Source organism: Caloenas nicobarica, chromosome 11, assembly GCF_036013445.1.
Source record: "Caloenas nicobarica isolate bCalNic1 chromosome 11, bCalNic1.hap1, whole genome shotgun sequence".
Lineage (NCBI taxonomy): Eukaryota > Metazoa > Chordata > Aves > Columbiformes > Columbidae > Caloenas > Caloenas nicobarica.
In genome coordinates, this window is record NC_088255.1 from 13,874,371 (window position 1) to 13,946,459 (window position 72,089).

Consider the following 72,089-nt stretch of genomic DNA (forward strand, 5'->3'; position numbering starts at 1 on the left):
TTGAGAATGGAGAAATTAAGGTCTTTTAAATATTTAATGGACAGAGGTTTTCTAAATTATTTAATAGCTTATTATAAAAGATGGTATAAAATGGTTTAGTAATTTATTCTTTACAGAAAGTAGCCATAAGAAGTACTTTACAACATGTAAATATTGGTAGGAAAAGTACTTAATTTAAAATGCTATCTTATTCTGTCTGTCAAAGGAATTATATAGTGCTCATATAATTGTCGGATAACTTCAGACCTTTATTGTTTCTGTTCTCGAAGTGCTTCTCTGGCATAGGCAAATGCTATTTATACCAATTTTACTCAGGTCTACAGGCACAGAGACATACTGTGCTGGGACTGAGGTGCAATTCCCTTCAGATACTAGAACACACAGTCTTAGTCCAGGCTCATGGATGCCCTAAATACTGGCATGGGAGAATTTTGCGGCCTGAAGTGGGGTCTGGGGTGACTGATGTGCAAAGCAGGAGTTGTTCATGGCCAGCCCAGGTGTAAATGCTGAGAGCAGGGCCTTTCTCTCCCTCTCCCTCCTTCCTTCCTTCTTTTCTTTACTGTAGCTTTGCTAGAGATGGAGGTGGGGGTTCAGTAGCCTCCTGCCTGGAGCTCATTGTATAAAAAAGACCCTTTCTTAATAAAATTGCTTTCGTTGGGTAACTTCCATTCAAATCCCTTTTGTGTAAATTAACCCTGCTGCGTTGGAGTCAAGGACTTCATCCACAAAATTCCAGTTGTTGCCAGATGTACTGGCACCCCTTGGGAGGTGATGCTGGATTTTATTTTGTTTGAAGCGGTGCTCGGTTTGCTCGCAGGGAGGGCTGGTGCCCATTCCTGGGAGCAGCTGCCTTGGCAGGACGCGCTGCCCCTGCAGAGCTCCCGGCCAGGGGCTCAGGAGTGATTTGCTTCTTTGCAAATGAGCAGCTCTGCTTTGCAAAGTAACATCGTGCCCTGAGACCAGGCATGGAACAGCATTAAAACCACTGATCACAAAATACACTACAAAAAATGGGTTTGCCATGAGAAGCCTAGAATTCCTTTTATTATAGTGTTATTAACTAGGTGAGCCTCTTGCTTTTGTTCTGATCTGCCTCCTTTATTGGCATAAAACAGCTGAATCTCAGATTTAAGATTGCACCATCAGAGCTAGCCTTATGCTTGTCTCAAACAACTCTATTTTCTTAAGAAATATTGCTGCCTGAAAGGCACCAGAAAGCCACAAGATATGCTGGTGGCTGTATCATCTGCCCCCTTTTGTTATATCCATTTAATTAGAATGACTTCAAATAATGAATGCTTCCTTGTCTTTTACCTGTGTTTAACATATGTTTACAGAACAGGTTATGCTAAAGTTAGTATTTATCTGTAGATGCACCTACACAGTTTTTTTTTCCTCCCTAATAAAAATTATGGAACAGATAAACACTAAAGCTTGAGTTAGTATATTGCAATATTGATTTCTACAAGAACACTGTAAGAATATATTTATTGTCCTGTTATGAAATGGGTAAAAATGTATCACACAACCATTTCAGTCATTCAATACTACATTGAAAAGTCTGTTTGTTTGCTTTTTCTTAATAGGCCTTTGAAGGCATACTTTTTTTTTAAAAAAAATTATTTTATGTGTATTTGTGGAAGAAAGGATTAATATAGGATTGAGTGCTTTGTCTTAAGACACCTCTTGCCCACATTTTGTTTTGATTAGAACTGCTGCGTTGTGATTTTGGCTCACTCTGAACCTCTTCACGTTGGAAAGCGAAGACTGAGTAAAATGTGATTAATTAGAGATTGCTGGCCTGGTACGTCTTTAATACCAGCAATGATTCTGTTTTCTGGCGGCATTCTGAACAGAAAGGAGCTGAGTGTATTGAGCCAGAGGCTTTCCTGTCCTAACCTTCTGAAAGGTGTCTGCCTATGTGCTTTTATGACCCCAGAGATGCTTTGCCCCCTAATGTGATGGTGTAATTTTGTGCTTCTTAAAAGCAAATTTTTAATTGATCAAGGGAAGAGTGAAATGAAGAGAGTGGTGGGAGAAGATGAGAAAAGTTTGTGATCACTCCGTAGGTGAAGACCACATTACTATTGCTCTCACAAATTGCACTGTGTTGTGTTTTCAATAGCAGAAGGTCAAGTTGAGCCCAGGGATAGAAGTAAGAGAACAAATAAAAACAAAGAGACTCAAATGCCTATGAAATGGGGTGTTTGAGGTCATTATTCTGCAGAGCGTGCGTCAGTACAGCTGCGAAAGTGTCCCCATATAGTGATTTCAAAGAGTAGCTTCTGGGTATAGGTGAGCTGGGTGTGAGATGTGATGTTGGAAGGAAGTAGAGACAAAAGTGTCAGAGGATGCTATAATACTTAGATCACACAGTGACGATCCTAAGGATGTGACCCTTCAGAGCCTCCGCTCCTGAGGCGGCCAGACTCCAAGGGCCTTGGCCAAATCTTTATGAAGACAATGAAAGATTTTCCTCCTCTCTTTAATAATCTCTGGTTCAAACTGCTGGAGGTTTCAAGTAAGCATCTGGAAATCTGTGTGCACTGTGGTGGTGTCTTAGACCTTACAGCTTTCACAGCAGCTGGGTGACGAGAGGGCACGTGGTTATAAGGACACAGCAAACTGCACATATTAGGTTTGTAATTTCTAGTATAGTGAACTCTGCCTGTAGTTAATATAGTGATATTTCAGGGCTGCTTTATCACGGTTTCTCTGTGTTCTTGGAAACGGGTGAAAAGCAATACAACTGCTGCCTTTTGCCTTTGACTGCGCTGTAGATGGCACTGTGAAACAATGATTTTGGTAACAAAGGTCTGTTTTACAGCATCATTCCAGACGTTAATTGCAGTGTAATATGGCTTTCTTTTTAGGTCCCCAAAGTGAAGGAAAAATTCTGAAATGCAGAAAGGCTTATTTGCTGCCGCAAATGGGAATCTGGAATAACTATGAAAAACACACTGAAATAATTGTGTTTGACTGGAACAAAATTCTTGCAAAGTCCCCAAGGTAAGAGCACTTTTTATCTTTCGAATGACACTGAAGATTTGCTGTTCTGGTTAGCAACAATAGCCACTTGAATCCAAGAGAGAATGAAGGCTTGACATTTCCGAAAGCAGCAGCCCACGGACGCTGAGGGGCTCAGTACGCCTTGCTGCATCTGGCTGCTAAAATTCATTTTTCCCCTGCCTTTTTAAAGATCCCCTTGTATTTCTTCATATTAGCAGGCTGAAGATGTGTGCCCTGTCTTCCTGCAAGGCAGACTGAAGTCTACAAATGTATCATTGTATTGGCACTGGGTGGTTTTAGCAGCCTTTCAGTTTCAATGTAAGGAAGTTGATGCTTTGTAGTGATAAACCTATTCCTGGATTTGAATATACTTACAAAGGGGTAGGGTTACCCTGTTAACCTGATGAAACCCGGTTTCACAATCCCTGTCTTACATCAGGGCCATGACTTCGAAACAGTCAAACTCATAATCTGGGAAAGGTTTTGAAATGAGGTCAGCACACAACCGTTTCCACTGAGACCAGCGCTGCTTCTGCACTGGGAACGGTGGGAACACCTGTGTTCACTTACATGCTGAAATAGCGGCTGTTGAGCATGTGGTGCTTGATTTGGCACTAAATACGTGTCCCTTCCATCAACTCACACCAGAAAAGGCATGCTCAAAATGTCTGATCTGTGGCAATTTCAAGGGTTAAATCCTGCTTTCAGTCACACCGCAGGAAACCTGAAGGAAGGTCTCTGTCTTCATTATGATACTATAGAGTGACGCCAGAGCTGGGGTCTCCACTGATACTTGGATCAGATTCCTGTGTTTGTGTTTAGTGCAACAGATTGACGGTATTGCAGGATGAGCGGATAATTACTTCCCATTCAGTGGTAACCTGTGCATGAGGTGTAAGCCGTGTGTTTCTCATAGAGAGAGCAGGAAAACTAAGGTAAAATTCAGCTCTCTCCTCAAGAAAATGAGGTTCAGTTACTTGGGGAAGATTTGGGTAACTAAAATCTGAAATGGTAGCTTGATTTCAGAGCTCACTGGGCAGTTTCCTTAGATTAATATTGGATCAAGAGCAATAATAACTTTTGTGCTGGTTTCACAGTGATTCAATCCCATTAGCTGCAGTCACATTATGTGGTTCAGGTGGGTGCAAGAGGTGAATTAGGTCCATGCTTATTAGCTGAAGTGTAGGTGCTCTGAATTAGCCTGGGAGTGCTCCATAAAGAGGATGCTTGTACAGTAGGCAAGGACCAGTGACATCTTTATCTTCTGGGCTTGATTCATGCTTGCAGAAGAGTCCTGTATACAGCTGCAAAAGAGCCTCAGTGTGTTTGTTCCTGTACTGGTTCACTCGTATTCAGGGCGGTAACATGTTGGGCTCAAAACAGAGCGTCCTAATGGAAGGAAAGGTACCTTTTTGCCAAATCAGTCCTTAAAATGCTGTTTCTTTACATGTATTTTTTTTTTTATATCTGTAGACACGGTAAGTTATTTTTAGCAATATTTGAGTAGATTTTTAGAGAAGTTTGTAGGCTGGAGTAAAGTCTACAAGGACAGCTGAGGGTGCTGGATTTTTTTACCAGTGTATTTTTTTTTTCAAGTGTGTAGTGCTTGCTAAAATATATTTACATACAACAGTCTTTTGCTCTCTTAAATTTTGATATTAATAAGTGCATTTGTGATTTGTTTGGGCTTTATCAACATTCCCTTTCTTACACAATGAGATAACAAAATGGTTTTGTGACACGTGAAAGGGAAAATTATGCAAGCACTTTTCAATGAGAAAACGTGGGATCTGGTTTGGTTTCACTTTTAGATCGTTACCCAATTTAAAACAGGATAGAAATGCTTCACCTGGTTTTGACAGTAGAGCTAAGGCATGAGTTAGGTTGGTTTCTTTTTTTAAACTATCAGTAGTTTCAGCACTTGAATACTGGATTAGCTGAATATTTTCAGGTATTTTAAAGATATACAGATAAACAAATTTTTTAGAAAATACTTGGAAGAATTGGAACTGGAATCTGCAGGGGAAAGAAGTTCCCAAAGGACTTTTTGCGGCATGCTTATGATAGACTTGCCCAAATCCCAGCATGCTGATTAACTGCAGACTAACATCCCTGCTATGAAAGCAGTATTTAGTTCAATTTATGCAAATCTATAAATTGCCTTTAATTGATTTGATGTATTCCTGCTTACAACATTTGCTGAAAGTATGGAACATTGTATCTAAGGGTTCAACTGCATAATGGCCATTTATGTATTGCACAAGTAATAAATCATCGTAACTGAGTTTAAGAAAATGATTAGATTACCTTTCTGTATGATGAATGGCATAACATAAGCTATTGAGGGATTTAATTGTAGATATTTGCAGCAAAATGACTGAGGATTTGTGGTCTTAGTTCTAACACTATCATGAATAAGACTAACAACATCCGCCTTCTTTAGAACAACTGTTTTCCGAAATGCAGTTTCTAACACCCTGGCAGAGCAGTGAGTTCTCGCATATTTGACTGAGGTGCTGGTTTCATGAATGTTTAACCCTCAGCAAATTTACCAATTTCTAGGAAATCTGACGGGGGTTGTGTGCTTGAGATATCCAGGCAATTCATCTGCATGACTACAGGGAAGTTCGTAGCTTTAAAAAATATGTCCTTAGAAATATTAAGTAAAAATGATATTTTTCTGTGATATTTCTATAATTTTGAGACAGATGCAGTTTAAAAATACTAGCACAACTTATAAATATGTATATTTAAATCTGAGTGTGGATGGATCTGAAAAAAAAAAAAAAGAAAACATAACCACTTATCTCAGACTTATAGAAATGTATTGCACTCATGTGTTGTTATAAATATGTATTTGTGGGTAATAAGATGTGTGATAGCCATTGCATTGCTTCTAATTATAAAACACGTTTAACAAAAAATTGATCTCAACCAAACCACGAGTATGCTTTTGTCAGTGTTGCCTTGTAATAAGCCATATTACTTATTCTTCAGCACCTTTTCAGCTTTTCATTCCCCACATTATTTTTATGTTATTCCCTACTCGCATTGTTCTTTCACTCAACTGCTTCCTTTTCTGCCTCCAGGATGAGATTCTGTGCCAAATCAATGCTTCTGTCTGACTGGCTCTTTCTGGTCTATGTGTTAATGGTCTGCTGTAAATTGTTGTCCGCTTCTAGCCACCATCCCCGGGGGCACACAGGTAGGAGCTTTTAAACTCATTATGTGCTACTGAGACCAATTAATACTGCTCACAGAATGGTAGAGTCCACTTTTTAGCAATGGATAATTGATGAGGCTGTTGACAGCACGTTATAATCAGTTCAATGGGTTAAAAACACAACAACAAGAAGCAAAATGAGTTATTGTAAACTTTCATGGTTTTTCGCTAGTAATTTCTGTACTGAAGCTCACCAGACGGTTTTTGGAGTGATTCCATGACTGCTAGGGCTTTGGGATTTGTCTATATCCTTTTGTTTTATCCTTACTATGGCAGTTGCACGCACCCCAATGAGGTCCAGAGCTTTCAGTGGGGCAGCTGATGGCTCTTAAGCACTTTTTGTGCCCCCGTGTCCATGTCCTCACAATGCACCTTGGACAGTCAGGTCCCCCACCCCTGGGCACAGTGACTCCTCACGTTTACCTCCCCTGCCTGAGGAGCAGAGAGACAGGACCCTTGGTCAATAGCCAGGGTCCCCAGCCGAGGAGGTGCCCAGACCCAGAGAAGCTTCTGGACCAGCTCCTAATGGCCACAGCCAGATGCGACCAGGCTGTAAAATGGGGCTCCTGCCAAAGCCCCCCGCCTTGGAGTGGTCTTCTGGGAGCAGCGGGTCTGTAAACAGAGCCCTCCCCTTGCTATTTAAGGAAACTTCCTGGGATTGAGAGCCCTCACCTTCTGCTTGGTGAGTGATTATTTCTCCTGGATATATCCTTGAGTGAGCCCTTGCTCCCCCCGGGCAAGTGATTATTTTTGCTGGGTACCCTGGAGTCAGAGAGGCCCCTTCTTTAGAATGAGTGTGTACACGCTGTGCATCGTCCTTCTTGTGTGGTTGTATGGTAATAATATCCTCAACTGGTACATCCAACCTGCAGTTTATTAAATGTTGCCAGAGTGCTGATTGATTTTTGGATCACACCACTGCTTGCATTGGTTTCTGTCATTTGTTTTTGGTCTGTTGGTTGTTTTCGATTCTGAATTACAGTCGGTTTAAGCTTATTATCTGCTTGGAGTTGTTTTGGTGTGCCTCCGTGACACTTATCCAAAGATATTCTGAAGAGTATCTTTATCTTCTGCTTAATCCAGTTGTTATTAAGAGACTTCACAATGGTATTATTAGCTTTGGTGGGCAATAGATCAAAGCCCTCAGATTTAGAGTAGCCAGTTCTTTCACTAAGTCACACAAACACTGAACTGTGGTTTAGTTCAGCTTGTGGTATGCTCCTTTTCCTAACCTGCATAGTGAGGCAAGCAGAAAGATACTTCATTTACGAGAATGCGCTGTTGTAGCAGAGTATATCTGCCAGGAACAATGTAGTATCTTATTATAAATGACAGAAATAGCTCAGAACAAGCTGGGCTGTCTTCATGAAGAAATACCAGACTGGAACTTCAAAGCAACATGTCTCTGCTAGGATTGTGCAGACACATCAGCTTGAATGCAGAAAAAAAATACAGATGTAGCAGCGTTCATGCAAAGATATCAGTGCAAGTCCTGAAACAGGATTAAGTGTGTTAGCCCTGTATCACCTTGTATCCCAGGAGAAAAGGAGAAGTTAACAAAATACCACCTGTAACCTCTGCTTTTTAGCAAAGGTCAAAAGCCTGGCTGCAGCTGCATAGTGAGATGACTCTGTTCTCAATACCATAGTTAGCTTCATGCTGGCTTGAAGATTTCTGCAAGCGTTGCTATATGTGAGGTAGTCTCATTCTTAAATTAAGTGTAATGCCTTAAATCCGTATGTAATATTCTCAGCTCTGAGCCAGACTGTTGTGGGTCCAGGTCTAATGTTAGCATCCACTTCAGCTCAGCGCTAGGAAGTCAGGATGCATTTGTTAGAGGCTCCATCCTCCAGATGAGACAACCTATTGATCTCTTTCGTGGCTGCTTCTGGTGATTGTCTAGGTAGGAGCTGAAAGCTGCTCATGTGCTTGCCAAAATCTCTTCAGTTCTGGCAAGCAGGACTGACCGTGACCTGCATGTAGCTGCTGTGTCTATGTACATGCTCACAGCACATCAGCAGTGTCTGTGTCTAAGAGCAAACAAAGCACCTCCTTGCCTTACCCTATCACCAGCTCCGCATTCCCTGGTGCTGTGCAGCACTCACATGTGTTTACCATTAAATGCAGTCACAGGTTATGGAGAATAACTGACGTGTCACAGTAGAAGCCCATAAAGTGATTCCAGTGAATAAATAGAGTGTTAGAGGATGATCTGTATCACTGTTTCGCAGGTAGCTATTATGGAAAGGAGTTGAATAACTTCACGGAGGAGGGGTGTCTATGTACAATGACAAGTTAATTAGGACCTCTTGACCTTTCCTGTAAACAACTGCTGCTTAGAAGAGCTTTTCAGAGCTGGCTACACAGCAAAACCTGGAGAACAGCCTTCTGCAGCTTTTGTCGTTCAGGGAAGAGTCTTGTAAAAAGAAATGTTATTTTTGTCTTTTAAAGATACACTTTGCACGTGTACCTAAGGGAAATACTTGTAATAAGGCAGTAGTGATCCTGTGTTGTGGGCTTGTATGATGAACATTCATTATGTGTTATGTAAATGATGACAATAACTTTTCAGAGTGCTTGACTGCATACTTTAAATTGACACCAAGAATTCTTTCCCCTGTATCAAAGAGGTACTGTAAACCACAATCAAGCTGCTTGACTGTTAAGCAAATTTGCATACAGTGCTTTCTCTGGTAGGCTAAAGGTTCTGCTCTTCATGAATAGTTTGGTCAGATTATGGAGCTCTTTTTCAAACAGACACCCCTGAAGCTGGAGGCTTCATACGCCTTTTTAGACTATGGTGCTATATTCTTCCCCGGACATGAGTTTCTCTTACGTGTACACTGAAGTGATCCCTGTCCTACTTCATGATTCCACGTAGCGGATGAAACGGTCACCCCATGTTTGATTCTCCAGCTTCCCGTGTCTGACATACGGCACCACAGAGCATTTTGAGGGCTTCGGGGGGCTCTCCTTAAGGGGCCTGCGTTTCCCAGTCTCATTTTATCTTTGCTGTTTGATACATCATCTAGACTGACCTTCTAATGTATGATCAGATCTGTGATGGATATGTGAGCAAGACGATGTCTTGTTCATCAGGAAAGCAAATAATTTAGGGCTTTTAGTGTAGCCTGTTTTGTGGAAAGAAAATAATTCACCTCATTTGTTTAATACAAATTAGCATGTTCTTGGATGGCACTTGAGATAAAATTTTTGCTGTCAATAGACAACTTAAGCATTTTTCAAAGTAAAAAGTCCTGAAGCACACTAGAGGGATGAATTCAAGCTTTGGGTTTGGCAAAAGTTTTGTCCTGTGTCCCTTAAGTCAGGCAACTTTAACCTGACAAGTAGGTACCGAGGTGGGAAATACATGCTCGAGGTGCCTAGCCTGGGATGCTTCAGGAGAAGCTGTTTTTTAAGAACATGCTGTGTCTGCTCCTGAAAATCAGTGTGTTTCAACCCATGTACTTGACATCGCTAGTCACTTTTGAAAAAATACTTAGTCATTAAAGCTAAGAAAGTTTATTAACCAAGAACAGACAATAGAATATAAGATGAAAAGTGGTGTTTGACTTTTTTTTTCTCTCTCCAAAATACTGCTGTTTTTAAGGAGCCTAATCCAGGAAAAGACAATTATTGACTTTGGTCATGTTAGATGGTGCCCGAAAGAATGACATTTAACAGCTATGTCTGCAATATTCAGACAGGAACAGAGACTAGATCTTTAAGGACCCAATAACCATCCTGTTTCTGAAAAGTGGGAGAGAATGCCATTGAGCAACCCCTTTGACAGAAAGGGCCTCTTCACTGTAATAACGTGTAAGACAGACCTAGTTCTTTCTTTTTGTTCTGCAAAACATTCACCACCCTCAAATAACTGTTAGCGAAGAAAGAGTCTGTTCAATCTAGCAAGGCAATCCTGCCATTGCTGTGAAGCAGTGTGGATCTTGAGCCCAGCTTTGGAGGCCACAGCCTGTTTTTCATTTGAACGCTGTAATTGCTTTGACTGGCAGTTAACCAGGCAAAAGGTAGAAGAGAAATGTTCCCTCTCATTACCATTAGATCACTGAAGATGCTGCTTATACAGATTATTTCAGCAGGCTCTCTGTACATCTGTGTGGAGAAGACACTTCAGAATATTCATGTGACTTTGTTGCTCTGAATTACCTTTCTGAAGAGTTTCTTTTGCACTGATGATGATAGCTGGGGGAAGCGTAAGCACCAGCCTTACTACAGCTATTTAAAATTGGGCAGTATTTCAGGCTCCCAGAGTACCTAACTGATACTGATATAATGATCAATTCCATGCTGTGCTGAATGAAGCAACATACATTTAGCACCAGAAAAGATTTGTTTTCACCTCACTGCTATAAGTCAGGATCCACGAATGAAACGAAGCATTGAAGAGAAACTCCCTCAGGTCACCTCATGTGGGGGCTGGACCTTATGGACAGAATCCTGTCCTCATTGGAGTCAGAGGAAAAACTTCTCCATTACACAGGCTCCAGGACTTCATCTACTGACGTGAAGGTTGTGTGTCTGAAAAATGCAGCTTTATATTAGAAATATGAGTCCCCTTATTTTTGGGTTGGAGCATCATTCTTCCCATTGGTGCTACGGGGTTGCCAGGGGCTCTGTTCCCTGTTCCACCAGAGGGCCCTGCAAGGCAACCAAAGGGGCTCCAGCACAAAGCCGCTTGCTTTTTGTCGATTTAAATCATCACTGTGCATTTTACTAATTAGAATTTTGAGTCCTTTTGTATTTCGATGGGTCAGACATGGTTAGTGCACAATAAGCTTTAGCCCTTTGTTCTATTTAACTCCTTTTATGTCTTAATGTTTTATTCATTGTGTTATTTATGTGTTTTATTATCCAGCTTCTAAATATAGGGTAGCTACAATATACAGCCCTGGCTGTAATCTTTTCAAGTAATAAGGTAGGGAAAGCGATTGTGTTGAGCAATAGGTTTCCTTTAAGACAAAAAGGAGCAGAGTTCACTGCATGAAGTTTGCTGGTGTATTTATTTTTGAGAAGAAAAAAGAGGAAGAAGCACTACTTATTCTCCCCCCGCCCCCCTCCTTTTTTTTTTTCCTTAAATAATAATGGGAACTTTTAATATATATGACTGATTTTGACAACTTCAATTTGGATGTAGACTTATGTTATCCGTAAGGAGCAATTCAGTGTCAAGTTAGCCTTTTTTAGGGTAAAGCATAGCTTCTGGTATCATTTTCCATGAGTGTGCACTTTAACTGCATGGATTGTGAAAAGATTTGTGTATTCCAGGGTGTGTGTGTTGGGGGGGCAGGATTACAGACAAATGGATGAATGTGCAGGTTTTGCTTATCATGTTTCATTGTGCTTCAAGGCTGGGGGGAGATCTTCTATAACAAAAAGAAGATGGAGTCATATTTGTGGAGTCTCAGACAAATGGCTAAGTCCAGTATATCAACCTGCACAACAGGAGCCTGAAGCCAAGCTTTTTCCCACAATATCGAAGTGACTTTATTTTAAAGCCATTGGGGAAAGCCTCTGAAAATAGTCTTTATTTTCTTCATTTTACATTAGCAGAATAATTTTTTATATAGCTGCGATCTGCAATAAATTATAATCTTTATAGTCCATTGACTCAAATTCTAACCAAGAAAGCTTTCTTGGCTCTTTGTCTTTTTTTTTTTTTTTTTTTTTTTCTTCATCTGCTTCTCCCAAATTTAGAACTTCTATTACTAAAAAATTCTTACATCTCAAATGGGTAGGCTTGTGCTAATGCGAGGAGAAACAAATGGTTGGATAAGTGAAAATCCACAAATAGGATGGAAAACATCTTGTCCTCAGTGTTAATTTGGGTGAAGTGATGCAACAAGAAGTAGAACATGTTCTACTCAGGAGCTTGCTCTGGGTTTACATGGAGGTCAACACACTGAGTCCTTGGGAGGATGGATGTTTGAGTGATGAAGGCGATAGATTGAAATGTAAAGGATTTGCATTGAATTCCTCGCTCTGAAATTATTAAAAGACTTGCCTAAGATGAAGTCCTGACCTGCCGAAGTGGGTGTTTGTGATTCTTCTGTGATTTAGTTTCCAGTCTGCTCCGGATATGTCATATGGTTTTTGGTCCCAGCAGAAAAGTGAGACTTCATAGTTATGATTTTATTAACGGTTAAGCCAGTCATTCTTACAGAATTCATCATTCAGTGTTTTGCAAATCGCTGCCATTTTGAGAGATGGAAATTGCTTTAGGGCCTGTTCTGCTATTGATCGACATGTCTGTACTTACTGCCTGGGCTGCATTGCCACAGCCCTATAGTTACGTTAATTGTAATAGCAGCACAGAGCCTCTCCCAAACTTAAAGTCCAATTTTTATGTAATTGTAAGGCTTTGTGCTGCTGGAGAGTTTCATCCCAAATGAGTGACTGCACAGGCTTGAATAACAGTCCATGTAAATGGATACCAGTTTCTGTTGATTCGGTGATTTTGACTTTGTGTCTATGTTTGTGTGTGCTGCCAGGTGAGGGGTGATTCAGAAGCAGCCTAGGACAAGCTGAGCCTCTCTGCTGGCTTTGTTTGCCCACGGTTATGGCTGTCGGGGGGTAAAAAATATTCACCCTGTATTTAAGAGCAGGAAACTAGTTGTCACACTTGGCTGTAGCATCACAGATGCCCCAAATATTCTTAGTCCACTGCATGAAGAAATACTCAGCTCTGCTTTCGTACCAAGTGTGGTATTTCCCACTGCCAGAGCTGCCCCTTGATGTTAGTCTGAAAGTTTGCAGTGTTGCTGTGTCTGGTCTCAAGGACATGTTTGAGCAAGCATTTCTTCTTGGAAACCAGAAGTTGTTTAATTAATAATGGAAGAACCTGGAGATGGATTTTTTTTTTTTTTAACTGACATTTAAGTGTTTTGTTGGCTGAGCACCTCCAGATTGCTGCCGATAGGCCTTTGCTGCAGCTGTCTGGTTTTCCGTGTTTGGCAGCATTCTTATATTCCTTCAGCAGAGTGGACAATAGATTCTAAATCAGGAGATTAAAGATGTCTTGTAGGGTTCAGCGGGGTAATCTCTCCTCATCAGACTGGAGATGCTATCCATCAGCACAGGAGTGGAGACTATACCTGACATTCATTATTTTCCAGGGTGGCAATCTTTGACAATACTCTGCAAATGACAGAAGTTATGAGTGGAAAATTGTAGGATCAACGTTTCTATTGCTTAGCGATTGGCCTTTTGTTTATTTATTTATTTTTCTTTCTACTTTTGTTTCCTTGCTGGACAGCATCCATATGCTTTGCAGACCAGTGATGGTCGCTATTCTTTTGATTTATGTTGTTTAAAGAAATAATGACCAGATAAGCATAAGGCAGGATTTCTCTTCGCATAATTTCCTGCTTGTATCTTCCTGATATCCATTCATCTATTAGTTTTACATCTGTGTTTTCTTCCTTAAAATAGCATCCTAAGATGCAGTGGCTATTTTGGAATAAACATTTCTGTTACTGTCTGTTTTGCACAGAGACAAATTGTTGCAAATTAGCTTGGCGTGTTACACTTCTGGGGTGGAATGGTGGAATCTGTGTGTAACAGATCACAATTGTGTTAACAGCTGTTTGTGGAGTGCTGCATGTAGCTGGTTTCAGTTTAACGTTGGCTGATGATGCCTGATAGCAAAAATGAAATTGTAAGCAATTATAAAGCAAAAAATTAAGTGTATCGAGGTAGTCTTTCTGATCCATCTTATTTTCAGGTTGGGTGAAAAAGCTTGAAGTATCTCTTGTGCTCTGCATATCCTTTTTTCTATAGCTTCCTCCTTCCTTGGGAGATTTCCTTCTACAAGGCCGGAAATAAAAGTTGATGGAAAGCAGGCTGACCTTCCTCCTTCATGCTGCCCCTGGATTGTCACTGGACAGGCCACAAAGATGAGAGGGTTCAAGGGCTCTGTGATGGCATTAACCTCCTTGGTTAGAGCACAAGTGTCCTTCAGCAACAAACAATGCAAAAGGGGCAAGAAGAACAGCATGCAAGTCTCTCATTCATAGATGTGACCATAAGGTACCAGACTGGATCCAGTGCTCTTCCTAATCTGATGCACGATACAATTGTGCAATAAAAGACAAAATTTCTTGAAAAAGAGTACGGGAATATCTGCTTTCCCCATAAATATGTATCTACAGCTTTTCCATGTTATCCTACATGCCATACAATTTGAAAGTATCAAGGCTTTCTGACACGTTTCCTCCTCCTTGTCACAATGATGTCATTTGCAAAGTCTGGTGATACGATAAAAAGTATGTTGAGGAACTGGAAGTTATGGAACCAGATTCCTGCATTTCATGAATAAGCAATAATTGTGCACACACTCTGCACCGCTTCTCCCATTTATTTTTTTTAAGTGAGGCACAATAAATAACTGATCACCCAACAGACCGGTGCCTATCTTTGTGATTCACCATTTTGAGCAGATGCCCGCTTCAGAGGAGATCAAACACGAAGATCTTAGACAGTATATCATCACTGTTTGTTTCTATCCTAAGTATTCTTAGATTGTTTTTAGAAAATACAATTTACTGAAAGTATGAAAATCAGGTCAGAGTATAATTTGAAGAGTGCAAATTATGTTAGTTGGCATATGAGTGTCTGTCCCATATCGTAGATATGCTAATGATTGCTGTCTATTGAGTCCTTCCAGCAGGTGCTGTTATTCCTCCAACTGAAAAAAAAAAAAAATAACAACAAAACCCAAACCAAAACCAAGCCAGACAAACAAAACCAAACCAACAAAAAACTCACCAAAAAACCCCACCCCAAACTAAATCAATTAAAATTTCTCATCTAAAACAGTCTGAATGTGGAAAGAGGTCCCCACTGTTCTCTAGGTGCACCCTAATAGCGTTGTTGTGTCACTGAGCAATTAAAATGTAACTGATATTTTTATTTTCAGTGTTTCTAAATGCATCTTGCTTAAAAAAGAAAAAAGAAGCCAAGTTGCACTGGAAGTTGCCTTTTAGGATTGACACTTGCTTAACTGTGTGTCCAAACAAGTTTTCTTTGTTAGTGCCCACACATAATAGAGTTTAATAATTTACTTTAATTGAGTTATTTTTTCAGATTTTGTTCTACTTCTAAGGTTTCAAAATGAGGAAGGAACAACATAGCAGATTTTACTATCAGACTAATGCTCTTTTGTTGTTGTTTTTTGAACTACATAGGAAAAAGCACTAATTTGACGTTTCATTTGGAAACACTGTGGCAGGAGTCCTATTTCCACCCTCCCCCCCAGTATTTTTACTGGAAATTCAAAACCACCACAACTTTGTGTTGATATTCTTCAGAAATTGAGTAAAATTGCTGCCCTCAGCAAAATGCAGTTTACTGCAAGAGATGCCACAGTCCCCAAAAAAGGAGCCAAGATAATTAGTGTACAACTGACAAATAAGTCTGCTATGCTAATGTAAAGAAACATCCTTTTATCAGACTGGATCACATGGTAGTTTGTGCCAAGCTAGAGAGAAAAGAGTTTACTCTGCAAACATGTCCTCTTCTAGGGGGAAAAAAACCCCAATTCAACAGTGACTATGGAAAGCATTTTTATGACCCTCTCCACTATCAAGGGATTTGGATTAACCTAATTCTGGATCAGAACCAAAGCCTGAGTAGGTTTGTTTGATGGTGGTGTGTGTTTGTTTGTTTCTTTTTTTGGCAAAATCATTTCCATTTTTCTTTCAGCTGTAGCAAGAACTGTGTCAGAACAGCACTAAAAAGAACTATGGCTGCGGAATGACCAGTTTACTGGGGGATAAAGGTGATCCAGCGTTCTCTCTGTATTGCCATTCAAAGAGAAGGGTCTTTGCCCCAAGTGCTTCAGTCTAAATAAACAACGAGGCTGGAGTAACTCCGCTCTGGAAGCCAGGCTCACTGAAATCAGAGCGATACAAGGTGTTCGTCATTAGAACATGAAGTGCTTTACAAATTAAGTGTGATTATTCTCATTTAACAGATGGGGGGCTGAAACGCACATTTGTGCATGGTGTATGCTTCCAGGTCTTGGGAACAAATCGACTCAGTTGCAGAACAGTGCCAGAAGTTATATATAGGTTGCCTTGTTTGGGACTTGGTGAATGGGCTACTATTTATGCAAACAACACAGAGCAGTACATCATTGCACTGTGCTGGCTGGCTGCAGTGAAGGTATACACCTATCAAAGCTGACGAGTGACCGGTAAGCTCCTTCCCAAACCTATTTCCAGTATTTCCTAGTCCAGAGTCCATTAGCTGAGGTGGTTGAAGGCCACGCAAAGAATTTGCATTTTAAAATTATTATTAACATTTTGCATTGAATGCTAAATACTTTATTCTTACAGTTATTAAGTCTTGCTCACTATATATATTTTTTTAATGGAGTACAACATGGGATTTCAGTCTCAGATCTGTTAGATAACAAACAGTATTAGCAAGGTCATCCCTTGACCAATGAAAAACTGCATGTTGTGAAATGATGAATTCAGTCAGGGGACAAGCAATGGGAAGATGTCTGTTTTGTGGCTGCCTCAGCAGATGGTTGTAATGACACAATAGATACTGCTAATTGCCACTGCTCTCATATTAGCAGGTTCACTAAGAACTGGTTTGCCACTTGCCTGTGGAGATAGGGGAGAGAAGAAGTGGGGTCCTTCTGTCTCAGATGAGGTGATAATACAGTCATTGCATACTAACAGGATGATAGAAACCTTACAAATGTGATCAAGTCCTAAGGCAGAACCAAGCTGTGTAACATTCTGGTTCCCATAAAACAATCAAACATTTTTGGCGAGACACCATTCTTTCCCTGTAAAGTTGGAGCAACAGCTTAGTTGAAGAATGAGATTATAGGCTTCAATGAAAGCAAAGGTACTTTTGATCTATACTGGCAATAACACACAGGGCAAGAAACATGAAAGGAAAATACTGAACATTGGAGTTATCTGGGTGCTGTGATGTGTTTAGAATCCTGTGTTTTAACAGGCAAGTTAGAACAGCATATGAGTATGTATTTCAGATCTTAATTCCATTTGGTGTTAATGGATTTCTTAAATACCTCTGTCTTACCATTTACTCTGTACCTTTTTTTCTGTGTCCATTTGAAAATCAATAAGTAGTATTTTTTTTAAAAAAGTCATTGATGTTATGTAACATACTGTAAATAATGCACTAAGCAAAGAATTGATGAATATAAAAAGAAGACAGTGTGAAATGCACAAGGATAAACACTGTTTAAGAGTGTGTATACAGAACAACATCCAATTGCCAAATACTTTCTGGGACAGTGAGAGCTACTTGTTATTTTTTGCATAAATCTGATGACTTAAGCTATCTGCTCTGTGAAAGAAAAATGATGTCATGCTGATTGATACAGTGACCGGGACATGACAGTTTTCAAGGAAGAAGAAAGGCAGAAATCACTTTCAGTGAAGACACGATCTCGTGATGTCATTGAGCACTTGATAAGCCAATTGAAATTCAAAAATTGTGTTTAAATTACCAGATGATGAAATGAGAGGGAGATAAATAGGTCTGCAGTAATGATTACGTACTCTCTTGACTAGAATCAGAGATTAAATAATATATTGTACATTTTCAGTTAATTCTGTTGTCCTGTATCCAAACAAGTGTTAAAGTTTAAAACATTGTTAAGCAGTAACCTGTTAGCAATGTGCCGAGGCTGAGATTGTTCTTTATGTTACATGCTCTGCCAGTCTTGTCTATGCAATGTTTGCATGGGTGTGTGAATTACCAGGGCTTTAATGCTGCAGTTAGTTTTTTTAAAAGCTAAATGGGTTTCTTATGTTTTGGTATAGAGGCAAATCAAGGACTTCTGTTTACTGAAAAACCATAACTATCTTAAATTAATCCTCCTGAAATTAAACACTGAGAGGGCCCTGGGCTTGGTGTCTTGTTCAGACAAAGCTGAACTGAACATATGGCAGAAAATAAGGGCAGGTATGCTTGCAAACTCTCTGTGGAAAGCTGACTTGGTGCCTGGTGCAATGTATAGAAATTAATGACAGGGCAGCTCTAAGTTTTGCCAGTGATTCCAGTAAAATATTATTTACAGCAGCCAGGACTTGCTGAAGACCAGAGAATTTCTGTTCCTATCCCTGCTTTTCAGGAAGGTGAACTGTACAAGGAGGAGAACATGTTGTTGGTCTTTCCAACTGCTGTGCAAATTGCAAGATAATCAAAGAGTTGGGCTGATGCTGATTAAGTCCTCGGTAGTCAAAACAGATGAGATGTGAATTATGATTCTTCCATTCTGCTGATGATATAGTTGAATGTCAGCACCAGTAAATGGTTTATTGGGCCACAGTTCACCTACTTGCTCCCATACACCAAAAAGAAAGTGTCATCTCCTTCTTTGTTGACTGCTACACCACTACTGCTGTTTGGGAGAGATCTGTGTAGTGGGATTTGATGCTGTGGATTAAAAGATAATTTTATGTTTCTTGCAGTAATTTTACAGGACATACTATGAAGGTATGAAATATATGCACATAGTGAAACAAGAGTCTGTCTCAGCAGCATCTCACAGTCTCACAAAGCAGACCACTGGTTGTGCAGCTGGACTGCTGAGGAAAGGTTGGTCTTTTCCTCTCTCCTAGTCCCAAGTCAGTCCACTTCCCTCTGCATCCCTCCTGTTCTCCTTGATTTACTGGAGGAGTTCTTGCCTATTGATGTCTTGCTGTAGAGTCCTATTAGCATCACAAATTTATCTTCTTCATAAATTGCCCTGTAGACTGTACCCTGACAATTTAAGTTGGCTTTAAATTGTTGTCGCTGCCTCTGCTTCATCATCCACAAGTAATGATGTTGATAATGAAAATGTTATGCTATCATTTACCAATTCTGAGGTCCTCTGTTATCTATGAGGGGATGCTAAGTAGATAGCAGAGTATCAGAGTCTCATTTTGCTCTACACATCTATATTCTGAGCTCCCAAGTACTGAAACAAGGCAGATACGGGCTTTTAAAGCCAGATTTAACATGATATTTGGGTACCTGTTGCTGCAGATTAGCAGCCAGTAGGATTTTTCAGATGTGCGTATGCAAGGTAGTTGCCGAGCTTCCATTTTAACTGCAATGAAATTTGTGAATCTGAAGACCTGAAATTTGTGATGGTACAAGCTGAGATCCTGCATGTTACAAAGCTCTGAGTAACTATCTTTCTGTCAGCTCCAGCATCTTAAAACAGCTAAACAGCTGCAGGATCAAAGTGGATCAAATCCACAGAGTGATTTTACAGGCGGCATCAGGAATGAGCTGGAGCAGCAGAAGTGCCTCTGTTGTCCTTGCACAGAAGGTGCAGACTGTTACAACAGCTTGTTATTCAGCCTCTGTTTTATTTCACTTTCTCCAAAAATTTTTGTCTTGGAAGACATTGACAGCAAGGTGCAGAATAAGCATCAGTGTGACAGTGACTCAGCCCTTGTTAGCCATCGATCTGTACTCCGGTGCTTTCTACTCAACCTCCCCACTGGATGGCAGCAGCAGAACACATCCTCATATTCCTTTTTTAATCTGAGTAAGTAGTGGGACTGTCGAAGTTAGAACGTACCCTCCCAGCTCCCGTGTTACTTTCTCCCTGCTTAACCTGTTTTTTGGCTCTGTGTACCCAGGAGAGACACAGCTTGGTCTTCAGTTTCCTCTTCTTTGTGTCCAAGAATGTGTATTGCTGTACGCGATCTTCAAAGAGCTGGGGGCTGTGTACCTGCTGTGGGTCAGACTGCAGCAAAGACCAGGCAGAACTTTACCTGGAAAGGGAACTGATACTGAGCATGAGCATTTTCCTTCCAATTTTTATTAGACTATATCAACAGCAATTAAAACGGGCAGGTATTTACTGCCAGATACCGTGGACAAATAATTTAATTTCCCACTGCTTAAAAAATGATCCTCATCTTAGCAGGCTTTGTAATTAGATTTGACCTTGAGCAATCCCACATTCCTCATGTTACTTGAAGTAGTATCTGAAGTTTTGAGTCTATTTAAAATGTAAATGATGTTACTTAAAATTTGTAACAACTTCTTGTGTGCCTTTGTAACATAACCTAACACACATTTCCTAACTAAATGTCATGATTTTATGCTGAGTGCTTGGCCCTACAATACTTTATATGTGTGCCAGCATTTAGATGGGATCAAGCTCGCCTCTGAGGCGAACAGTCCCTTAGGATGAAAGTATGGGCAGTTCACCTCAGTGATGTATTTTTCAGCTATTTGTGTGCTGAGTCTGTATAGTAGGAGAAAAGAGATTTGTACAGTTAAGGTGTTTTCTGCACTATGAGGAAGTCCCACAAAAATTAAAATTCTAATGATGATGATGTTTTTGGGTATCTGGGTAGAGACTGAATTCCGGTCTGCAGAACCAGAGCTTTTTTTTTTTTGACTTTTGGTCTCTTGCAAATACTGAGACTTTATATATATATATATAATTTTAAATTGTTCTTGACTACTTAGTATATACTGTAGCTGAAATGACAGTAAGATATATTTCTGAAAATATCACACCCACTTTCTTTGGAGGTGGTTCTAAGTTTAAGAGGAAATACTTGTATTTACTAGAGGGCAAATATGGTATCAAGTGGGTAAAATTAAGATAGTGCTGTTTGCAAGCAGGAATAAGAGATCAAAACACGGACTATTTCCCCAGAGCAACAGGGTCTATAAATGCTGTAGCAGTGACACCTGGTGCCTGGATTGTTAACAGTAATTCCACAGTCATTCCTTTTGAATATGTAGAAGAGACTTAATCTCCCAGCCATGGGTCCTAGTTATGGTGCTAGGCAAGAATGTGGAGATAATAAAGGAAGGAAAATTATTATGTGGTGTTAAATGCAAACTTGGAGCTGGTACAGGCTTCACCCCTGTTATGGCCCTTAATCTTGGAATGAAACGAGATTCTGGCAATTTATTCACCTCCTTCTGAACTTGCTTGCAGATACAGTGAGACAGACCTATTTGAAACTTACCAACACGAGCCATGTGCACTGGCTGAATGTATCATCTGACACTGCACTGTGGAAATTGGGGCTGTTTGTCTTATGGGACTGTCCCAGATGTTGAATTTATCTGGTTGGCTTAAAAGCCTAAAGGAAAAAACGGTTTGAAGGAGAATTTTTTAGAAATAAAGAGATCTCTTTATTCGGGTTAATTGTGTCATTTAGCAAAGGTAACTGGTTAGTGTTATCAGTCGAACTCTGTGATTGACCCTTTGGGAGCGGCGTTACGGATGACCCAGGTGACAAATGATGGAAAATCCGCGGCAATGGCAGAGCATCTCTAGCTGGCAGACATGAAATAATCTATACAAAATTGGAGAGTTTAAGGGGAATTTGAGAGTTTTAAGGGTACAGCATAAATGTGTACAGGGATTCCCTCCTGTATGTTCATTAGGAAATGATACAGTGTAATCAAAGAATGGTTTATGTAGTTGTAATAGTTGTGTAAAAAGGCTGCTTTTAAGTAGATCCCTATGTTGGTGTCTTGTTCAAAGTATTGGGATTACCTACAGGTGGCCAGAACAACAATTTGTTTTTTGTCCCGAGCAAGTTGTTTCCTCCTTCTCTTTAGTCTGTTCCATTTCAGTTTGCTCTTGTGTGTTGTGATACTTGTCAATCCAATAGTCCAGCATGTTCTGAATTAATTATAAAATGGAACTGGGACTGTTAGAGAGAACAAGAGATGCCTGAGTCTTACTGTGTTTAGTGAGACTGTTTAATTCATGGTTCTTTCAAAGACGAGAATCATGGGTACATCTTGCATTGCAAATACTTTGTAACCGTGAAGGGCTGAAAGTTCCTAAAGGAGCAAGATATACATAATTTTACTGTCCCTCTAACTGTCAGTGACTGCCCAGTAATTTTTTGAAACTGCTGGGCCAAATCCAACGGTATGAAGATCTTAAATGTAGTAGGTTTTCTAGGAATTTGAAGAAAACCAACAGTGAGGTACAATATTGTCTCTACTAAGAAAAAGCTACAGTGTGATTGTGAGGGTTATCTGTCCCGTATGTCCTGGCAGCTTGCTGATTAATGCAGCCCTGCATTGGAACCAGCACTTGCCTTGTAGTTAAGGGGCACGGAAGATGCCTGAGCACTGTGAAGGGGATGAGAATGGAAGCCATGGCAGCGGTGTGGGATGGGGACAGAAAATGGACATGTTGTCATGAATTCAGCTCAGTGGAACATCACAATCAGTGAGGGGTTATTTCTTACAGTCACCTCTTAAATGGGATTTGTGCTGTTTAATGTCAGAAAACTGTTTTCATTTGAGGACATGGTGACGATTTGAGTGCTGGTTTTCATGGCATTGCCACTGTGAAACGGACCAGATATAAGATTGTCTGTGAGGCCATTCCATGTGGCCTGGGGTGACAGAGAAGCAGGCATTGCATTAGCTTGAAAAATCTGGTAAATACGTGCATATGTGGCAGCTGCTTATGACTGCGAGCTGTAGCTGCTGTGTCAGTGTGGACTGTGACCCCAACACTGGAGTCCATCCCTCCCAGCACAACCATTGCCATTCACGCATGTGAGTGTGCAACTCACTCTCGATTTCTGTTGCATTAGATTTTGATTATTAGATATCATCCATTTGAGCACTAGCAACAAATTCTGAGCAGGAAAGGTCATTGTTTGCCCCTGGGTCACTTTTTAGACACTTCCAAAAATCCCATTTGCAAGCCTGATTCTTATTGTATGAGCGATGTCCTGAAATGATAGCGAAATACCAGTAGCGGCTTGCCTGTTGCATCTCTTCAATCTTGTTTCACCTCCATTGCCAAAGTTGTAAAATGTATTTAGCGGGATCTCATAAATAATTGCAATCTGAGAACGGAATAATGATGGAAACTAATTGTTTAGTTAGCCAGATTGTATAACTGCAATACTATGTGTTACCAGGAAGAGCTTACTCCAAGTCACTTGCAGGGTCACTGTTTTGAACCTCCTTGAAACCTGGAGGAAGCCTAATTTGTGAAATTTTATGGATTTCTTTATGTAATAGTTCTAAGAAGCCTTGCCCCCAGTGACCTAATTATGTCACCTGCATGCTGCACAACTTTGTACTCAAGCAAGACTGCCACAAGGCATGTGAGCTTTGTAGTGGAATATTTTTGTAAAATGGATTTCATCTTTTCTTCCTTCCCCCCCAACCCAGTACGAGCTGCTGACTTCAACATTTTACCTGAGGTTGGAAGCTCCATTGACTTTTGGTTTGTGTTTGTGTTTCCGTTTTTGTTTTTTTCCTTTCCAAAGGGCCAAAGATGCAATGATAAAACTCATTTGTCTTTTTAATCTTTACATTGTAATTAGAGCTAAGGGAGGCTGGAAAGAGATGCCAGGCAAGTAAGCTCTTTTGCTTTAAAATCTCTCCAGGCACATAACTGAGTCTTGGGAGAGCTCTAAAGAAAAGAAGTAATGAAAATCCTGCAGAAAAGGAAAGATAAGCCAAAAAAACTAAGACTTAACTGTGCTATTTTTATTCAGGACTGGGGGTAAAAAAGACTCTGGTACCTCCCGGGTTCATTCTCAGATAAAACCTTTGAATCACTAATTATTTTTAAACAGATGAGCTTCACTCTTTGTTTCTGCCCCACTGATTTCCCCAGTACTGAGATGTTTAGGTAATTGAAGATGACGTTGATCTTATTTGGAGGTTTTGGAATCCTTTTACTTCAACTTCGTTTGAAAATTAGGTTGTTTTTACTCTGAGATCAGTAATTTTCACGAAGTTTTGTTTTTCTGGAAGGCAATGCGCCAAAACACAATCCCCAACTTATTTAAATGTTAGAAATCCATTAGCTGTAGAATTTAGGCACCTAGATCTCAGGAAATGTTTGAAAAAGCCACCCCTTTCAGTCAGGCAGAGCACCCAGAAACAAAGGACAGTCATTCTTGTTTATAACCATAAAGGAGGTGATGGTGGTGGTGAGAGAGACTGAATGGCAAAGGGCTGAGGCCCCAGTGATGGCCTCTTGAGAAGCTGAAATAATGGTGTTTATATCATACCTTTGGGCAGGATTCTGCAGTTTTACGTCAGTAGATTTCCAGTGGTAGAGCAATGCAGAGCTGTGTTTGTGCATGGATCTGCTGATAGGATTGCTCTAGCGCAGCAGGTTCTTTGTTTCTAGGAAACACGTATGCAAAATCTCCATTCTTTGTCTCCTTGTGAATGCATCTAACGCCACCAGCGCAGTGAACACCAACGTCCTGTTGCCAGCTGATCCTCTGAGAGCCCCGTGACTTCTGCTCTCAGTGGTTTTTTCCTTAGTCTTTAACAACATTTGTTGTATAAATACTAGTTTGTAGAATCAAAACGATGACTCTGAACATTGCTCTGAAAGAGTCAGGTCTTGCAGAACTAAATCACATTTTTTTGTTGGCACATCATGCTGCACATAAGACTTCTGCTTTTGCATTCCATGTATGACAAGGAATGTAAGCCTCATCTTGTGCTTGCATTCCTGAGGACCAATGAAAACAAATGGTTTTAAACAAGATTTCTTTTGATAAACCAAATACTCAGTTAAAAATGAATCTCAAGCCCTTTTGTACTTATGCTTCTAGTCTTTTTGAGGAAGAGATACCCAGATGAAAAGACTGGGCCTTAGCTAGTACTACTTAAAACTGGATTATTCCCCACTCCTCTGGTGGGATCACGAATGGTTACCTTTCTCTCATTTCTCTCTTTTTGATTGGATGTGGGAGATTGCAAAAGTGGTTTACTCCTCATTTTGTTTAGTAACTATCCTTATTTTTTAAAGTGGTTTGACTTTTTTCATTGCTTTCCGTGGCTTAGTGAAGGCTGTTTTCTCCACTGTCTTAGCTGGAGGAAAAGGCTGAAGATCAGTGCGACATGTCATCCATGGTCTGAAGAGCGAGAAGGACAAATAGCACTTAAGATTTGTGAGCTGAATGGCAAATGATGGGGATTTTTATATTTCTAAAACTAAATTTTGGAAACCACCAAAATTAGCCCATCATCAAAGGCGGTGTCAACTATGCATCTGACTTACATGGATCTGTTTTTGCGGTGATGCCAACAAAGTCAGTGGGTCCGACTTTTTTATTACCTGTGCCTTTATGCAGTCACTGCCCTGGTATAAACACTGTCATTTGGATGCTAGCAAGCAGCTGTAAACCTCTGTTCCTTATTGCTCCCCTGTAACTTTGTGCTATGATGCAGCTCAGCATGCAGATTTTTGAGTAAGGAGAGGCAATAGTTTTCAACATAAACAAGTCTGCTGGGTCACATTAACCTCCTTCAGTCTCTGTGTTAAATAATTAAAATAAACTAGGTAGTGTTTAACTATACTTATTTAGAGACTTACTGGAGGAGCTTATTAGTTCAATATCCTAAGTCAGTGTCTTAAACCTTTCTGAGCTCCAGGATCCCTTATTAAATATTTAGTGCATATTGCTGAAAAAGTCAAGATTTGCTTTGTTTTTTAGAGGTAATTGCTATTCTCAAAATTCTTTTAGCCTTTAAAATACTGGCCATTTATGAATAGTACTATTCTCAAGTTGTCATTCCTCTCCACCAAGGGGTATTTTTCATTTGCACTGATGTAATAGTACCCCAGGAATTAATATTTGCACAAGGCTCTGCCATGCATACTTGCTGTATTCTATAGAACCACCTCAAATACCTTTTAAGCAATTTGTTTGACAGCAGCTCCTTTGGATAGAAAGAAGATGCGTGTCAGCTGCTGACTGTGGCTTGGAGATGTCAATATTTCTCCCCTTCTGTTTCCAAAACTGTCAAAATGAAATTAGTTAATTGGCAAGTATTTTTGTGTAGTTGCTGTGGGATAGTAATTATTGGTGACAAGGACTGCTGGATGTGCACTAACACAGTACAGCAAAACCTAAAATTTGAAAATATAAGGCATTATCCTGCACTCCTATTATGACTAGTCATTTTGCCATAGTCTGACTTGTTATAAATTCGAACCTTCAAGTTCAAAGTCTTCTCGCCAGGAGAGGGAAGATTTTGCTTTGTACGCAATGGAGTTTTATAAGACTTGCCATATAGCTGAGCAAAGGCAGCTTAGTGGAGTACAACAGCATCAGTGGTATCTCTTGTCTCTAGGGTAATGAGTCATGAGCAAAGCAAAGACCTCCAGGAAGGGATTTTTCTTCTGTGGAGTCTCTATCAGATGATACCGTATAGTAAACAAATAACAAATTGTTTCACTGAGTCCACTCTCATTTTGCCTAATTGCCTGTCTTGGTTCAGTACTGATGAAGATAAGGCATAAGCCACATTGTATTTACTTTTACACCCAAGGACTGATTGCTTGCTAAAAGAAGCTAGACTATGTATTTTTTCTCTGCCTGAAGGTGGAAACTGGTCACTCCTTGCTACAGGCTCTATAAAGATTTTAATTCAGGACTTTCCATGTTTTTCCACATTCTGAGGTGGCAGGTGCAAGAAGGAGTCCCTGTTCAACTTCACTAAAAGCATCGGCTTTGTAGTGTGAAGGGCAAGCCATTTACAGAATCCTGCAAAGAAAGATGTATTCCGTTTCCAACGGGAAGCCTCTGTAAATTGTCTGCGTGCCTTAAAGATAAACTGTCTAATAATCCACCTCTATCCAAATGCTTAAAATTACTTAAAAAAAACGACAAAGGATAATGTGTTGGAGTGGAGACATGTCGAATTTCTCATACAGGCTCTATTCATCCCAGGAAGTGCAATCATTTCTCAGCTGAAATGTACCTGTTCTTTAAGCAGCGAATCAATGTCAGTCCTAACACTGTTCTGACTAATAGGAGGAAGGACACGTGAGAAATAATTTTTTAAAAGGTAGTCCCAATTTTGACAAGATACTTCATGCACAAATAAGTTTGGGGTTTTTTTTCATTGTAGTATTTTCATGCCTCCTGGGGTCCAGATTAACAGACTTTTCCTCCTCTCTGCTGGATTTTTTTACTGAAATTTGATTGACATGTAAAAAGTTCATTTAAAAAAAAAAATCCCTCTGGTTAACCTGAAAGGAACATTAAAATAATTAGAAATCTGTTCTCTCTTACCTGTTTTCAACTTTTTTATTTTTTGTTTTTAATAACAATGTATTAACCAAGTTCCTGACAATATGTCAATGATTTTAAAAAAATAAAAAAAGGATAAATGAGTTTTCAAGAGGCTGCACCTTTAAATTTCAGAGTGCAAAACACATTCCTGCAGGAGATAAAGGATGCTGTTTTTTTCTAGTCCGTTGAAAGTAGCTGTCAAGTTTGTTGCCAAATAACATGTCTGACTTCATGGCTAATAGTTAGCAAAATTTAATGAGTACAAACTGAAAAATGCAATAGTTCACAGTAGGAGAGTAGCTGAGTTCTTCTTTTGAAACACCTCGTTGTTCATTTTATTGTGAAAGATACCTATAGGTGGCCACTCAGCGCTCAATGCCTCGCCTGTGTTACAGAATGAATGTGAGGCCAGGGCACCTTGGAAACGCATCCACCCAGCTCACAGTCTGAATAATTTTCAAGAGGAGGGAAAAAGGGCATCTTTTGTAGCTGACAAGAGGGCGTTGGTGGTCTGAGATTTTTACTATTGATATTTAAGGTACTTGATATTTAAGACACTTATACCTAAAGCCAAGGAAGAGAGTGAAATTTATACTAAATACAGCAATTCAGTCCTTCAGGTGCCTAACTGTTGCAGTCAGTTAGGAAGCTGCGCTTGAAAATTTCTCCAAGCTTTTCTGCTGGGAATCAGCTGCCAGCTGGGATCACCAAAACACTGTGCTGTGGCCTGAGTGGGCTCTGTGGAGAGGCAGCAGAGAAGTCCTTGTGACAGCTATCACACTTTTTCCACCCCTGGCCAGCACAGAACATGTGGCTCAGGGACTCTCTTCGTGGACGTGAACTTGCTTGGAGTTGCCATGGTACTTGAGGAAACCACCTTTGCCTACATCATTGTGATTGTTTGGTTGTTCAGGTCTTGTCCTTAGAATATGTTAAAGAGTCCCCGAGGAAAAGGTGATGCCGAAGTGTGTTATTTAGCCACCCCATGTAAGTGCTGAGAATGGATGTATGTTTTGGTGCTTCCCTGCTTTTTAAGTGAACTTGCGTGGCAAATTTCCTACAGTAAAAATAGGATATTTTAAGTGAAATGTCAAGTGTTCTTGAAGGCCATATCCAAAGGTCTAAGTTTCTCTGGTGCTGTGCCTTGTAAACCAATGTTTTGTGTAGCTTGGAGTTAGGGATACCCTGTACATCACCAGATTAACTTTTAAACATGTTGACTATCAAGCTTGCTGTGTAGTTTCAAGTTGTTGTGATTAGAGACAGATCATTAGTTTTCAGCTTCTCAGAGCACAGACTACTTGGAACTTGGTAGTAGAAAACCTGCTTTCCTGTTTATAAGTGAACTCTTTTGGGGTTATGTTGTTGAAGACAGATATCTTCTCAGCTAAGGCCATTTCTAAGGTGTACATATTTATGATAACCTTAGGCCATCTGCCACCAATTTCAGAATGAATAAAAATATTCATCCTAGATGCAGCCTTCCTTATCACAGCCAGTGATTTACGGCAGAATGGATGTTTTACTGTATTTTATTGTTTTAAATGCAATAACAATTTTGTACTCATACTAGAATCTTTTACATCTTCCTCCTCTTTTGCCTCTCCATTAACCTTTGCCCAAAAATAAAAGGAAATTTTGCCTTAACTACTGAACAGCTGTTTTTACATTCTCAGAAGCAACTTCTTGCAGACTTCAGTCAAAATTTCCTCTTATTTTATATGTAATACATAAGTAAAATGCAGATGACTTGGTTAGAAGTATTTAAACAGGAAGCTTGCAGGTACTAAATCATATATAAAGCAACAAAAAGACTTTTGAAAAGCCATTTCTTTTTCATCATTTTTATGCTGAATACTGTCATGCCTGTTGACTAAAAGTTTGTATTATTTTTAAAAACAGAACTCAGATTTTTATTAATGCAAAAATGTAGTTTTTCTTATATTGTAAAATTCAGACTATTTCACTAAAAAGTTACAGCGTGGCACTTAAGCGTGTGAATTATTTTCCTTAAATGTTCTCTTTGCCAAGGAAGACTTAAACTGGACTAGCTAGAACTGTCAGTTTGCTGACAATTGAGTTCTCTTCATGGAAGTGATAGTGCAGAAACAAATGTGTTAATTATATTGCTTAATCTCAAATGGTTGGGTCTGCATGCTCCAAAGGTGTATCGTCACTATAAAGATAGCCTTGTAATTTCTTGTGCTCAAAAGAGGCACTTGTAAATAATTACAAGATGCAATCACATGAGAACAGGAAGCCTCAATGGATTAGTAATGAGATACAGAGCCTTTCACCTCAAGGTCATTGTTTCTAATCCAGATCTGCTTGGTAGCCTGTGGAAGTGCCATCAGACAGGTGGTTAATGTGAAATTAGTTGGAGATCTCAGGGTTGTTAGAAAGTTCATGGCCACCTAAGAAAAATTGCTGTGAACTGTGGTTTTCTTTCTGACTGTGTACTTCTCTCTGTCTCACAGGAGACAGAGTTTTTGCTGTTTTCTTGTATTGAGTCAACTGGGTAAGAGAATTGTGATTCTGGCCAGTTTTGCTGCTGCTGAGAAGTACCTGCTGGGCAGTGAAGCAGCAGAGTGGTTCATGTTCAAGGGGGAGGCTGTTTGAACAGTGTGAGGGAGACATTCCAACCACACACAGTCTCCCAGGAAGCTCTGAAAATAACAGGAGTTGAACAGATATGAATGGAGAAGTCTTTCTCCATGGCCAATCCAGCCAGCGTGCATGTGTGTTGTATAAACTATGAAGGACTTCACTGCTCATTATTGACAGCAGCACTGAGGCAGTTGTCTCTGACTCCTACTGTTGTGATTCACCACAGGATTAAACTGACCTTTTCTTGGCTTCTCAGGACCTTCAAGCAAAGGGTCTTGCAGAGGAATCTGCTCTGTAGAACAGCTATCACGGGCAATGCCTGTTGGCCCTTCCCACCTTGTTTCTGGTGGGAGACTGAGTTAAAGGAAGTACCAGAAGGACGGTGAGTTTGTGACGTTAGTTATCGTTCTGACAATTTATCTTGCAAGAGAGGCAAGGCATGTTCTGATATCAAGAAAAACCAACCACACGAGCAGAAACTGTTTTCTAATGAGGTAAAGTCAGCACAGATGTTAAAGGTAAAAAAAGTTAGCAGTATAACTGTTGATTTGACATTTTTTGGGGAGAATATGATCAGAAGAAACATTTTAAAAGTTTCTCAGTACACACTGTAAGAGGAAAAACTTAACTGTTTTAATTAAAGTACCATCTTTGTGGAAAGATAGTGGAACTAATGGCAACTCTACCAGGTCACCTTTAATCTTCTTCAGACAGGGGAGATGGTGGAGCGTTGCTGTTAAAGTCGATGGCTCTTGGGGGAGTTTCACCAGCATTGTGTAAGTTAATGGCATGCCCTCTCCTGCCACCTATGGCTGCTCCACTATCCTTGAAAGCAGCCACTGAATTTGCACAGTTTTAACAGGAACATCTGCTTCTCTCCCCTGGTTGTTTCCTTCACATCTGCAGTGGTTGTGACAGGGCACGTGCTCTTCTTCATTTACTCTCATTGCTCTGACCTTTCCTGTGGCTCAGTTTTATGCTCTGCCTCCTTAATGACCGTTCTAACTCATCTCTGTGTTTGCTGATAGTCTCATTAGGGCCAAGGGAAAATTCAACAGGTGAGGAAGCCTGTTGTTTTCTGAAAGAATGAAAGTGTGTCAAATCTGACAAGCTAGGTGGGATACTTTAAAAAGACCATTTCAGTACATTGTTTCTGTAACTTGCCCAATTGTGACAAGTGTTCCTGCTAAAAAGGGCAGCCCCTCTCTTCTGTAGTGAATGTACTATATCCCTTTTTCTGGCTGACCTTTTTTTGGCCAAGATCTAGAAAGATATCCAGGTGTCTTCCTGCTATTTAAACATCTCATTTCCATTGACTTCAAATAGATTTCATTGCCATCATAAGAACTGGACAGTACAGGCCACTGGAAAACTGAGACTTCCCCTTCAATTCTACCTCCTTTGAGCCTCCAATCCGAATATGCTTTGTCAAATGTCCTGCGACTAAGCCAGTGACTATAGATGTAGGAAAGTGCTGTTATTGCAGCTGCTGCATCACAAAATAAATGGGTTCAGTTATCAAGGAGCAAATTTCCATCTCATGGTGGAAAAAACCCTTCCAAAACCAATAATCTTCAACATTCAAGAGCCGCCTTAGTCCTTTGAGTGATGACAGCGAGACTTGAATATGATTCAAGGATTAAACTGTCGGACTTTCTCCCAGAGATGTAGTTTCTTTCTGTCAAAGCTAAGACATGGCATGGAGGGAGACTTGATGTTACTCTCCAGTCTGTTCCTGTTGTACAGGTTACAGGATACGGTGGCTTCTATGCCATTTTAAAGTTATATTTTAATTTTTCACTTTAAGCTGGATGGCTTAATTAAAATTGAAAATCTACCTAATCATTGTAAAGGACTGTCCATTTTAATAAGTTTGCAAGAAGGACTGAGTTCTTGGATGCTTGGAAGGGAATCTGTGGAACAGGGAAAGAGTTTCTTAACATCTAGTTCCTCCATTTTGGAGAAGGGTCTGGTGTATTTTTACTGATTCTTATGTCACCCTTTTCATAGCAACTCACGTTATTAGCCTGGCGAAATATCGTCATTGTTGCTAGTTGCCAAATGACAAAAGTCAAATTTGGATAGAACAAGCAGTATACCGACTGCAAAAAGGCATTTGCTGCAGATGATTATAGGGTTAATAATATAAATAACATGTAGCAAATACGGTGGAAGATCAGTATGGGATATGTGTTGTGGCAGCACCCGTTTGTGCATGCACCTAGTGATTGAGCACAGTCTCCAGATTTGTCTCTCCAAATGGCACTTCTCTGGGATTTTCTTGGGTTACATCCTGCAACTGAGATGTCAAAACTTTAGATTTGCACCTTTATTCTTAGGTAAAGAAGATGAAGTTAAAGTTGAGAGGCTCAAGAGATCTGCAGAACCTTGAAAAAAAAAAGAAGTATTAATGGTGAAGCTTTGAAAAAGAGTCATCAGCATGAAATAGGAAATGTGCAGACCCTCAAAACTACTGAATTCTGACCCTTTAAATTATTATTTTATTGTAAGCAGTGTAAGTCAGTCATGAGTTATAATGTGGCCCTATGGGAAAATTGTTATCAGAATCTGATTCTCATTTTATTTGATTGTAACTATAATTTATATCGTTGTCTCTTTCACTGTTACAGTGTAGCATAAAATGGTGGGCACTCTGCAGGGATTTTTTTTTTCTTATGTAGAAAAAAATCATTCAATAATACTGACAAAAAAAGTCTGTTGGCTTTCTGGAAACGAGACTTATGCTTTGCACTTACAGCTATAATAGTTAAAATACCTTAAGTTCAATTAGCTGTTCAGCCAGGTTGGATAGAGTCTGCACATGCTGAAACCATTTAGAAGTCCTAATGCCACTCAGAATTAAAAATGCATTTGTGCAATTTAGTTTTATGACCTGTTATTGCTTAACTGGCAGCTGGATCTTACACTTGGACTGCTGTGATGCTTTCTTTGTCCATTCCACCGGAATAAACCCAAGATAACCATTACAGCTACATAAAACCTGATCTAAAATGAGGCAAACTGAAAATAATTAATCGATGGTGATCAAGACATAGGGGCCTTTGCAGAGATTAAAGACCAGCTGAGGAGCTGATGGCCCGGTGCCCAGTGCATTAACTGATTTGATTGCTTGTAGCGTTCCTCAAAATTCCATTTGCCTGATTTGCCTATCACATGAAAATTTCACCTCAATTCAGCAATGAAATGTATTGTTCAAATTCACAGTCTTATCCACTGGTCCTTTGTCCTTTTTTTTTTTTTTTTTTTTTTTTCCCCCCAGTTCTTCCAGTAGCAATAAATACTGCTGCATGATCTTAATAAACACAGAGCAATTAATGGAGCTTCACTGCCAAAGTCAGCCTTTTAAATTAAGACTGTCAAACAGGGACAACTATAAAAGCTTTCGTAAACTACATTGTTTAATAACAACAGTTATATCTGGACCTTTTTTGAGCAGATTCTCAAATGAGGGTTAACTAATGAATAATTATCCGTTTGCCTACCTTTAGCTGCTAAATTCAGGCACAGTCCTATTACTTCAGAGTCTCATAAAAGTAATTTCATTAGAGGAGGGAAACGCATCTTTGCATTTAAAAAATAAAAACCAGAGAAACAGAAGTTCTTTGTAGCTTGTAAATTTGAGCTGTTTCGAGTACTGAAATGGAGCAGAGTACAAGTTCCCTTGGTTGCCCTCCTCAGTTTTACCCGTTATACTTGGACATGAGAATAAAGATTCAGTTTTTACTTAGAATGAAGAAAATGCTTCTTTCCCAGACTTCCACTTTGTTTTCTGGCAACTGCCATTTGCTTAAGCTGTAGAGCCTGATGACTAAGCTCACAATTGCTCCTTCATATCCTCTAAATAAATTTCAGTCTTGTCTGATGAATGACCTTGAACTGGGTTAAAAATACCTAGATTATAAACATTTGTTTTACACAGCTAAGCCTCAAATGGTCATTTGATATTTTGGGTGATGGAGGAATGCTTGGAAGGACACAAGTTTTTCTTTCCTAAAGTTTAGGGTAAATATTAAATGCACTTCTGGCATGCCAGGAATGAGAAGTAATAAATTGTACGAGTACAGTACTGAATTTGGGAATGGTGAGCAGCTGCAAATGGCAGCAGGATGCTGGGGACAGCGAGTTTACCTTGGCTTACCTGGGCTCCGATTGCCAGGGCTGCACTGGTGATGTTTTGGTTCTGCCATTGATGAAGAGCTAGTTATGGATGTGGATGGGATGATCCTTCCCAGTTTGCAGTCCCAGATATGATACTTTTACTTTCCTATGGGCAAGAGTGACCTTGTTTTTAGAGGTCATCAGCCCTCACGATTGGGGCAGAAAATTTAATTTTTCTTACAAACTGGTGAATAACCAGAAGCCTGACCTATACAGATGTGTGTGTACCTGCTTTCTCCAGGCAAGCAGAAATCTCTCGAGGGAACTAGTTTCATTCTTTTTCCCTTTCTGTTATGATAAATTTGCGAAGGAAAGAACAAATGAGAGGAAAAGAGTGGCCTGCATGTAATAGTGAGAGTGAATGTTAATGGGACATGTGGGAAATACTTCTATATTACAGAGCACAATGCTGCTCATTTGCTACACGATATGATGGAAAACCAAATCTTTCCCTTGTATTTTCTCCTCTGCCTCACCTAAAATAGCCACACAGTAGAACGTTTCCCACAGGAAATGATTAGCACTACTTTACTCCAAAGTACTTTATGAAGCTTTATGCTCTTAGATTTCATCTGTACAAGTGATGTGTGTGCTTGAACCAGGACGAATATTACTGCTTGGCAGAAAGGCAGTCCCTATTGATTAACTTCAGTGTAGCACCTCAGCAGGTAGGGAGGCTCCGGTTTTAATTTGTTTTTGCTTCCAGGTCACTCTTCATCCACCTTTTCATTTGCAGCAACTTTTCCATCCTACCTCCCCCATTTACAGCACTTACTATTGTCTCGGCTGTTTTGATTTATCGACCACTCAAATTTAATGCTTTGTTCCTTGGAGAAGTCTCAGTGCTTGTGTCTGATCTAAGGTCACCTATGCTACTTATTTCTGGTAACTTTAATCTCCATATGGATGTGACCTGTGACACTGGCCAAAGAATTCACTGTATTACATGATTCACTCCAGCTGTGTCAGCATGTTCTTCCACCTGCACTGAAAGGTTATGCTTTTGATTTCATTAACTTTTTGGGTCTCATTTTCAGAATTTGAGGTCACTCACCTTTTTTTTTTCAAACACACATCTAGATTTACTGTGCCCCTAAGGTTCCTCTCAAATTACTTGCTTGTTTTGAGAGCTGTTGTTTTCTTCGAGTGTCACTTCATACCCAAAACAAGTTAAAGCGGTTCAGTGCTGGTTCCTTGGTTATCCAGTTAAAATGCTGATTGTGATTTTTTTGCACATGCCATACTACTGCCTTCCACAACTGGTGAAGCTCAGATGTTGTGATTGGAACCAAGGTTGTAACTTTATGGGCTGTCACAAACTCTTTGGTTGGAAACCTGCACATTTTGTGAGCAGCAACATCAGTTCCTTCATCTGAGTGATCATTATGTTTTTGTGCTCTAGCTTTGTTACTGATGTTAGCTCTAGTATTTGAGGAATGTGAGAGTAGTGGACAGCGAACTGGATTCCTCGCTCCCTTTTTTGTGTGTGTGCTCCATCTTACTTTGCCTGTTATCATGGGCAGGTGATTATGGGAAGCTATTTTTTGTCTATTTTGAATTTGCCTTTTGTGGCAGTTCTGGACTATGTCTGAACAGTCCCCTACTGCCAACAAATGAAAAGGTGAAACTGGACTGAATTGTGTATGCAGAGACAATTTGCGAGAGTATATGTATATAAATATTGTAGATCCTTCAGGAAGGAGAGCATCTAAGTCAGGACCTTTTGACATGAATGTGAAATTATTATGGAATGGTAGTAGAGAAAAGCTCTGGTGAAATTTTCAGCCTAGAAGCTGGTGTGTTAATTTTACATTCCAAGTGACTTTTAGCTTCTTCTCCTGAAAAGAGCTGTCATCTTTAGAAATCACCTTTCTCCCCTTTCCCCCCAAAAAACACCCCATGAGCTGGAGATGTTCTCATAAATATGTTTGATAAAAAATGTGAAAAATAGCAAATGTTATTTCCTTAAATATATATATTTTTTCTATGAATATTTGCCTCTTGGTGCGTGCTTCTGTGTGTTCATATATTTGTAAGCAAAAGCCAGTGTGAGCTGAAGGTGGAACAGATGATGAAGTGGCACCAAGCTTTTTATAGTGCTTTCCTCTTCCAAACAGCATCAGTGCTGACTTCTAAACTTGTTTCTCTTACACTTGTCTGCAACATTAGGTTCCATAACTATTCATCTCTCTATTGACAGACATCCTCTTACGCTTTAAATAAATGATGCAGTTGATTTTGTGCAGGCCAAACTTGCTGGTTTTGAGGCTTACCGAAGAATGTGCTGAGCCAGGGCCACATTGTCCTACTGTCTAGTTGTGCTATTCTCCGCTGTGCTAGTTGCTTTCTTCATCAAAGAGGGCAGCTTGTGAATCAGAGATAAAAACTCCTGTTAAATGTGTCTTTTCCATATGTTTCTTAGCTAAGACATTAGAAAAAGAGGAGGTTATCCAGGATTTCTGATAAAGGCATGCTGCCTGCATGTATATTGCATTGAAAGAGTATTCCTTGGAAGTGATCAGAATTAGTCACAGAGATGAAATGGATGTGAACAGAATTGGTTAGCAACCTTCTGAACGCCTTCTTCTTGCTTTGATATTTTCCTTCTAGTTTTGAAGCACATCACTGTGATGTTTGATATTTTATTAACAATAATTGTATTTCTCTCTTTTCATTCGAGGATTTCAAAGAGTTTTAGAAGCACTAATTGCATATCTGCCCCCTGACTTCTATGAAGAAAGTGAAAATAAGGTCTTGTCAAATATATTAGCTGAAAAAAATGTATTAAACTGAGAATAAACAGTTCAGTCAACTCTACTCACAACACTTGTGCTGGCTTGTAATGTGCAAACCTAATAACTTTCTAGTTTGTACTTGTTCTTCAGAGATGATGACTGCCTTCTCTGAAAACTGTAAGGGCTGCCTAACAGCTCCACACACTCTACCATCTTCTGGGTTGGAAAGCCCACAGGTAACAAAGGAATGGTAACAGACCCTTCATGTAGGCAGTCCGTGAGGCCATTAGGAGACATTCTGGCTGTGGGCACTGGAAGGTTGTTATTATCTGTACATGCCTCATTACAAAAGGCAGCAAAATTTGTAGCAGGGTAGGTCCTGGAGGTTGTTTCCGCTAGCGAGCCCTGTCCTTGTAGGTCTGTACCCTGTATGGAGAGACAGGGAAAGTGTCCTTAGTGAACTTGAATAGCATTAGTTTTTCTAGGGAAGCTAAGCTGTAAAGAAATTGGGATCTGGAGAGCAACACAAATGCCAAACTCCTGATCAGAGGCAGCACAGAGCCCTGTTGTTTTCAACATTCATCCTCTGTCCCCCACAGTGCTGGGCTGCCAAACGTCCCCTCTTCAGGATGCGGGAGGTGTTCTGCCACAGGAACCTTTCTCTGGTACTATTGCTGATAAAATGTATCTCTCCTTGGAGAGTTTTCCTATTTAAATGTGAAGATGTAACTAAATTACAACTGCAAATATTGACAGCCCTTAGGTTGCAGATCTGAATAGGCTCACAGCTGAAGAGCTATGAATTTATGGGCTTTTTAGAAGTGAGCCCAAAGGGGCTTTGCTCTCCAGAGCCTGGCTTTCTCCCTCTCTCTCGTTGCATTTCTCCCTGAAATGGCTCTCCTGATGTGTCTGACATAGAATTCACTTACTGTGATCCTCACACCTTAGAAATTCTTCAGTGTCTGTGCTTCTAATGGCTTGACTTCCTGAGAATCTCTTGATTATAAAATATTTTAAGGCTGTTAGTGAGGCTTTTCTATCATTATGCTCTCAGCTGTACCTTAAATGTACTTTAAACCTGAGATGAAGGTTTATCTAGTGCAAGATGGAGATTAAAATGTGCAGGAAAGTATTGTTATATTCTTTATTTTTGCTACTTTTGAGCCCCTGAATGTAGATACAACAGGTTTCGGTAGATCTAGGAAGAGACTGAGTTGATGGTTAGTTTTTGAGATATTCCATGAGTTTCCTTAAATCTGAAAGCCACTCTGCAAACTGAGTGCTTGTCCTCTAGATTGCTGAACACTGACAAAAATGGGATAGAAAGCGAGCGTGTTAACACTTAACATTTGTTCAGCACCTGTTCACAGATGTGTCTGAATATTAAGAAGAAATGTGTACGGTGTTCAACAGAATAAAAAGTGTTAAGATGTGCGTGAACAAGCAGGAGGAAATATAGATGTGACTACATAGGAGGAGAAAGACTATTACAAGGGCAATCCAATTAATGCAAATGATGCATGCAGATGGCTCTGGCTTTTTAGTACCTCTCACTGTTCAACTCCGTAAGAGCTGCGCACGAGGGACGGGAGGAGAGCACTGTCTGCCTTCACATGGCAGCAACACTTTCCAACCTTAATGTCCTACCCCTATCAGCAGACGGAGAAGGGACATCTCTTACCTGCCTGTGTAGCTGCAGAGCATGAATAAGGGTACAGTAAACCAGCTACTAAATCAGAGGCTGCATTCATGAGGTGACTTAATTTTGCCTTCTGCAAACATCTGTGTGCCTGTTGACTTCTGGCACTTCAGGGGAGCAGTGTCACTGCTTTAGAATTCAAACGAGATAATTGAAAGTCACCCCAGGTTTTTTGGGCTGCATGCTCAGGGCCAACCTGTTTGATTTATTTTGGTATTGACTTAACAGGACTGTTCACCTAAAGGAAACAGGATTTGAGCTGGAAAATAGACATTCTTTCAGCTACATATTGATTGTTGGAGCTTGATCTAGTCCATCCTTATGATGTACCTTCTGAAAAAACGGCTTCTACTCTTGTCTTGGCATCAGATGTCTGGTGAATAATGACTTCAATTAAAAAGAAGACCTGCCTGCTTGGTCTTTCATACGAGATACACAGCAAACTCAACTATGTGGCCTGAGCAGATCTAAATTTTTGCTTTTTCTTCCCTCCCTTATAAAATCTCCTTCTCAGGAGACAGTGCAGACTGTGACCTGGCTCTCCTGAATTTTGTTGTTGACTCCAGCGAATGCAGGACCACCACTTTAAGCACTGTAGGAAACCAATGGAAAATTTCCCTGTTTACTCAAAGGGTTTTGACTTGGGCTGTAGATCTAATAAATCAATATACTCTCTTAATTTAGCAACCTCATTTTACAAAATCTTTTCTGTCAGAACCCCTGGCCATCTGCTTATTATCCCCAAACATTGTCATGAGGGATGTAGAAAAATACTTTGGAATGAAGTGGCATGGCCGATTTAATTTATCTATTTGTGTATTTATTTTCCATATTGACTAACAGAGAAGCTACTGGCATACAAGTTGGTAGCTGCTTTCATTTTTTCATGTTTATTATGATATGGGTATTAGGTACTCTCATGAAAATTCACAATCTGCCAATAGACTTATTACAGTAGCTATGTAAGATACTTCTATGCTGTCTTGAACATTTTTTCAACTTTCTATAAAATACATTATGCATTTTTCTGCTGTAGCATATTTTGCTTAAAAGTACAGTGTAGCTTTTTCATCAGAAAAAAACCCCAAACCACCTCTCTGTATTTAATTTCTCTTTACATGTTGAGTGCACAAATAGAAGACTAAATTTCACACACAGAAAACAAACACAAAACCCCCCACTACCCCCTCAACGACAACAACAAAACCAAACAAGCCCAAACCCAAAAAGATCCCAAACAAAACAGGGCAAGCATCGAGTGAGCAGAAAACAGGAGAATCTTGGAGGATCGTCTGTTTCTGACGAGTGATCTCCCTTTCACTTTCCGTTCTTTAGTGAGCTGTACCTTTTGATATTACCCACATATACGCCAATATCTGTACTGTGTTCTGTTGTCGTAGAAGGAGCTGTTCTGCTTTGATAGTGAATATTTTTATTATTCTCAGCATTGTTTCTGTCTAGCTCACTTTTTAAAAACCCACCCTGTTCTGTAGTGCTGTTAATTTACAAGGTGCTTTACAAGCATAGATAAGAGCCATCCAAGGCTCTACTCTAAATAAGATGAGACAAATGCAAGATGAAACACTTGAAGGCTATTCAGGCAAGTGAGGATCCAGAAATGACTCATGCAAACAAGAGAGAGGTTTTGTGAAGTGGTGTTCCCGAGAAAGGGTTTTAGGCAGCATAGAGAATAAGTTGGGCAATGGAAGAAAATGATCAGATGCAAGGGGCAGTGGAACTAAGGTATGAAGGCAGGAGCAGGGGAAGGAGAGGAAGGGAAAAATAAACTCAGATAAACGGGACAGTGAATTGCGAGGAAAGGGACTTGAGAAGAAAGCAATAAGATATAATTTTTATCACAGGTTTCTTCAAAATGGGCTGGTAAGGAACTCAAGAAATCCAGATAGTTTGGTTTGATTTGGGTGTTTTTTTGACAAAACTTGACTAAGACAGCTTTTCAGCCTATTTTTTCTTAGCATACCTGCAGTGATAGACATGTGCTCACGTGTTATTTTGTTAGAAAGTTTCCCTACTATTTAAAATAAGTTTCTCTTGCATTAAATATTATCCTGTCCATTGTGTCCATTTATGAAGGGAAAGAATTAAATGTAAAATCTAATGCAAGACAGGAAGCCAAAGGAAGGAGGAGTGGGCTCTGTCTCTGCGCGTCTTCTTGTCTAATCCATCTAATTGACTACTCCAATCTCCCTTTCTCCCTATGTAAAGGCTAGGAAAGATAAATTGAAACATCGACTTGTTGAACTAATCTTTATTAGTAAGAATAGTATAAACTTGGTGAATAAGTCAGATCCTACAAGATTCTTTGCCCCTTCATCTTCCTGGGATTTAAACTAACATTTGAGATATTCAGTATCTTGTAGGACTGTATGAACCTGCTTTTTCTTTATGCACTTATGTTTTGTTTTGCTCTCCATTACTTATCCCTGCAATTATTAGGCCAGCACCAAGTCAAACAAGGGACATGCGAAGTTGTGGCAGTGCATCGTTGCTGCAATAAGAACCGGATTGAAGAGCGATCACAAACAGTCAAGTGCTCCTGTTTCCCAGGGCAGGTGGCTGGTACGACAAGGGCTCAGCCCTCATGCGTGGAAGGTAAGCAATCTCCTGCTCACTCATGGTTCATTAAGATTGTTTGAGAAGTTTAGTCTCCTTGATTGTTTGACTTCCCACTGCCTCAAAAGCGTAATCCTTCCTTTTGTTAATTTTGGAAACATCTCTGTGCATTGATGATAATGAGTCTGTGCATAAATCTAGGTGTAATTAATCCTCTTAATATATGTACTCGTCCGTTTCGTGTCTGTGCCAACAAAACTTCTTAATTTTTTTACACAAGAATTCTCCTTTAGAACTATTCTGAAAACAGCATAAGCCGAGAAATTCAAGCTTATGATATTAACCCTTCCAGTTGTCTTTAAACTTAGTAACTTGACTAAAAAGTCACTAGATAATAAATGCAGCCCTAGGACTTGGCATGCAGATAGTGCTGGGATATCTGATTTTGAGAGTTGTTCTCTAGATGAATGTTTCACTGGTTTATGTGCCTAGTGGTCTCTTATGCTGAACATCAGTGCTATAATGGTGCCCTGTGTCTATTCAGTTTTTTGTGTTGTAACCCCAAATACGTCAAAGTTGGGAGAACAGAGCAAGCTGCACAGGACACAGGGTCTGAGCTACATCACCTATCTGATGAAGGAAAAATGTGGTACAATTGCCTTAGTCCATCACCTTCCTGGGTAGATGTTGAAAACCTCACAGAGCTCAACATTGCCATCCTTATACTTTTAGCAATATAACTCATTGGAAATTAAAGTAAGTAAATTGACCAGACATTCTGAGGCTGTGTAAAACTTGATTCCCTGAGGTTCACTCTGCACCTCACCCCCACCATTTTTCTCTCTATCTTACCAGCAGTTCAGAAACTCTGACTTACCTGTCTTCCTTTGACACCAGCAATCTCTTCCCTGAGCAGTCTATTCCCTGGAGAGGCTGCTGCTCTTGTTGTTAATTTAAACAAGTTGGGTTTTTTTGTTTGTTTGTTTTAAGAGAAAGTCTAGAAGTTACCAGATCCCTCATTACATTAATTCATAAGCAAGACCCTTCTGTTTTCATTCCTTTTCTCACAAAATTGCAACCATTACAAGTTAAATATGAAACAAGAGCTTCGAAATCAAATTTTGAATTTACCATTCAGAGATATTTGATTTTAAACATAAAACTCATGTCTGATTTTTTTTTTAAACCTATTATCTGTTTTAAGAACATCTTATTTAATAATGATTTTAGTCCTGAATTATAAGGAATGAAAATAATAAGCATGAAAAAGCCCCAAACAAACAACTATGTTGTGCAATTTGTTAAGTAGTTTTTTCGTCAAATCAGAAGTGCCTTCTGTATCTTTAGGTGACACATCAAACAACAGAAATGCTTTTGCATAGTACAGGTAATAAAAGTCAGGCATTGTTTTAAACTTGCTTAAGGACTGCAAAGGTGACACTTATTCCGTGACAGAAAGATATAAACGCATGATACCATAGAAGCTTAATTCAGTCAATGCAAATAGTTGCTGAAAGAATTTAGTAGCTGTTTTTTCTTCAAGTATAGTTGACATTAAATGCAACAAAATACTATGAATGTAAGATTTAGGTTTCTAAAGTGGAAGCCTTTGATATTCCCCCTCACCCCTTAGGGTAATGCTTTAGCTTGCTTTGCTTATTTTTGCAAGTATCTGGGACTACAGTCAGTCATTCTGTTGCTGTAGCACGGAAACGGTAACTATCTGGCCTTAGCCTCAGGATTAGATGTGTTTTCTCCCACTTTATTCATATCCTTCAGTAGGCTTCTACACTGTGAAACCCAGAAACAGTTTGTGTCTTGAATATGCTTATTTCAGTCTGAGACAGATATTTCATTTTTTTTTCTAGCATCTATTTACTGAATGCAGGTCTGTTTAATTTGCCTATATTTTGCCCTGAGCTTAAAGGGAAGGACTTGCCCAAAGCACAGAGTTATTTCTCTAACACAAAGAAAAAAAAATATAGAAAAATTGGCTTGTAGTAATCTTTTTAAGTATTTTCTTTGAACTTCAGACCTTATCCAGTAGTAGTTATCATTTACACTAGGGCATCAATCGTCTCTGTGCTGTTGATCATGCACGAGATGCAGATTGGTACCTTTAGTTCCTACCTGGAATCATAGAATAATCAAATCCAAATCCCTGCTCCTTGCAGGACTATGCAAACTAAATTATATGACTAAGAGCATCATCCAGACTTCCCTTGAATGCTGACGGGCTTGGTGCCATGACCGCTTCCCTGGGGATCCTGTTCCAGAGACTGATCACCCTCAAATTACTTACCTTGTCCAAACACAGTTTATCACATAAGAAAACAAAGTAGTTCACATTCATGAGTATGTATCCATAAAGTACCATTCACCTGTTGTGTTAGACTATATAACCTTTTGTCAACCTTTTGTCAGGGAGATGCTTTTACATATTGGAATTCTTGGTAAAATTAGCTAAGCGCTTAGTATTTTTGACAGCAAATATGTTTAAATATGTTCTGTTTGGATTTAGAAAACATGTTCTGTTAGGATTTTAGCCTTCTACACACACTTAAAAGGAAAATAATTCTGTGCAAGTCATGATGGAAAACAATAGTAAATAGGATGAAGTCAATCTCTCTTATGTTGACATTGCCTGTGATTATTTTAGGGTTTGCGTCTTTCACCTGCTCTTGAGCAGCACCAAAAAGACTATTGGAGCAGAGTACACGGGCTTGTTTTTCATGTTCTATGCAGAGTAGCAGCCTTTATAAAACTATTGGAATGTAATTATGTTTTCCTTTTGTGACCAAAAAAATGGATGGTTATATAATTAAGTAATTACATTTAATTTTGTTGAGATCTGCGTGATGATTTTACAAAAGTCTGCTGCTGCTTGCTATTTTTAAATGAAGGTCTGATCTCTCTTTTAGTGTTAACAAACCAGGAAGCAATGAGTTGATTTGAGGTTTCCTTTAGGCCAGGCAAGCATATCACTGCTCACAGACTGTAGATGCTTCATGAGATATTAAGACTACTGCAAGAAATAGATTCTCATAGAATATGGAAGACTGCAAAGGTGTGGGACTTTAGCAAAGTCCAGACAAACTGTACTTACCATTCTGTTCTGGACTCGAACTTGTCATTTGAGCAGCTTTTTGCTACAACTTATTTGGATTTTTTTTTCAAGTAAGTCGTAATAAAATTAAAATAAGCTTTTCTCATTTAACATTTATACATCTGGTTTTAGTATTTTACAGGTTTTTAATTTAGTTGGGTATTTTTCTGTAGTTTTCACAGTCTTGCAGCATATGGGTTGTCTGACCTAGATCCCACGGGGTTTCAGTGACAGCTTGTTTGTTAATTTGGGTGGGAGTAGAACCTAGTTCATCAGAGCTCCTTGTTGATGACTGCTGGGCATTGTGCCCTTTTGTATATATAGGCCATGAAATAGGCTTATAAAGCCCATCATAATGTTTTTTAGGATACATAGGCCAGCTGGATATTTACATTTTGAAATAGGTTGACAGATGCTAAAGAATTTTACACAAGGTCAGGTTTAAAGCAGCAATTTATTGAAGTAGCGCTATATGTCAAGGCTAAGCCCTGCTCAAATAAGTAGTGAATACATGTACCAATATTCACAGCTACCAACATTTCAGGAAGGCCCCTATTTGAGCCAAGTCAGAATGGAGGTTTGCGTAATTACATTCAGACATACACCCACACATAGAAATGACATATTTTCTCATGCGCTAAGGAGAAAACCAGGTACTTGGGTGTTACAGAAGAAATGATAGATGTCCAGGTGAGTTCCAAGGAAAAGATGTTGAAGTGATGCAGAAAGGGAAGTTAAAGCAAGTTAAACTTTACAAATACAAAAGTGAAAGTCTTAAGTGCCTTGATTGCTACAAATTGGTTGTTTTCTGTGTTGTGCAGCAATACTTCATGTGTTGAGGGGCCTCACTGACAAATATAGAGTACTTTTCATTTCTACAGTGTCTTTCATCTTGAAAGCTCTGAACAGTGGTAGTAGGAGAACTCAAAGTATAATACTTAATTTAAAAAGAAGAATATGAAGGTGAAAATCAATGTTTGCTGTAGACTGAAATGTTCCTAGCATTTTTACAAGCATAGTAAAACCACTTGTCATAGCCTAGATGAGAGCACAGGGCAAGAACTCTTTGGGTCAGGATATTTTTTATCCTTTGCCCATGATAACACATACTTAGACAATTACATTTTGGATGCATTCAGCAATAAACTCTGTCATTTGTGTATTTGAACTCAGTTGTGAAAGCTGTTGACGAGCATTTGCAAACAAAAAAAGCAAGGCTAGCTCTTCTGTACACACACACAACTAATTTTCCTGGGAGTTATTTGAGCCTCCAAGCACGGGCCCATCTGATAATTTGAGAAATGTTGCTGTAGATAAATTGAGCCACTAAACTCAGAAAAAAGCAAAGTATATGAAAGAAAATATTTAAATATGCAGAGAAGACATCCCACACACCCAGCACACTCTAGACAGAGTTGTAGCTATACTGTTTGATTGCAGCTATAGAAAATTTTGCCTAGCAAAGGTCAACCTGTTCTTCTGTCAATGACTAAATTACATTTAAAGCAGTCATGAGATTTTGTTTATACCCATTTTCTTTATGGAAATAAACATCCTTGAGTAATTACCTCCAGATTGTCTAACAGCTACTGCCAAGAAGATAAAACATTAATAACGTTTTTTTCTGTGGAGTAGCTATCTTAGCTAAGTGCATTAAATGCCTCTAAGTAAATCATCACTAGCGAAATCATCTTCCATCCAGGCAGTTCTATTAGTCCTAGAATTTGTGAGGAGGAAACGCTCAGATTGGAAAAAATGTGAATGGGTGTAAAGAATTGTTTAAGAATTTTCTGTAGGGCCAAAGAGCCACAGTGAAGAAAAAAGACAATTTTGGCTGAAAGCCCGTCTGGGTTACAGACTGAAGGGAAGAGAGCATATAGAAACAAGAAAACAAAAAATCAATACATAAGAAATAGATAAAAGAAGAAATAGCTGAGAAGATTTCCCTCCTACTGTTTTTGAATGGATTTCAGAATACTTGAGAATTCAAAAGGATGCTAATGCTGTGTCAGTATTCAAAGGATAAAAGGAAATATAGAGTAGAATGACTAGTATACTGAAAATTTATATGGAAGAAAGCTTAATCCAGCTGAGTGGTAAAGATGTTTGTATTTGTCCAGACTAAAGACAGTATGAATTTGCTTGTTCAAGTAGAATACACAGCAATACTTAAAAAAAAAAAAAAAAAATATATATAGAGGCCAATAATGTGTGAAATACTGACATTGTCACTGCTGAGGCAGAGCTGCATCACAGTTCTCCTTCTGGTACATAACAGTGGGGAGGTCCTTTATAACGAATTGTTAACTAAAGGAGGTGCTAACCAACATCAACTGGGATTAAACTTTTTTTTTTTTTTAGTTGTGACCCTGGGTAGTTTAGAGTCCTGTCCAGCTGACTAATAGATCTCTGCCCAGTTGTAATTCAAAATGTATTGCAGAATACTTGGGTTATTCTAGAAGAGCACTAGTATTGTGCCAATTTTGAGTGGGTAGGCAGCATGGCAGATACTTAGGGACAATTGATGCTGATCCCAATCCTGTGTGAGTAACTGAGAATCTGATATGGTATCCAATCAACAAGGAATTCCTGGAGTGCAGATCACAAGAGTTGATGTGGTTTTCTGAAAAGAGATTTGCCAAACACAGCTGATTTAACTTGCTGAGGAGTTTTTTAGGGCTAATACGTATAGTTTCTGGGTTTAATACAGGTAAGCCTGGGTTTTCCAAGTTACCTTGGAAGATTAATATAGAATTAATTCAACTAAATATTTGGTTACTAAATACATTTGAGGATTTAAGTTTTATTTTTTGCAAGCTATTTAATTTTGAACATACGCCTTTGTGGGCACTGCTCAGTGTCAGTTACCCAGCCTACCACAAAACCACATCTCCCTCCAGAGTCACCAGTAAGAAGTGGTAGTCAATGGCACATTCCTACTGGGATTTGAGACTGCTTAGCTCTGCGCCTGACACTGCAACATTTTCAGCAGTGACCCGAAAGCAACTATAGACTCTCTCCTGATAAAAACATGTATGGGTTTCATCCGGTGGAGCAAAGGATAATTAACAACAAGCCCAAGGCTGTCACGTGGCACAGTCCTACTCACATGAAGTTGAACCTGTTTGAAATAACTGCATTAATAAAGACAAATGTATTCTGGTGCGAAACTGAAGTTCAATCAGCTCATCTTATCAGGCAGAAGATTGAAAAGTTACTGGATTGCAGCGTGTTTAATACCTTCACAGGGAGAAAATGATGATTGCTAACAGGTGCTGTAATATAGGAGAAGAAAGCATGACAGAAGAGGTGGGAAGAGGAAGAAAACTAAGGCGTGTATTTCATACTGATATTGTTTAGCTGTCAGGAAAAAAAAAGACAATGGGAGAAGTTTGTTTCTTCACCTGTTCCAGACTGGCTTGGAAGATGCTGTGTAGCCAAACACAACTGGGGGCACAACAAGGTGAATTGTGTGAGGCAACATGAGATGAAGTACTGACACCTTTTGGCTTTATGCTCTGAACCTACTGTTTCTGTGGAGTCACGTTATCTAGGGAGCGATGTCAGCAGATTTCTGGCAGGGTTTCTGGCTGTTTTCCAGCAAATCAGCTGGCTAATGTCAAACCAAAGCAGTCTACTTTCCCTCTGTGAGGGTGGTCGTGTATGAGAGTGACATAGTTACTCTTGCTCCTTAGAAACTCATCTGTTGAAACCTCTCCAAGAGTGCCTCAATCTGAAAAGAGGAGGAAACCTTTATATCCTCCAGTGAGTCGCACAGTTACAGGGACAATGATAGTTAAAGAACACCAGCTATGAAGGTGAGGCTAAGGCTCTGATGGAGAATTTCAATGAAATAATCTCAGGGATGTGTTTGACACACACAGCTACAGCTATTTAGAACATGCAGATCAGCAGAGTGGACGTTACAACTACAAAGAAATTTGACTTAAAATGGATGTAAGAATTAGTGGATTGCTACAGCAAAGAATTGGGGATTTGCTGGAAGCTAATGGAATGAGATCTGTATTAAGTATTTTGAAGTGTTGCTGTTACTCTGAGGAGAGGTATCTCCACAGAATCACAGAATCACAGAATGTTAAGGATTGGAAGGGACCTCAAAAGATCATCTAGTCCAATCCCCCTGCCAGAGCAGGAAAACTTAGGTGAGGTTACACAGGAAGGCGTCCAGGCGGGTTTTGAATGTCTCCAGAGAAGGAGAATCCACAACCCCCCTGGGCAGCCTGTTCCAGTGTTCTGTCACCCTCACTGAGAAGAAGTTTCTTCTCACATTTAAGTGGAACCTCTTGTGTTCCAGCTTGAACCCATTACCCCTTGTCTTACTGTTGGTTGTCACCGAGAAGAGCCTAGCTCCATCCTCGTGACACCCACCCTTTATATATTTATAAACATTAATGAGGTCACCCCTCAGTCTCCTCTTCTCCAAGCTAAAGAGACCCAGCTCCCTCAGCCTTTCCTCATAAGGGAGATGCTCCACTCCCTTAATCATCTTTGTGGCCCTGCGCTGGACTCTCTCCAGAAGTTCCCTGTCCTTCTTGAACTGAGGGGCCCGGAATAGAAATCAGTCAGCAGAAGGGTAGGAGTCACTTTTTATGAATGTGTCTAAACAAGAGATGAATAGAAGGTGAAATATGCAGTCTGACAAAGAGCTTGTGGATCTTCTTCAAGCTACAGATTGGCTCAGCAATGTTTCCTATTCACATCTGTGCTTGTTTTAATGGAAGATGTTACTGCTGGAGATGATGGGCCAGTTTCACCATCTTCAGTTCCACATTCCAGGTTGCATGGGCACAGGTGGTCAGGAATGAAGCACTATGTGAACCACTCCTGTTCCAGGCAGTCGTGTTCCTGAACCACTTCTGGCCAGTCAACTAATGTCTTTTTTTTCCTTTCATCAAGTTTAGGAATAGGTTGATGAATAAATAAATAAATAAAAGCTGCCATGTTTGGTGCATTTTCTGTGGTCTCAAAACAGATTTCACCAAAACAAATGTGAAAAAGGTTGGATCTAAGGAGTTATCAGAGTAACTGCAGGACACAGGTGAGAGGTGGTTTTCAATGTCTGAAGTCGAACTTATTATTATAGGGTAACACTAAATATATGAAAGCATGTTCACATGTCAGAGTGCAGGGGAAGTCACCACATCCACACTCAAAACAGCCCTGTGCAGAGCTGGGTAACGTGGTACCCACGTCTCGCAGGAGGACTCGCTGGCTTTGACGCAGAGCTCTGAAGACACAGCTAGCTTGCTACCAGGATCTCCTGCTTGCTTAGGGACCCCTGCACATGGCCTCAGCCTTCTTGAATTTGGCCTTCTAGACTTCCTCATATTTACCTCAAATAAATGCAGTATAGAAACTGAAACAAATTTAGAAAGTAGCAGAGACGAAATAGACAACTGGACCATATGTCTGGAGTGGAAATAATCCCTCATCTCCTAGGAAACGCAGTCAAGTTTCAACTGTTTTGTCAACATCATCAATGCAAATGATCTGAGATCCAAATGGCTGGTGAAAGGAATCATGCATTTATTTTATAATTCTATGAGATTGAGAGAATAGTTGATGAAAACCAAACCAGTCCTCCAGAAGTATATTTTTTGTAGTGCTTTTCGTGTAGGTTTAGAGTGAATGTGCTAAACAAAAGTAATTGAAGGAACATTTCAGCAATATCCTGATGTCAGCTTGCCTGCTTGTCATCCTAATTTGAAGGTTGCAGAAGTATGAATCTACCTTGAAATTAAAAGAAAAAGAAGTGCTTTACAAGCAGTAGGCTAAATTATTTTTGTTAATCTCTTTTGGATGTGGTATCTTTTAAAGCATGCAATTCAATATTTTGTGCACATAGTAGCATAACGCAGACTAACTAAATCAACATCTTAAGCCATTTTTTATCTTGAAATCCTATTTATATTATGTAAGATTGTGAACTGATATATTTTATACTAATTTTCTAGAATCTGCTGAATGCCATGAACAATGCAAACCTGAGAAATGCGCACAGATGTTCGCAGCTGTTTGTGGGAAAGTGTATCTGTTGTTAACAGTAGTATTATAAAGTCATGACTACATTTGTAGAAATGACAAGCATGGTCTTATCAATGGAAATTGGCTTAAAGATAGAAAATTAATAAATTTGCGCAGTTAAGGTGTGCTAGTGTAGTCTCCCCAAACAAACTGAAAAACTGGCAATGAAACTGCAAGTAGATTTTTAGTCAATAATCTAATGCTTTCCAGTGGCTTCCACATTCTTATGTGCAGTGTTTGCTGACAGAACTCACATGCTCACATCTCTGTGCAATTCTATTTTCTCACCCAGTGAAGGGAGAAACTGGCATTTCTTCATCCAGTCTTGCACATGCGTAGCTGGGTTAAACAAGAAGCCTTAGTTTCATTCCACCTTACAGCAGGTACTTGACTGATACGTGTAAATGAAGGAGGCAAATCATCTTTGTAGTCAATGGAGACGGAAGGGCACTTCCAGAGGTCAGTTGAAATGCTGGAGTCAGTCTCTGGCCATGCTTGCCCGTCTTCATCATTTGCATGTGACATTTACCCTTCTGTGTGCTGGTGCAGTTTTGTAGTCACATTTTTAGCTCAAACACAATCAGTGTGATCAGCTATTAAAAGAGGAGCTGTTGGTTCTACCTTTTGAAATCAAACATCTGAACATTGTACAGGCAAGCCGACTACTAAAACCAACAGTAATAAAAAAAAATATATATATTCTGTTTCTCTTTCCTATATTTTTTTCTAGCTTCCATTGTCCTACAGAAGTGGTGGTGTCATATGAACCCCTGTTTGGATGGAGAGGACTGTAAAGTACTGCCAGACTATTCAGGTTGGTCTTGCAGCAGTGGAAATAAAGTCAAAACCACAAAGGCAAGTACTGAGATGGCCTATGTTTAAAGGTGGCAGTCTGCTGATAGCACTTACTTATTGCATTGCATCTGTGGGTGTGAGCACCAGTACCGGACTCCTCAGTGGTTTCGAAAGTGATGATTAATGCAATTGTTCTCAGAGAGGGAAATGCTGGATCAGAACTGCCCTTCACTGCCAGCCTAGTTCAGTTATTGGGGCTGGAGTCAAACTGCAGAAGGCCCTGCTTCAGCCTTTAGTGAGCAAAGGAGCTACTCAGTTGTGACCAATGCTAGAGGGATAATCATGTTCCAGGATCAATTTGTCAGTTTGCAGAATGACTACATGGATCCAAGGTTTTTACCACTGTCACTTAAAGTCAGATTCCTGTGCTGCTGAAAAGTGCTTTTAGCTTTTGAAAGAAGTAGCCTGTCTTGGGAGTTATTGAAAATCTGCACTGACGTCCATGAGAACTGTGGGACACCGAGCACCTCTGGAAATGAGGCTGGTTCAGATAATTTCTAATTACAGGCCATCCTCTGGACTGCCTGTTTAGTTTAAAAAAAAACTTTGCTATGCCATCCTATTTCTTAATTAATGGTCAGCAGAGAGAAAATATCATGTCCTCTGTCTGCTTAGCAATCTAAAATGAGTTCAGTCCATTGAAGTTCAACAAATCACAGTGTACTGCATATCTAAATATAACACAGGAGTCTTTAGCAAGCAATAGCAAGGAAAGACATATGCTTGGCTTTTCCCTTTATGGCCTCTTCTAGCTGGGAAGGGAAGTTGATTAGGTTACAGTCTGAGTTAATAAGCAAATACTGACACCAAATGTTGTTTAATAATGGCTGTTTTAAGGAGTGAAAACTGTACTAATTTCTGGATGAAAGAGAGAAAATGAGATGGTTTGGGCAGCTGTGATGTGATATCGGTGGTCTAAAGCCCAGTTGCAGATATGGCACAGTAGCAGCCTTGCCGGAAAATCTGACCAATTCAACCAGTCTGAAAAGCTCCAGTCCAGTTCTTAAGATCAGAAGAATTGTTAGAAATCAATGTTATTTACCAAATGTCAAAGATGTAGTTTATGGTGTGCTGTCCAGCTGTTCTCCTATGACGGATACTACACCAAGATCTTGGCCTACACGCTCCAGAGTCAGTATGGGTAACTGGCAGTCAGTTGTTGAAAGGTGTAGATTACCCTCGGCCTTTAAATTTTTTCACAGGCACTGACTTTTAACTACTCATAGGTAGATAAAGGGTAGTGTTGTAGCATCACACTGAATGGTGAGACTGATGAAGGAAGGAGTTTTAGATATTGAATAAGACAACTTCATCTCTGGACATGCCAGAAGAGAGCTGACAACTTATAGCAAAAGGACCTTATGGGAAAAGAATAAGCCAGGGTTAGATATCCCTGATGCCTTCAGTAGATGTTAGAGGGATGAAGGGCAGAAGAAAGAACTTTATATTGGCATTGATGACTGAAGGCCTAAGGCATCAAGTCCTCATTCCTGCAGCTGTCTCTTCCTTCCTATGAAGAGTTGCCTTTTACTTCGTTGAGGTCAACTGACCACATGAGTCATGTAGCCTGTGTTCGTGACTTTTGCTCTTAAGAGTGAAAAGAGGGACCCTGAGTCAGTGGGAGTTTACCAATGGAAGGGCAAATTTGGCACGGATCATTTATTTTATTATCCATAACAAATACTGCAACCAGCAAACCGCGGAATATGGTAACACACGCTGCTGAGTTTAGAGATGTCTTTATAAAGCTACAGTGGGACAAATCATTGTGTCTGCAATTAGACCTGTGCAAATTCATCAACTGCAGTGGGTTTGTGTGGGTCTAACAGAGGGCAGAGAGTAGTAATATGAGTGCAAATGTTGTCTCATTCAACTCTTCCTTTGCTTTGCTGGGGTGTGGGGTAATGTATTTTGCATTGATTTTTTTATCACTGTAGGAGATTTCTCAGGGGTGTTTAATTGAAAGGATAAGCAAACAAATGACACTTGTACTTATATGTGAATAATCCCACTGCATGACTGACATGAGAGTTGTTCATTTTTCTTGCATGGTTCTGTTTTTCTTTTCCTGCCCTGTGTTGTTTTAGATTTAAAGTTAAGGTAGAACTGTATTTTCTTATGCATGCGGTTGGCCACAGTGTAAGGGAGACCCTGATTCTGATTGCAACAATGTAAATGTAGATATGAATAACGAAGTTAGTGGTTAGACATTACACTGAAATGACACAAGAGAGTTTTGACCTTTAACTAGTGATTGGCCATGTTAGAGAAGGGAACAAGCAGACTTCCTTAAAGGGCAGATCCCTTGAAAAGGTGGTTTAGTCCTTCTCTTTTTAATTGCTCTTCGCTAGAAATTATTCCATTGTTTGCTGTATGTGTTTTATGTGTGGAGACTTTCATGCTTTTAAATATTTGGTTTTGACCCATAAAAGCTTTTTCCATGCATTTGCCTGTGTTGTTAGTAAGTGAACCCTGAAGAGTTACTTTTGGAGGCTGAGATTTACATGGTTATATCCTCAAATAGTAGTGACATTTCTAAAAGCTGAGGACTGGTCATACTATCACCAAGTTGTTGTACTCCTGTAGCTGGCTTTTAGTATTATTCCTTTTGAGAATCAGTCTGAAATCATGAAGTTTGTTATTATTCCAAGTAAGAAAGGACGTGATATGTCCAAGGTTTTGTGGGTGGGATTCATTGCCCTCAGCTGCAGGCGTGTTTCCATCCAAGCTGAGTTGTTCAGGATTCTCCAAAGTCATGCGGGGAGGAATGGGTGGTCTCAGACCATGACTGTGCCCCTCTGCAGGAGTGGACATCCCACGCGAGCTTCTTTCTCTCTCCTGTACCTTAAGGAAGCCCTGGCTGCCAAGCTCACGTTGCAGCTGCTTGCCGGACAGCAAAAGCTGTGCTACGGAATCTGTCCTGGCATCTGTATTTCCTCTATAGGTGTTTTGCCTGTCTTGTAGATGGTTTTCTCTCTCTACGAAGATGTAGTTGTTGTTCAAATATAATGAGTAATGATAACTCCCGATTCTGAGAAAAAACTTGTGGCACAGGCAATATTGAACTGGAAAGAAAACAGAATGGAAGGAAAATTTCCCTTGTTACAGGGAAAAGGAAAGTATTATATAACTTTTTAAAAAGTTATTTTAAAAATAGACCAAAGATTTGTCTAAACTCAGCTCAATCAACAAAATATGTATGAAGTGCATTACAAAGAGGATTGTGTAAACTGTCAGAGCAGTAGTCCAAACCATGCAGCAGCCTGTGTGTCTCAGTGTGGGGATACTTAAATCAGAAAGACAGGGAAAAACCCTTGGGGACAATTATAGAAAATGTACACATATATGAAATTCTTCAAATTTAATAGTTGGCTTATATCTAAAATGCGAGAGTTGAGATCCATTCCATATTAAAATTTTTTCTATGTTATGTAACAAAGATGATCTCATTACGGTTTAAATTTCTAATCAATTTTTAAAGCTTTCTAATACCTGGGATCAGTGCTAGTTGGGACAATGTCTTCCACAAGTTAATTATACACTGAAAGAGAAAATGCAATCTAATCAATTTTAAGTCCTCTATCTTTTCATTTTACGAAAATATTAGAGTAATTTGAAGTATACAGAGCACAGGAGACTCCTGATGCTACTCAGTATTTAGATGAATAGTTAGTAGCTGAGTGGGACAGTTAAAATATGAAAAGCTGAAGAGCTTGTATCATCAGTTACTTCAGGGAAGGAAATAAAAACTTCTCTATGCTGAGTGTCTGTTCAGTTTTGTAACACAGCTGGACGCTACAAAGCAGAGCTGACAAAGCTTTCCTCCTTGCAGGCTGCCTCTTCTCACCCATTTCCAGGGTGGCACATCTGACATGACCCCTCCCGATGGCGTAGCCAGACCCACTGGGGTTGTGCGCTGTGTGTGCATTAAGGCTTGCACATACATCCCTGGAGCACCTGGCTGAGGGTGCATATGGATGTAAGGGGAGGAGACCGCAGGGTCCTGTGGGAGAAGCGCTATCTAGGAGCGGCTTCTCCTGCAAGAGCAATTCATCCCCTTTGCAGACCATGTTCTGTCTGATCCCCAGTTCCCTCCTGTAAGACGGACCGCTGGGAATGGGTAGCAGTTTGCATGAATGGTCCTTTGGGATGTAAGTCATACACTTGTGCTGTAGACATTGGTGTTGAAAATGATGCTAAGCTAAATGAAGCAGAAGGAGATTTCCATGAGATGTTGGTGTCAAATTTGATAGTAAATGGCCATTTTTAAAATCTGCAAATCTCCCTTATACTATTGAAAGTGTACTTGACATTTGCATATAGATTTTGTTTCTGTTCAAGGTATTTAAGTATGACTGCTGCAAGTTCATTCATGATGTTACTCATGTTCAATTCCTTTGTAGCAACAAAGCATGTGCTATCATTCTTGTTTTATCAATTCTGTGTAGTTAACTCTTTCCCCTTCTTTTATAGGTAACACGGTAGCAAAGGATAAACCCGTGGGTCACTACCAGAACGATGGCATGTGCAACTGTTGCTTGGCTTTTACACAGAGACCCTTTCTTGTGGTGATGCTGTTCACTTAATTCTTTGAACTTGCAAAATTAGTCAGCAAAAAGGACAACAATTCTCCTTTCAACTGTGGCTGCAGTTCCTGGACCTGCATTTTGCTATACAGAATGGTACATTTTCATTTCATAAGAAAACACAAGGAGATTTGGTTCTGCCTGAAACGTACCTTGGATTCCCAAGGATCTGACACCTGGCAGAAATTCCTGGAAGAGCACACCTGAACTTCTGCAGTGCATCAAGGATAAGACTTTCTTAATGACTCTAAGATATATAAAATTGTTTTACATGAGTTGAGATCATGAATGTAACCTAGGGAGTCATAGAAAGAAAACGCTTGCATTAGAACTGATATGGATGATCTTAAAGGTCTTTTCCAATCTAAACGATTCCATGATTCTATGGATTGGTCTGGGGTACTTCTCACATACAGTACAACATAAAAATACAAAGCTGATCCCAATGGTAAGTGAACTGGCAGGAGAGTGTTAGCAAATTACATCTTGGTGTGTTTTCAACTGTGATTCAGTAACTATCAAGGTTGTATGAAGGTGAAAAGATGGAACTTATAAATCAGTAGCAATTATTGTAGGGCATACTTTGGTTATATCCGTGTAATTAAATTTGTTTCCTTAGATAGTTCTAGATAGTTGAACTTTAACATTCATAAGTTATGGCAGGAAAGCATGAGGAAGAGAGAAAATTTGAAAGTAGACGTAGTTTTTCTTGTCCTAAAATAAATCCATTCTCTAGGGGAATAGCAAAGTATACATATTCCTTGCCTCTTTGAATCCAGATGTGGAAAAGAATTTAGCCATTAGCTAGAAATATTCATTCAGATGCCTCAGAAAAAAAAAAAAAGAGAGCGCATGCTTGTACTGTATAAGGAAGGCTTACTGGAAGGAGGATAATTTGTTTGGATTTTCATAGCTTTGGTTATATCCTAATAGGTAACGTACTTAAAATTCATAAGCAAAATTCTAGATAAAAGTGATTCTTCATTTTCAATTAGTTCTTGTTTAGAATGATTATAATAATTAAATGTCCAGTTCCTTGACAGTCTGAATTTCCAAGTGGTTACATTTTGTGACAGATAATTGTTCCATATTATTGTAGATGCATTTCATACTTATTTTCTTATTTGCCTGTTACAGTTTTTTGTCATCAGTCTTTGTATATTGAACAGTAAGTGAAGGTGAAGTCTGTTCCCCATTACATCATTTTACGACTTAAGATGCATTGGAACAGAGTAAAATGCAATGATGCAGATGGCTATCATGCAGATGAACAGCTGCTGACTCAGCTACTGAATTCATTGTTGTGCTTTATGTAAATATGAAGGTAATAATATATATCTAATTTTTATATAGACAGAAAAGCAAAAAAAAAAGTGCGTTCTACTAATTTAGGTCATTGTGCATAAGCTTTCTAGTAGGGAAACGATACCATCAGCAGTGTGAAGCTGTTCAGAGTAATAATTATTAGCTTTTGATTTGCTGGAGTGAGTGGGAGTATCCAGACAGGTAATTCCATTGAAGTCAGTGGTGGAATGATCTGGCCCTGTGTTTTTTGTTTTCTCTGGTTTAGTTCACTTTCAGTTATGTATTTGATTACAGCTGGGATCATAGTCGTCATTGTACTCAGTGATAGCTAAACAAGAGATTTTCTGCTCTATGCTTGGACTGCTGAACAGTCAATAGATTCTGCTTGCTCTAATGAGCTTTACCTTCTTAATATTTTTCCATTGTTTTGATTTTCTGATTAAATTTTAAAATTACCTTTACTATTTCTACTGTTTCTGTGCCTATATATTCAACAATATCATTACTGAAGATCATTTTAATTTACTGTTTGAACAAAGTAGGCCCATAACTGGCATTTATTTATTTATTTTGGTAAGTGCTCTGCAAAGACATAGCAAACCCCATTGCTGAGATGTTTTAAGTGGACAAACAAGAGTTCTGAAGAAAAGTTATTATTTTTCTCTTATTTTGCAGATAAATACAAAGAAAATAAGTCAGTTGCCAGTGGTCATACACTAGATTTGTTCTAGAATTGAGAACAGAGACAAAACTGCTTATGTCTGATTAAGTCTCACCCATTCAAGACATGTAATCTACTTGCCCAGAAAGGTTACAGTATATTACACACCTTGCATTAGCCACTTGGAAGCTGCTTTCTCTAGCAGTGAGAAAGAGGGAAACTACAACATAAGTTTGATAGCATGAGATTATGAAATACTACTCAAACGGATGACTTGCCTTCCCAGATCCTCAGCCCATGACAGATTTTATATTCCTAAAGCAGCTTCATTTCAGAGGATCTTGGGTTGATTTGCAGCTTTTTCTGACTCATTGCACAAATGCTGTAATATATGCCTGTCTCTTTTTGGAGAACTGCTGCTGCTTCTAATGCTGTTGTCTGGCATCTGACACCAGCATTGCCCTTCTGCTGAGCAATAGCAAAATTAAAGTCTTTGCCAGCAGCTCTGTTAGTAGAAGAGATCAGTGTCCCAGATTCTTGGTGTGTTCTCCATGTAAATGGCTTAGTTCATGTTTATCTACTTGTTCTAGAAGAGCTGTTTTTATAAGCAGCATACTTGCAATCTCTTAGATACCGCAGTCTGCATCCCACAGTTAAGCTTCTATGGGGCTAAAACCTGTGGGTCATCATGTGCAGGCTTTTGTTTGGGCAGGCACTCTCTCCTACAGTCTGGTTCAGAAAATAATCCTCTTTGTCTTAAAGTGGCAATGTTTTGCCATACAATTTCTAAAAAAGTTTGTTGCAGACACTCCTCTGATGAGATATTATTCTAATATCCATGCTGAACCAATTTATGTCCTGATTATACCTATGTCTTACTTAACTGTGTTCTTTTCTCCCCTCATTAGGTTGACCCTGATGTATTTTCCTTCGCCCAGGTGACGTTTCAGTAGGCATAAAATAACCATGGCCTCTTCATCTCCTTTTTTCTCTGCCTATCTATGTAGCCCTCTTTCAGCAATTCACAGTCAGTAAGAGTTTCACTAATGTTCTAGACTTGGTTTTTTTTAGCTCGTGCCTCCTTGCTGATAGTGTATGTTTTTACTGACTGTACCTCAGAGAGTGGCCTTGAAGTTTGTGCTACTGAATGTCACACACTGTGACTCTCCCGGGCCGAGGTCCTGAGGTGCAGCCTGTTCTCGGTGCTGAGCTTTTCCTCGTGTCTCTTTGCAAGGCCATGTTTGAACACTGCCAGGTCTGACTGGTGAGGAACTCCGTCCTATCTTGTTTTGAACAGAAAGTGCCATTGTTCACTCTTTAGCAAGTTCCTTACCGTCATCCTTATCTTCTCCAATTAGGTTAGGAAATATCTGCGGTATCAAAATAAATGCTTTGATATAGATTACACTAGATTAATGGAATTTCCTTTATCTAGAAAATAAATTATCTTAATAGAAATTCCTGCAAGGTTTCTCTTGCATCCTACAACTCTGTTAAATCCACTTCCCATTTACCTCTGTTGTCTTCAAGGCTTTGTGTTAGAATTTGCACCTAAAGAGAGTGCATAAGGTTTATACATTTGCTGTAAATTTTCTCCAGGGTTAATTCACAACAAACCCATGACAATAGAAAATGTCTTTGAAGACGCACAATTTGCTTACAGACTGAGAAGGCCCTGAGGTAAGAGAACAGTTAAGACTTCTGTCATGATAGACGCTTCTATAGCTATTGATATAGATGATCCTGTAATGAACTTTTAACTATTTAGGATAAATAAATGCCTCTAAACTGTAGTAAAGTCACTTAAAGGACTGCTTTTTGCTGCAGTGTCCCAAAGCACTGCATTGTGGTAATAACTCTAGGCAGACTTTGCTGCAGTGTCCCAAAGCACTGCATTGTGGTAATAACTCTAGGCAGACTCAGAATGGATCTGTTCACCTTGGAATTTGGAATGTGCTGGTTACGTTGAGTTCATGAGGATGCTTTTTTGAAGGTTATGGCCGCAGGGATGCTCACTGCATGGAAATGAGACTGCTACACCTGAAAATGTGGAGTATGTACTATTTTCCACTTCAGTTACCTTGGTGTTTAGTTGAGCAACTAGATCCTCTTTGCAAAGGCAGGGTAACCTAGACAGTGATAAAGGCGGAAGTTTTTTCCAAATGATGACTTTGCCTTGATGAATAAGCAGCACATCTCCCATTGATTTTCTTTGTGTCTTTTTTCTTGTCAATCAGTTACTCTTAAAGAAAAAAGCACAGGCAATGTTTTCAGCTGTTACTTTAAAGTCTAGAGCCTTATACAGGTATGCCTCAGTTACCAATTTTTTCTCATTTAGATGAAAATTCATGAAGTTTACCAGTTAGGACAAGAGCCTGTACCAATCTTCAAGAGAGCTTTGCATTTTATAAAGTATTGTAGCTTTGTTATTTTTATGAGGACAAAGTCACCCACCAGGAGAAACTAATATTGCTGTTAGAACACTTCAGGTGCCATTCTACCCTCCTCTGTGTGTGTGTGATATTCCTACTAATACTAATAGAATTACATGCACTTGAAAGAAGAGCAGTTTTGTTAGCATAGATAAAAAGTTTGTTGATTAAAATAATTTATACAAAATGATAGTCAGTGAAACTTTGCCAGAAAAATCACTTTAGGCTACACCGAACGTTGTGGCTCAAGCCTGTGAATGCGACTGTTGCATTTTGCCAGCCCAAGATGGGTCCTGGAAGTACATATGGCTTTCTGGTCCCTTGAGATATGATGTAAAAGGTGCAGACATGAGGGAGACTGAGTGGAAAGTCACCTCTGGCTTCACTCTTCTTGCCCACACCATACAATGAAGAAAGAAGATCGTGTATTCAGTCTTTGTATGCCTTTCTCGGACTGAAATTCAGAGACTTATAAGTCTCTTCTAGCCACTATGGGTTTTTCATTTTGGAAGCGAAAGAAACAGTCAGATCACAAGTGATTGAGCAGTGCGTCTAAATAAGATACTGGTTTCTAGCTGAAATGCAGGTACCATACATACATGTGCTCTCTGAAGATATGAAGTGAGGTAGCTTAAACTACTATGAAGGTTGTAGCTGGGGGGCAGTAACTTTTAAATGCATATTAACTCTCTCATATACAGTTGTCTGCTTCAGCCATAACTTGCATTGTATCTGCCAGCTACTGGTTGTTTAGGGACATTGGATAATCCAGCACTAACAGTGACTTCTTCATGTAGGGTGTAAAAGGCTTTTATTTTTGTAAGTGAAATTTTGCAGAACTGACTATTTCCATTTAGATCTTGGTATTTAGTCATTGAAGACTTCTCAGTAGAGATACAGGGATGCAAATGTTTTGTCTGCTCACTGGAGTTCTGCTTCACTATGTGACAACATATACTGTCATGAAGTTGCACAGATTGGTAAGGGCATTTACAAAAAAATGTATAAATTGTACGAACCCAGAATCCCTTCTGCTCTTTAATGTATGCACTGGGTGAAGATTTGGTAATCCCACTCATGGCTCTTGGCTATAGAGTCCTTATTTGTGTTCTCTGCAATTCACAGTTGTGGGTGGATGTGCCGCCTTCACTTTTTTAATTTGAATCATCAGGGAGATTTTTCAAAGAAATGCCTTCCAGTCAGGAAAATTCTTACTGAGTCTTCTGAGTAGAGGGAGAGTTTGGTTCAGACATGAAAAGAAAGCTAAGAGGGACACAGTTCATCCAATCCCACAAATTATCTCTGCAGGGAGCCTGAAGAGTAACAAGGTTATGTTGGTAAGATAACTCTACATCAAGATAGTCCATATTATTTATATAAAGGGTTATTCAACAGACATTTCAAGGATAGTTGACCTGTAGCCTTCATATGCCTGAGACCTTAGAGAGCCATGATAAATGGAGAAATAGTTTTCATGCACCTTAAAAGAGCATCTACAATGCCATCCATCAGCCACCACGAGCAAAAGATGAACATCACGGAAGTGGAAAAGCAGCCCAAAAAAAACCAACAAAAAATTAGATATGGAACCTGTTTGCCTGCTGTATAGTAACATACAGATCCACCCAAGCTCATGCATTGTATGATTTTCCAGTTTACAGAAACACAGGATTTTTTTCTTTACCACATTTTTCAACAAATATGGCTATTGCTTTCAATTCACTAGAACAAGTGATTTGCAAGCAAACTGTCAGCTGTTTGCTTACCCTTTAAATTAAGTGGCCCACAAAGTAATCTACTACAGTGGTAAAATCAATGTAAAATGCATTACTCTAAGTTCCAACAGAATAAAATAAGTGCTTTGTAAACCAGCACTGGTGTTCGCAGGACTAAACTCTGGATTCGTCTGAAGCTCCTCGAGTTGATGAGTTCACACAGGTCCAGATGAATGCACAATGATGTTCTCTAGTCTCTCTTTTGAAGATGTGCCTGCAGACAGCAGGAGGTATTAGCAAACCCAGGAGGAATATCGCAGGGAGAGTACAGAAAGTGGTACTGCTCCTTTGAAAAACTTTCACACAGTCTTTGGAAAGTAATGTGAAAACTACTTCGTTCTACTTTAGACCATGGCTTTCACAGCCTATGGATTAGGCCCTACCCCTATAGGGTGTATAAAGGTCTAACAGTGGTTAGCAGGGAGCTGACGGCTTGCTGGAAGTGATTAATGCACATTTACTTGACAGAGACTGTGCAAGTTGTAATGTGACTGTGCTGAGTGTCTAAATATGTATTTCAGGTCCTGTAAAGAAGAGGCCATGGGGGCACTCTGCACCCTTGGCAGCCCAGATTGATGGGGGGAGTGTGAAGGAGTTGAGATTTCTCTCCACATGATGCTGTGTCCCTAGACATTTTCTCTGTATACGTGCTACAAATTCGTTCCAATCTTCTGACAGTAGGAAAATACAAACTGTTGAGAAGGCGATGTGAATTCTTGCACCAAGGGCTAAAAAGAACATTTTTTTGTCACTTAAAGTAAAGTAGACACGGTAGTGTGTCCCACAGGACACTAATGAGCCACCTGATAACACCAAACACACACTTGACCTCTTGACACATGAAGCAAAGATGACAGATGTACTGTCAAAATACAAATCTATCAACTTCATCATGTAAATCTACCCACAGATGCTTTACAGTAGAGATCTGAGGGGAAACAAACATTTTAACTTACAGAGTAACCTTGTAAACAGGAACTTTTTACAAAAGACTCCAGTTAATAATTTATGAATTGTAACAGTATCATGAGAAAAGGATACTAAGCATTGATTTTTGGCATTGAATGACAACAAAGACAATCCCCCAGTTTCCACAATAATGATGCAGTCACTGTTGTAGTGCTAGGGTGTATTGATATTCATAATGCATTTGCATAAAATCCCTTCTCTCATCTTTTCTATTATTCACTTTGTGCTCTCCATCTCTTTCCCAAATACGGTGAGTTGCTCCCTTAGGCACACAGACTTATATTCTGCAAGCGGGAAGCATCTCAGAGTCACTTCAGGACAATGATTTTTGCTCTTTAATTAGGTTAGTAAAGAGTTTGGTACTTAGAGCAGGAATTTTTATTTTCTTGTTTATAAGTAATTTATTGTGACCTCTCCAAATGATAGCACTTGCCCCGTGTGAAGACAGTTAATTTTCCAAGATGTGACAAGCATATTTTTAATTAGATTGGAGTAATCATGTCAAAAAAGGAAGTTTATTTTATGAAGCATGTGGATATTTGCATTCTTTTAGCAAAAGTTTTATTTTTTCCCCTCCCTCTTGAATGAAAATTAAGCCTAGCAACAAAACAGATCTGGAGGAAAAATTTTGAGCTATTTATAATACCTTTCAGGCCTCTGTTCACAGAGCTGCATTTGTGGTACAATATGTTTGTCTACAATGAATGTATCAATATTTTAGCTTCCATTTTAGAAAGGTTCTATCCAAATATCTTGAAATATTTTTGCAGAAAAACCCTCAAAACGTGGGTTGGGTGTAGCTCTGGTTGTCACTATTGTGTCTTTGCTCCCTTGTGCCCTTGCCCTTTTTCCATTTACTCACCCACCAGGTTATCTCCCTCACCACAATAGGTTGTCTTCTACGAAGGTCATAAAGACCTTCATAAGGGTGCTTCATAGAGATCTTCATAAAATTCTTCATCCTGGGTTCCTGATGAGGAATGGAGATCTGTGGATCAGCAGTGGGTGAGTGACTGCTGAGACAGAAGTGTCTTTAGTGCAACTGCTGTGGCCCCAGCACACCAAGGTAAGTTCAGCACATTGACCGCTCATAGGTCTGGTCACTCCTCCTTTCCCAAGGTTTTGCCTCCCAAATTTTGCCCCCTTGCTCCACCACTGAGAACGTCACACATTGGGAAGGGCAGAGGAGAGAAGAGCAGAAGCATTTGGAACAGCAGGGGGAACAGGAAAATCTACAGACGTCAATGGGCTTGAACTGGGTGAAAGCGGAAAGCTGTAGCTGTTGGTCTTTGCTCTTGGCTCAGCATAGAGGCTTGGCCACATCAAAACCAGCTGTCTACCACATCAAAGCAAAGCTCTGCCATTGAGCAATGATGTGACAAGTTCAGTTGCTTTTGGACATCCTTCCTTTGGGAAAATACCCTGATGGTCATGAATTGGGAAGGTTGGTTGGGCTGGGTGGGGATGTTGTGCTGTGTTGTGTTGACCCAATTTCATGAATAAAATTCTTCCCCACGAGGGTGGTGAGGCAGTGGAACAGGCTGCCCAGAGAAGCTGTGGATGTCCCATGCCTGGAAGTGTTCAAGGTCAGGTTGGACGGAGCATTGAGCAACCTGGTCTAGTGGAAGGTCAACCCCTCTGGCAGGGAAGATGGTCACTTCCAACCCAAACCTTTGTATGATTAAATGAAATCTTGGTTTATCCATTCAAGCATCCCACTGGAGTTCTAGAGTCATGGCACGTAAAAGGAGTGGGGTTTTCAAGATGATCTAAAACCCCCATAAAGACTTTTGAAGATATTTTAGTTAGTAGCTCTGATGAGGCTATTTCAGTCTGTCAAATCAAATCAGATTTTGCTCCTCCTTTAGAGATGTACATTTATAAACCTATGTTTTTATGGGCTGATGGCAATTTTAGAGACACTATAGTCTGCTGAATTGCTACAGGTGCACTGATGGGTTAGACCCTGTAGGCCTATTCCAAACCATTAACATTCACTATGTCAAGAATATTTCAACAGAGTTATGTTCCTGGGTCATTGATCTGATGATCCATAGGTACGTAGAATTACATTCTATCAGACAAATTCTGAAACTGAGGCAGGAACATGTTCTGTACTCTCCAAAAGTATTTTTTTTACCTTGGGAGAATCTCAATTCAAGGATTGCTTTGGAGATTCCAGAGGGGTTTTTTAAGGAAGGAATGACATTATTGAGCCTGCGAAAGGTGTTGTCCCTGCTTGATATGTAGCTGTATAAATGAATAAGCAGCCTCTGAAATTATAAACAAAATTCTTTCCTTTCTTAACATTTTCTACCATGGCACAGTAACCTCAGGAGTATGGTTCATTATAACGTCAAATCTCAGAAAAATCAATATTTGATGAATAACGAACTTATTCCTTTGTAATTTTTTTTCTCATTAACTCCATAAATGTCCTGCTCTACATCGTGGGTATCAGGTTGATTTCGGGAGTGCACAAGCAGGAGAATGGGAGTCACCTCCCATTCAGTCACCTGCTTGAAAGAAATGCTGGATTTGGTTCTCTGTTAATAGAGTCCTGCAATGGAGGTTGTATTTGAGGTCCAGTTGCAGGTCGTTACATACAAAGAATGACAAGATGGTTGAATAAATGCAGATAATATTTTAAATGCAGTAGATATCCTAGTGTGCATGTTTATCGATAGAAATTCTGTGTGACTGATGGAGCCCAAAGGTTTTCAATCAATGTCTGAAAGCAATTGCATCCCTCTGTGTTTTATTGCTTATGACAGCGAGGGCTAAGAAGCCCAGGCTGTTTCCATCCAGCCCCCAAGGCACAGGTCCAAGGGACAAACCAGACTGTAGTGTTTGCCTAATGTGCATTCCTGTAGCCCACCTGCCTACAACTCTGTTTGCTGTGTAGTAAGTAGGTAATGTAAGATGTAAGCTTTGCCAACTTGTCTATCAAATATTGACTGTGTGCAGCTATCATGAGGCATTACAGGATATGCAGTGGAAAACTTGGCTGAGTGGTAAAAGCTACATCTATACTCATTCCACCCACAATGTAGATCCAATTTTTCCTCACTTCTGTTCTCATTTCCCTTTCATTTTTTAGATCCAAACTGTGTATAAACACACATTCAAAAGACAGTGGAGAGGTACTTGTTAAAGCCTCCTGCACTGCTGTTGCATGGACTGAATTTGACGAGAGCTGTTTTTCCTTTCAAAATAGTATATTTTTTTCTTCAAGAACATTTGCGGTATTGTGCAGCAAGGGGAGCTCTTCATAACAGCATTTGGTTCTTACAGACAGGTGCTGCAGCATGGTTTCCCATTAAGGATGGGCTTAAGGTTTGCCAACTGCTCTGCAGCTGCAAGCAGATGCCGCTGATACAGCAAAGCCATCCTAAGAGCGTCTGGGAAGCCATGAGCTTGTGATGCTGCCCTCATTTACCTGTGACCATAGAGATCACATCAAGTCACTGTGGAAATCTATAAAAGGGTTTTCTTTATATGAAGCTGGAAAGAATTTTACATTCTAATGCTGCAGCAGGCGCAGCACAGAATAACTTATATTTTTAGTTTTGCTGTTTGTTTGTAGTTCCTGTTGGGACTGATTCGGAGCAGTGGTATATGCATGCTGAAGGCAGGCAGACTGGCATTTAATGTTGAGCCTGTGTCAAGAGGGAGACAGAGGTGGAGGATTTCCAATGGCAGAGTGATCAGCCACTGGCTTTAATCGATCTCCAGCACTGGCTGAGCCAGTTGGTTGCTGCAAAGGAACAAGGAATATCCCATATCTACCAGTACTTTGCTCATTTGCATGGCAGGGAAGTACTGAATGCACAACATTGTGCTGCCATCAGGCTGCAGTAAGGAAGAAACAGACAATGCCAGCTGTGAAGCATTGAATCTAAATCCTCTTTATTTCTTTTATCCTCTTCCCCCATGTTTCTACATCAGCTTGGTCTTCACTGGTGATTGGAGTTGCACTATATGAAGGCAAAATGTAATATTTTATTAGATGTGAGCTGCAACAACTCTTTTGTTTTCACTTCTTTGCTAAAAAAAAAGTTAAATTTGCAGAGGTTTTACTTTAAGACATATCACTGAAAATCTGAAATTCATTTCTTTAACCTTATAGACCAACAGAAACTTTTACTTTTTTGTTTGTTTGTTTCTGCAGCCCAAGGATACTGTCTTCTGTGGCCCTGCAGATGTCTCTGCAAATCTTAATAAGTCCTCAAACTTCAGTTAATGTCTTATGTATATTAGTCACATGTGAATTTAATCACCATTATGAGAGCCTACCATGGGTCATGGTCACAAAACACATTTCCCTTGGAAATAATTACCCTCAGCTGCAGTATAATGTGTTAATAGAATTGCTTTAAAGGAGGATAGCAGCCCTATTAACACTTGTCAGTGCTGTGTGTATTTTCAGTATGTTTTTCGCTTCTATTGTGTACCATTAGAATGGAAATGGCTTGGATGCAGTAAATAGTCTGGTATATGCCGGCAGCTGTGAGCAATGAACTGACAAGTGATTTATTCAAAAGGAGACATCTAACACTCCAAAGGCAGTTGTTCCCTAGACATCCTTGGTCCAGCTCTGCTGCTGGGAATGCTCTGGTGAAGTGGGCTGTTTAACTGCTCCTTTGCTGGCTGCTGCTTGGTGTTTGTGAGAGCTGCTGAACCACTATGTACAGCTGCATGTGCTAGTGATGGTCTACGGTGAGCTTTTCTTAGTTAAAATGACCTCAGAACTGGAAAATGAACAGAAGTGTGAGCAGGAGACTTCTCAAACCCCTAGGAGAGTGTGCAAGTGTCTCCATCTGTCCCAGGAATCCTGGATCTGCCTGTGCAATGTGGAGCTGCTTCAGCTGGTTGGAGTGAGCGTGTCCTCCCATACCTACGCTGAAAGGTAAAAGTGTGTGCTGGGGAGCCTTGCGGCGAAATCCTTCAGTGGAGAAAGCGACTGACCCTTGTGTCCCATGTCCTGTGAAAGAAGTAAGCAATGAGTGGTAAGAGCAGTGCAAGCAAAGGGGAGAATTTGCAAATCATTTGGCTGGGTGATGGTTGCACTCAGAAACAGCATTTGTTTTCCATGGCATCAGCAATCTTCCTTCAGAAAACACTGGGTTCATTACATTATACTTGAAGCAATTGTAGAAAATACATGACTATTGTTCGGTATATATTTGCATTGCTTTGCTTTTGCAATTAACTTGTTGGCAGAAAAGTCATTATCTGGTGACATCTGGGAACCAAAAAAAAAATGTTGTCTGGGGCAAAGGAATTTGCCCATCTTTGAAAAAGCCATTAAGACAAACATTTATCTGGATTTGTGCAAACAACCTGATCACTTTTTTGGCAATTTAAATCAGCTCGCATCATCACCGAGCTTCAGACTCCCTCCCAATGCCAAAGGTTGATAAGTAATAAATGTTCAAGTCAAACCTGACCTAATACAGGCCTCCCAGAGCTTAGAAAAAGCTCACAATATTTCAGCCACAGCAGGTGCATTCTGTAATCCTTTATTAAAAACTCCTGCCACACACACCCCCAACATGTGATGTGGTCTTATGAAGATTAAATCTGACATGGTATGAAGTCACTACAACCTTTTCCTTACTCCTAATTAAAGGAAAGAAAGCCAAGAAAAGGATGAAATACTTCTAAACAGAAATGTGAGGCAGGTGGGCAGAAATGATTGTGTCATCTTTGGCAATCACTAGGCCTGAAGTTCACAAGATGGGGAAGGCGCTTGACCTCCTGTTCTTCCTGTGTGTGCGTTTAAATTAAATCGTAGGCTTTCTGTGAAAGGTTACAGACATTGTTTAATTAAAAGCCTCTCTTCTGTTCTACCTGGACTTCTAATTCCAGTGCAATATGTGGGCACATGGTGCTTTGTCTTCTCAGGGTGTAATTAGACTCAGCAATGCAGCTGTCCTGTTTACAGTGTAAATCCCCGTAATGATAAATGGAGTAGACTTATAGAGAAACCCTGACGGTACTTCAGACAGGGAGAGTGGATGATCTTTGCAAATAGCTGGTGGGTAGAAAGTAAATCATTATCTGCTAATAAGCCTCTGATTGCTGGGTGTTTTACACTACAGAAGATTAAAAAACTGGACTTTGCTTTACATTAGTCCTGGCTGCAGAGCTGGAGCACGAACACGGAGTAACTGGTTTGTTTACAGGCAAGATTCTGACCTTGTGTCTTGAAAATCTTTTTGAGAGTTCATGCTATGCTAGAAGGTTTTTGGTGCTGCTGGTGACCAAAAGGCTTTAGAAAAGGCTAGTAACACGTGATAGGGAGGAGCAGGTACAGCTATCTGTGTTATGAAAGCACGCAGTGACCTCAGATGTGAGGCCCTGCTTAAATGCTCCATTGTCAAATAACAGGAGACCTCTGTATCCCAGAAAGCCCACAGTATCAGGAGATGGATCAAGGCTGAGAATGAAGATGTGCTTTTACCTGTGTTCACAGTTGTAAAGCTGATTCCTGAGGAGCACAGAGACACCGGCTGCAGGCAGTGACCTGCGGAGACAGAAGCGGGGACCAAGGAGGAGGAGGTCATTTCAGCTGTCACGTTTCAGAGACCAGAGACTGCTCAGTGGGGAAGAGATGAGGAACATATGGTGTGGTGGAAGGGGGTGACGGTGGTACTGAAAAGCAAGGAATATAATGAGAATTAAACTTTCGGTTGGGTGTCGACTTCAGGAAATGCTGTGGCAGAGGGCAGAATGGATGAGAGCACAGATGTGTGGGCGAAGGAGAATCAGAGCATGTAGGGATGGGAACTGTGAGCAGGGGTAAATCCTGGGAGAGAAATCACCCTCTATTGTGTGTACTTTTCATGGCATATGTCAGCCTGGAGGCTGCTGGAATTGTGATGTGAATTAGAGGAGCATTTTGAAAGATGGAAGATCTGTGTCCATATGTTGCTCTCCAGAGGAATAAAACTGGGAGCCTCTGCTGATCACTCTCTGGCTCTGATTTTGATTCTGGAGGGAATGGAAGATAATTTCTGGCACACGATTGTGAACATACAGACCTGGAAGGAGGGACAGGCCACTGGAGGAGATGTGCCACCAGCCTTCATGCTGGGGGGTGCTCACTGGGGCCACAGGAGTGAGACAGGAGCAGCTTCAGGAGACACGAATGGGGAGGAAGCAACCGGTGGGGAGTTCCTTCAACAGGACTGAATCCCATTTCTCCTTGCTCAGTGCTGCTTCTGCTAGATGGGGTCTGTTGGATTGTATTACCTTTATTATGTAGTTACACTGTGTTGGCCTTGTCACTGGTGCAGCCATTGCACGAAAGAATTTTTTCAGCAATGTCTGATGCTGATCCAAGGTGTGTTTAGCTCACCAAGGAGACAACTTGAGACACTTTTTATCAGCACATTACCTGACCACGGTCAAGGACTTCTGGATGGCCAGAGATCTGATAAAAGAACAGTTCCAAGTGTTTTTTACAGTTTCTCATAGAGTTTGTGTGTCTGTTACAGCTCAATGAGGGTGGTTTTTCTAATCTATGAGAAATTCAAGATTTGAAACATATTTTTGTCTCAAATTAAGGCAGAAACCCAAAATCTCAACAATTTTCATTCTTCAGCTGGAGGAATTTCAGAAGAGGGAACTGGTTCAATTGATAAAAATGTATTTCATTAAATTGCAATTACTGCCGCTTGGGTTCAGACTTTTTTAAATTTAAAAGACGTATTTGCTGATCATTATAAATTTCGAAGGAAAAAAGTGGTTCCATATGAAATGCAGTCTGTTTCAAGTAAAAAACTATATTAAAAAAGTAGTTTAGATTAGAATTTTTTTTCCTAAGTTACAAATTTTTGAACCATCCTTTATCTACAAAATGTTTTGATTTAGGTTAAATGCCATTTTCTATGTTCACTCAAAAAATTCCCAGCCTGTTGTCCTCATGATCTGACCAACAGCACTCTTCAGTGGCTTTTTACTAATATCCTAGCTTATGTATAATTATACTGGAATTAATTTTAAAAGAGAAAACTTTTTTTCATATGAAAATAACCTCAAGAGGGATAAAAATGGATATAGAATTGTAAATGAAATGCTCTGCAAAAAGTGAAAGTTGCACTGCAAGTAAATCCATGCTTCACTTTCAGGTCTGAGATGGTAATAAATTGAACAGAGCATTACACAGACAGTGTCAGATATAAAATATATTAATCTTGTCAGAGAGTGTACTAACTCTCCCAGATTTATGATCAGGTGTACTTAAGTGCTGTTCGTCTCATTAATCTTGATTTACAAACAGTAGCCTTCAGAACAAGGGGTCAGGAGAGACAAGAGAATCATAGATGTGTCACTTGGATAACTCACCTTCCCCAGCTACCCTGTACCTTTCAATGACATCCTTCCATCTTTAATTACTGAAAGGTCTTTAATCTTGTCTGTGTAGGGGCAGACTATGATGAATGTGAGGGGTTGCCTGTGCTACTCTGAGTGTGTTTTTAATAACTGATGCCATGGATGTTAGTGGGAACAGCAAGATAATTGCATTTACCGCTAGCAGGACTCGATGCTGAGAAAGTTCAGTGGGAAAGGAATATTCTGGGAAGGGGAACTGACTAGGAGAAGAATGGTTGAGGGTAGTGAAAGGAGCCTTGAGAAAAAATGCAGCTCCTGAATAAACTACACTTTGAAGTTGCCTTTACACACAGACCATGTATAAGATTTTGTCCATCTGCAAAAGACTGCCCCTTTGTTATTCTTAAAAATATGGGGAACTGGAAATCCAAACTTTCAATGCAAATAAAGCTGGTGTTTCCACTAGTGGCTACCAGAGACAAATCAGCCTTCCTGCACGCTGGTATACTAGGTAGAATAACATTGCCCTGGACACTCGTCAAGGTGGCTGAGCTGGAGGAGGAGTAAATAAGCTTCCCAAATCTTGTAATTCATAAGAGGAATGAACAAAAGAATACAATGAGGAAGCTGCAAAACCTCCAGATGTGAGAAGGTAGGTGTATACCAAATTGTTTTTAGCTTCCTTTCTGATATGGTGTGCCATCAAAAAAATTGTCAAGGATGGATTGAAGCACAGACTAAATCGTGTTCTGCACATTCTTTCTGTTCTTGCTTTTTCATACTTTCTGTAAAAGTATTAAACTGCTGGAGTATCTGTACATGTGGGCAAGTTCAGTGACAGTGTTAAGTGTTTAATGGACTTTTTCGAGCCTCTTCCAATTCATCACAAAGGGAAGAGAAACTTACAACAATTGATATGATGAGGAA

At 39.8% G+C, this 72,089-nt stretch overlaps 1 protein-coding gene across 1 annotated transcript; it reads left to right on the plus strand.

Annotated features, from left to right (window-relative positions):
• The first annotated feature begins 2,902 nt into the window (after window positions 1-2,902).
• Window positions 2,903-51,121, plus strand: TAFA4 (TAFA chemokine like family member 4). Its single transcript, XM_065642748.1, has 4 exons — window positions 2,903-3,009; window positions 6,099-6,214; window positions 40,972-41,127; window positions 50,970-51,121. Exons 1-4 carry the CDS (start codon window positions 2,930-2,932, stop codon window positions 51,119-51,121), a joined length of 504 nt encoding a protein of 167 aa, XP_065498820.1. The 5' UTR covers window positions 2,903-2,929.
• Window positions 51,122-72,089: the final 20,968 nt, after the last annotated feature.

Excerpts from the sequence above, each read along its gene's own strand:
- TAFA4 (XM_065642748.1), top strand. The coding sequence starts at position 2,930 with ATGGGAATCTGGAATAACTATGAAAAACACACTGAAATAATTGTGTTT. Across the intron at positions 3,010-6,098 it reads ATTCTTGCAAAGTCCCCAAG|GATGAGATTCTGTGCCAAAT; the intron begins GTAAGAGCACTT and ends TTCTGCCTCCAG. Across the intron at positions 6,215-40,971 it reads CCATCCCCGGGGGCACACAG|GCCAGCACCAAGTCAAACAA; the intron begins GTAGGAGCTTTT and ends TGCAATTATTAG.